At 49.2% G+C, this 70,737-nt stretch overlaps 1 protein-coding gene across 1 annotated transcript; it reads left to right on the top strand.

Annotated features, from left to right (window-relative positions):
- The first annotated feature begins 11,359 nt into the window (after positions 1 to 11,359).
- On the top strand, positions 11,360 to 70,440 carry CLUH (clustered mitochondria homolog). The gene is made up of 25 exons (XM_056865231.1): positions 11,360 to 11,549; positions 13,880 to 14,051; positions 14,506 to 14,649; positions 15,869 to 15,996; positions 17,160 to 17,314; positions 18,216 to 18,341; positions 18,701 to 18,848; positions 23,303 to 23,395; positions 24,884 to 25,578; positions 31,481 to 31,716; positions 33,691 to 33,795; positions 34,171 to 34,271; positions 38,463 to 38,615; positions 40,898 to 40,960; positions 42,403 to 42,647; positions 43,482 to 43,566; positions 44,960 to 45,113; positions 47,233 to 47,372; positions 48,841 to 48,921; positions 50,038 to 50,163; positions 50,776 to 50,897; positions 53,561 to 53,654; positions 67,371 to 67,505; positions 69,207 to 69,280; positions 70,290 to 70,440. The coding sequence occupies exons 1-25, from the start codon at positions 11,373 to 11,375 to the stop codon at positions 70,438 to 70,440; spliced, it is 3,903 nt and encodes a 1,300-aa protein (XP_056721209.1). The 5' UTR covers positions 11,360 to 11,372.
- The last annotated feature ends 297 nt before the right edge of the window (positions 70,441 to 70,737 follow it).

Below are 70,737 nucleotides of genomic sequence, written 5' to 3'. Positions count from 1 at the left end.
GAGGGGAGGAGATTTCTGGGAACAGTTTTCCCAAGGACATTTAGGACTCCCGTGGAAGGAGGCGGGGGATCACGCTGTATGAGATCCAATCCAGCATCCAGATTTCCACCTCTTGATACAACCACCAGGATTTTTTTTTTGAAAATTGTATTGGTTTTTATAATATAAATTTTCCATGTTAACAACAATAAAAGTAATATAAAAAACTAAATCATAAGTAATGTTGTTATAGTTATTTAAGTGCTAAATAAAAGTAAAAAATAAAGGAAAATTTATTGACTTCCCCATCACCTCCGTCCGCCTCTTAATAAAGTATTCTATCCCATCGTGATATGGTCTGATCTTAATTATTCTTATATCTCAATTAAGTTTCAATCACAATATGCTATTAATATAATTGATTACACTTCTTTATGTTAGCAATGTCATCTAGATCAGATTAAAAGGTACTCTTCCATTTCCCCCAGTCCTAATTCATATTCACAATATTTCATCCAGGCCTCCCATTCCCCCATAAATTGAACATTGTCTTTTTGATTTAAAGTAGCTGTAAGTTTTGCCATTTCCACCAGTTCAAACATTTTCATAATCCAGTCTTTTTTCCCAGGAGTGTTGATATACGTCCCAAAAGTGACAGTTTTTTATTTGACCAAATGATCATGTCAGTTTTTATTTAAGATAATTATTAGTTATCAATTCTTTATTCTTTGCAGAGATCCAGATTCCCAAATATTTGACCTTATTAGCCTTCTCCCAACCTGTATATGATATAAATTCCTGTTGTTCTGTTTCTGATAGATTCTTAAATATTGTCTTTGTTTTTTCTTGTTTAACTTTAAATCCCGATACATTTCCAAAATCGTCCAAAGTTTCCAGCAATATCTTCATTGATTGTGTTGGGTTCTCCAAAATTACACAGAAGGTCATCCGCGAATGCTCTCAATTTAAATTCATGTTTTTTTATTTTTAATCCGCGAATGTCCTCCATACTCCTTAGCTTACAGCATAGTGATTCCAACACCAACAAAAATAATAATGGAGACAGGGGACATCCTTGTCTGGTTCCTTTCTTAATTGAACAATTGTCAGACATCGATTCGTTCACCAAAATTTTTGCCTGTTGGTATGTGTATATGGCCGATATACCTCTCAAAAAACGGTCTCCAAAATTTAATTTTTCCAATATCTTTTTCATAAAATCCCAGGAGACCATATCAAAAGCTTTCTCTGCATCCAAAAATACAAAGGCCGCCGTTTGTTGAATATTCTGGTCATAATATTCCAATGAGTCTAATAAAACTCTTATATTATCTTTAATTTGCCTTCCTGGAACAAAACCTGCTTGGTCTTCATGTATAAGGTCCTTAATAAAATGTTTTATCCTATTCGATAGGACCGAAGATTAGATCTTATAATCCACATTTAACAGCGAGATAGGTCTATAATTTGAAGTTTTTTCTGGATCTCTTCCTTCCTTAGGTATCAACGATATAAATGCATGTGACCAAGTCTCTGGGGATGCTCCCTTATCCAAAATTGTATTACAAAGTAATACAAAAAAATTCACTAAATTGTCACTGAATATTTTATAAAATAGTGCAGTAATTCCATCTGGTCCTGGTGTCTTATCCGTTTTTTGTTTCATTATTGCTTCTTGTATTTCCTCCTTTGTAATTGGAGCATCTATCCATTCTTCTTGGGGCTTTGAGAGGACATTCATCTGTATTGAACTTAAAAACTTGTCTATTTTCTTTTTTGAGATATTTTCTTTCTGATATAACTTAGTGTAGAATGAAACAAATTCTTTTTGTATATCCGTGGTTGTATAAACTGGTCCTTTAGCGGATTGAATTTTTGTTATAATCTTCTTTTGAAATGAATCTTTCAGTTGGGTTGCCAAAAATTTTCCAGGTTTATTAGCATGTTCAAAGTATTTTTGTTTAGCAGATTTTAAATTTTTGTTCATTTCCTCCTATTATCAAATTTAGTTGGTGTTTAGATACAGAGATCTTCATTTGTATGTCATTTTTCTCTTCTTCATGTAGAGCCATAACCAGTTTTTGCTCCAAATTTTGTAAATCCCAGAGTATATTATTGGTAAATTGTAGTTGGGTTTTCTTCCACGCCGTGTGTTTCTGTATCATGAATCCTCTTAGAACAGCTTTGAATGCATCCCAAACTATATTTAGCATAGTTTTCCCATTAAGATTGATTTCAAAAAAATCTTTAATTGAATCTTGTTATCCTTTAAAAGTTTATCATTCAATCGCCATCTAAATGCTTGTTTATTGTTCCATTCAAATGTAATTGGATTGTGATCAGAGAAAGTTCTTGGTACAATTTGAATTTTACGTAGTTGCGTAAAAATAGATTTACTAGCCCATATCATATCTATCCTTGAGTGTGCATCATGTCTTGCTGAATAATAAGTATATTCTTTAGCTGTTGTATTCATTGTTCTCCAGATGTCTTGTATTTCCAATTCCGAAGCCATGGTGAAGAAGGTTTTAGGCAAACATCCTTCATTTTCGTCTTTTGCTTTTGATTTTTTATCCAAGGTTGAGAGAATAACTCCATTGAAGTCGCCCATCAAAAGAATTTGATCGTTTGCATATTGGGAAATCAGTTCGTGTAGTTGTCCATAAAATTTTGCTTTTCCTTCATTAGGTGCATATATTCCTACCACAATCGTCTTTTGCCCCAATATTTTAGTTTTGATAATTACAATTCTCCCTTCATCGTCTTTGTACAGTAATTCAGGACTAAGGCTAGAATGAGCATATATCACTACTCCCTTTGTTTTTGTTTTGGCCGATGCGACAAATGCTTGTCCAAGCACTTGTCTATCCAAGTATCTTTTATGCTTTATTGCTATATGAGTCTCTTGCAAACAAATTAGGGAGTATTTGTATTTCTGTAAATATTTAAAAATTCTAGCCCGTTTAGTTTTTTCATTCAACCCATTTACATTCCAAGAGATTACTTTTGCCATGGTGTAATAATTATTGAAGCAAAATATTCAGTCTATAACTCAGCACCTCCCTCTGCTCCCTGTGGTTCCTCTTCTTCTTTCTCTTCCTTTTGTTCCAAGGTTAATCCTTTAAGTTCTGTCTTATATTTCCTCAAAAATTTTCCCACATCCGATGGTGATGAGATTGTCATTTTCATTTCTTTGTAGGTGAAGGCCAAACCTTGTGGCATAATCCAACGGTATTTAATACCATTAGCTTTCAGAACAGACACAAATTCTTTGTAATTATTCCTCTGTGAAAGTAAATGTCTTGGTATGTCCTTTAGAAGTATTAGGGGAGTATCTCCTGCAGAAACCGGGTTGTCATAATGGATCTTCATGATCCTATCCTTGATCCTTGTATCATAAAAAACAATCATGAGATCTCTTGGTTTAGATCTTTTCATTCTGGCAAGTAATGGTATTCTATAAACTCTGTTAATGGCTTGGCTCAACACTTGTTCTTCTATTTGAAATAAGTAAGCCAGATTTGGGACTACAGTTTCTTTGTTATCTCCCATCATATCTGGTAAATTGCGCAGACGAAGGTTAGTCTCTCTTACTCTCATCTCCATCATGGCTATCTGGTCTTTGGCTGCTGTCTGATTAGTTTGTATTGTTTCAATCTGTTTTTCTTGGCTTGCTAATTTTTTCTTTGTATCCTTGTGTTCTTCCATCACTTTCTTAATTGATAGGTCCATTGTTTGCATATCCATCTTCATAGTATTCATTTGAGTCTTTACCTCTTTGAGGTCTTCTGTAACCACATCCAATTTCTGGTTGATGGCTTGAGATGCTTGTCCAAGATTTGTCATCATAGAAGTCAGCTGTGCCATCTGTGTTGACATCTGTTCAAACTGCTTAGTTGTTGCTTCTGTTTGTTTGGCTAACATGTCTTGTAATTTCTTCTCCATAGTTAAGGTTTGAGCAGTGTCTTTCAGTTTTGTGTAGGCAGGGCTATGTAGTGAGCCAGAACAGGGGCGAGATCCAGACATTTACATTGAAATAAGGCTGGTAAAATACATGTCTTCAGACAGGGCCCTCTAACTTGTAGTTGATAAAGAATGAGTCAATGATCAGCTTAACAATTTTTCCGAATCGAAAAGGTCCAAATTTCACTGTAAAACAGCTTGTTAAAGATTTGGAATACCAGCGAGTTTTGCCGGACGCTCTAGGTCGGATCAAACCAGGAAGTATTCTGGAAGTTGCTTTCGCCGTGGACCTTCTACTGCCTCTTCTCGATGGTTGTTTCCTTCAGGAATTATTTCTATGTTGCTCGACTGCGACGTGTATCCGGTCCTACGACTTACTTCCTGTTGTTGTGAATCAGATGATAGAGAGGGTGGTATAGAGGGTCTTCCGGTCCAAGAAATCCCTTGCTATGCAAACGTGGCAGGAAGTCCTTTTTCACCGGGAACTCAGAGAGTAATTCTCCCTCCCCTTCCCTCTAGATTGCCTCTCATTGGTAGAGATTTTAGTCCGTCTCATAAGCGTCCTTCTAACTCTTTGTTTTGATTTAAGCTGATCAACTTGATAAGGCTCCTGTCTCCAGTCTTGGTGGATTTTGTAAGTCAAACTTATCCAATTCAATTAAGGGAGGAGTAAGGGTACTGGGAATATCTTCATTTACCCCCCCCCCCCCGGTTATTCGGTAACGCCAGTAAGAAACGAGGAATTCTTGTGTACTCACTTGGGCATCTAGAGGTGAGGTTCTTATCTTAAAGTAGTCCTTGTGTTGGTTATAAGGTGGTGGAGGGTAGAGTCTTATGCCGAAGTTGCGTTATGGCGATTTCTTTCCCTCAGTGCCCGGGCAGGACCGGCATCCAAAACTCCGGGGGACTTATGAAAGCTCCCTCGGAGTATTTAGGAGGTCAAACTGCAAAAAGGGCTGCAGGGAATTCCTGCTATCCAACCCACTTGCAAGGGTCAGGTTGGGGTGTATAAAACTCCCCAAAATTAACGCAAACATGGATTTCACCCAGGAGCTCCTGGGCAAACGTAGCACTCACCCCAGCGACACCACCGGAAGTCCCATACAACCACCAGGATTTGACCCAGCATTGGCCAAGGTTTGTGGTGGTGAGAATGGCGTATGCTATGGCTCAAGTCACCTTCCTGGAAGCTGCGATCTCTGCCCTCAGTTACTTTGATCGGAATTTCAAGATGTGTGGGATCTTGGTTTGCTCTCTGGTGGAAAATCTTTCTTTGTATGCTCAGAGGCATTTTTTAGCTATAGTTTTAAGGAGAACTCCAGCCCCCACTTGGATGTTGGCAACTGTGCTTACAGGGCTGTAAAAGTCTGAACCCCTGATTGGATTTCCGCTCCGAGGGTTCTGGGATGGCTGGATGCCACAAAGGAGAGAAGAATAACCAGGGACGGGCCCTTGACCCTGAGAGGCAGGCGGCTGCTTTTTCTGTGTGTCCTTTTCTCAAAGGTAGGTCTCTTCCCTAGTGCTGGTGTGCAGTAGAAATAGTCCTCTAGTGCTCTGCTCTATACAGAGTTTAAACTGAGAAGTTCTCTGTTATGGAGTCTCTCCAGAGAGGCTGTCCGATAGAACAGATGCTTGTTGAACTAAAATCAAAGAAATGGCAAAACCTGGTCCCCCTGGCGTTGCTGCGGCTCATGTTATGAACATCTTTTTGAACTGTCATGTACTGGTTTCTTGCACATGAGCATCCTTCAGTTCCAGTTTTAAGTTCAATCAAGGGAGTTGGTAGGTCATGGCTTGTGGCCTGTGCCTCATCTCCCCCCCCCCCTTCACTGAACATATCAAGCTGCTTTATGCCAGCCCTGGGCAGACGACCAGTCTGCGCAATGATTTATCATGTAGAGCTGGAGAGCAGTCATGAGTGTGCTCACTCTTCCTTCCCCCTGATCACAGAGCATGGGGGGAATGTGTGGAGGTATGGATCCTGGAGGGGGTGGACACCTCTAGGCTCCACCTCCATGCATTTGCACCCTGCAGATGACTCGGGGGTCGTGTGGAGGGGGTCCAGCGCATTTGTGCCACACTCCCCAGACGGTGAGTCATCTTGCCTAAAGTTGCCATATGTGCTGTGACTGGTGGTGGCTCTTCACAGGCTGGGAGAGCGATGCCAGTCACCTGAGACCCTTCCATTAGCGATGTGGGGGCTTGAACCCGGGACTTCATGCATGCAATGCCAAGTATTTAGCCGCTGAGCTGTGGATTGTTCCCAGATTCTCTGGGCCCAGAAGGCTGAAATTCTGTTCTGTCCAGCCCTGCTGGCAATTCCATGCATTTTAACATCATACTAACAAACTAGCAGCCAGGTGGCCTGTGTGTCCAGTGCTGCTCTGGCATAATCCAGCCTGCGCTTAATGCACATTCTTGGAAACGGGGCTAAAGAGTTTCCTCGCCACTTCGAGAGCTGGTGCCCAATGGTCCTGCTGCCCATGAAAAATCAGGTGGCTCCGGCTGAGCCAACTGGCAATAGTAACCACAATGGCATCAGATTTAATTTATATGTATGTGGGAAAGTACCTGGAAAATCTCACACAATTACCTTTGACTTTACTTTAAAAGAGGAAACTTCTCTAAAATGAGAAGTTAGGAGGGTTAAATCTCTGGAAAAGGTTTGAGGGTTACTCAAGCCCACTATACTAGAGGCTCAGTTAGATTCTATACCGCAGGTCAGGAAAGGTGGTATTAAGTCCAAGAGGTCACCACCATGGCTAACGGGTAAGGTGAAGGAAACTGTTAGAGAAAAAAAAAGGGAGGAGAAAAGTGGAAGGATTGCCCAAACAAGACAAACAAAAGCAAACACAAACATGCACAAAGGAAATGCAAGCAAACAAAGATGCAAAAAAAGATTGAGGGACATATCGCTAAACACATCAAGACCAACTATAAAAAATTCTTTAAGTACAGTAGGAGTAGGAAACCAGCTAGGGAAGCAATTGGACCATTGGATGACAATGGGAGTAAAGGAACAATAAGGGAGGATTAAGTGATTGCTGAGAAACTAAATTAATTCTTCTCATCTGTCTTCACTGTTGAAGATATAGGACAGATACCTTACCCTGAACAGAGGTTTTGGGGAGGGGAGAATGAGGAACTCGGGTAATGAGTTGTAACAAGGCAGGAAGTCCTAGAACATCTAGACCAGAGTTTCCCAAACTTTTTGAGTCATGGAGCCCTTTTCAGGAGAGAAATTCATCACAGAGCACTAATTTTCACCTAGCATCTGTATACTAAACCAAATGACAGTAGTATTTTTCTTTCCAATCTCTTCATGGAGCACTAGGAGATGTTTCACGGAGCACCAAGTGCTCCTTGGAGCACAATTTGGGAACCTCTGGTCTAGACAAACTGCAAACTAACAAGTCATAGGGACCAGACAGTATTCATCTAACTTCAGACAATGATATGGGGCATGCCCCTTAGTTCAGCCTCTGTGCCAGAGGACTGGAGAATGGCCAATGTAACACCCATTTATTAAAAAAAAGGTTCCATGGGGGACCCAGGGAATTATAGACCAGTTAGCTTAATGTCTGTCCCAGGTAAATTGATGGAAAACATTATTAAAGATAGAATTGTCAAGCATATCGAAGGGCAAGCCCTGCTGAGCAAAACCCAACATGGCTTCTGTAAAGGTAGGTCCTGTCTCGCTAACCCTTTAGAGTTTTTTGAAAGTGTCAATAAGCATGTGGACATTGGGTTTTTGGATTTCCAAAAGACCTTTGACGAAGTCCCCCACCAAAGACTGCTAAGGAACCTTCATAGTCATGGGATAAGAGGACAAATCCTCTTACAGATGTAGAGCTGGCAGAAAAATAGAAAGCAAGAGAGTAGGAATAAATGGTCAGTTCTCACAATGGAGGGATGTAAGCAGTGGGGTCCCTCAGGGATTGGTGTTGGGACCGGTGCTTTTCTTTTTTCTTTTCTTTTTTTACTATTTTATTGAAAATTTATATATTACAAATTGGGAAAATGATCCTGTTACTGTTAGGTGGATCTGTAATTGGTTGACAGATTGCACCCAAAGAGTGCTTGTTAATCGTTCCTCATCCACTTGGAGAGGAGTGACTAGTGGAGTGCCTCAGGGATCTGTCCTGGGCCCTGTGTTGTTAAGCATCTATAAATGATTTGGATGAATAGAGGGGATGCTTATTAAATTTGCAGATGATACTAAATTGGGAGGGGTAGCAAATATGGTAGAATACAGAGCCAGGATACAGGATGATCTTGACAGGCTGTAGAATTGGGCTAAAACCAATAAAATGCATTTCAACAGAGATAAATGTAAAGTTCTGCATTGAGGTAGGAAAAATCAAATGCATAATTATAGGATGGGGGAGACTTGTCTGAGCAGTAGTGTGTACGAAAATGATCTTGGGGTCTTAGTAGACCAAATACTGAACATGAGTCAGCAGTGTGATGCGGTAGCTAAAAAGGCAAATGTGGTCTTGGGCTGCATCAACAGAAGTATAGTGTCCAGATCCCATCCAGCCCCATGATCTCACTAGGACCGGGGGCTGTTATCGTGGAGCTCCTGGTATTTAATGGGGGGAGCATTAAGCAGCGGAAGCCATCCTCCAGTATTAGCCACCCTGCACCATAAAAGGCAGGCTGTGCTGTGGCAGGCGACATACAGATTTATCGGGCCCATGGTAGTGCTTTCCTTGGTAAGTTCCCATAAGGACCAGCGTGGTGGGGCAAAAGAGGTCTGTGGGGTCCATAGCAGAAAAAGTCTCCCCCAAATTCCTTTTTATTAGGGCTACCCAGAGTACCATAGAGCAATGTGGCAGCTTGCAGGTTCTCCAGAGCTGTTCCTTGGGTTGGGTGTGCAGTTTTATGATGGTGCGCGTGTCCGCTTACGGCCTGGACCTTCTGGGGGGAAGAGGTGGGAAATGGAAGCATTGAACTGAAGATGGAGAAAGCAGCCTGTTGATTGACTGGCCCTCAGGTATCGCATGAGTCCCTGTTGGATTCAGCTGGATTCAGGCCCAGTAGTGCTTTAGAGACCTCCAAGGCTTTTGTGGTATCGGCTTTCTGATGAAGGACTCTTTGACACTCGAAAGCTCCTGCCCTGCAAATCTTGTCATCTCCAATTTGCTGGGCTGGAATCTCACCCAGGGGCTGACTTTGGACCCGGCGCTCTTTTGGCATGGCCTACCCTGCAGGCTGGTGGTCATTAAGATAAACTGTGGGGATGTGTAACGAAATCCATGCCTGTCACAGCCAGCTGCTTGCCAAGAAGAAGGGTGGGATAAACATTAATCCTCTGGCTGTCTGGGGGGGGGCGGCTCGGGGAACCTTTGCTCAGGGCGGCAGGCAGCCCCTCTTCCCTGCTGCAAACGGGGCAGGGCAAAGATCCGTTGCCGGCCTCATCCTTTGATCTTGCTGTGCTGTAATTTTGGCTTAACCCTACTCACCCTGTGTTTGGAAGGAGGCGGGTTCTGATCTGTTGTAACCTCAGCCATTTTAGCAAAATTGGGTGCGGAAATCAGCATCTTAAGAATCTTGGGCTTTTGTGAGGCAAAGCAAGGTTCCAGTCCTCATGGATGGGTAAGGATCTCGGAAGCCAGGTGGTGGCTGAATCCAGCGGGCCCTGGGCTGCCAGCGTTCTCTAGCATTTGCCTTTCCCAGTGATTAGGTAAAGAATATATATTTACGAGTTTGGATGGGTTTTTTTTTTTTTTTTTTTTTTTTGCATTTTAACGTCATCAAAGTTTGGGCAGAGCAGGCGTTTCCTGGTGCAGGGCTTGAGATGTATTTGTAGAATGTTATAGTGATCAGTGCCGAGTTGCGGCCGCCCCGGTGCAGCGTGCCTCGTTCTGCTGTGGCAAGACCTGGGAGTCTCTCTCTCTCTGGCTCTCCCACCCAGCGTTCTTTGTGCTTCTCTTTGCCTCCCGAGGAGCAGTGCTGTGTACGTGGCCTGGGAGTGGCTTTTACCTTGCAGTCTCTTGAGGCTGGTAGATTAGCAAGGGAGCTACCTTTTGTGCAATCCAGAAATCTCTTTGGGAGCACCGGTTGGAGCAGCCCCGCCCACACCCTCTCTGTGGTGGTGGTTTTAATTAAAGAGGGTTCTGCAGATTTGAACTGCTTAGGTTTTGGTTCTCCTGCCCCCTGTGTTCATTCTGCTTTTCTCCCTCCCATAGGCTATTCCCCTCCCTCCTTCCTGCCCCTGAGGCAGTGAAAAAGGGCGTTGTTCTTTGGACAGGGAAAGTGGAGATAAAGGCAACACCCATTTCTAGTCCCCACTGATTTGAGGAAGAAGGTGGAATGTGCAGCTGGAGCGCCAGCCGTGTCTTACTGGCAGGCCTGAGAGAGAGACCACCTTGCACAGTGGCTAGAGTGGCGCTAAGACTGGGTCGCCTGGGTCCAGATTCCCACTGCACCAGAGATGGCCTGTGGGCTAATGTGGGGCCATGACTGCGATGTCTGCTCGGCCCTTGAGGCTTACTTTGGGACCAGCTGCTCTCTCCGCCTGACCTACCTGACAAGGCTGTTGTGAGAAGAAAAGGAGGGACGGGGCGATGATTAGGTGGAACCTCCATGTTTGGGGGCAATATACCTGACTACAACTTGCTGACATTGTAGCTGCAGAGGACTTCTTGGCTTCCATGACCTACTTGTCGGCCTTTTTTTGGGGCGGGGGCGTGTTTGGCCACTGAGTGAAACAGTAAGCTGGACTGGATAGACCCGCCTTGGATCCAGCAGGGCTCCTTGCACAGCCTGAAAGGAAGCAAGTGCACGTTATATATTCATAGGCAAGCAGACTAGTAATGGTTATTGTGGACTGCTTGGCTGGGCTGCCCGTGGTGTGCAGGGAGCTTGCCAGCGCCTGGGCTAGAAGACTCCTTGCCAGGCATTTGAAATGAAGTTTTTCATTTAGTTGCCTACTTGATACCTTGCCTTTCTCCCCAGCGGGAGCGGGATCTGTTGTTCTCCTCTTCTCCATTACATCCTCACAACAACCTTGCAGGGTAAGTTAGGCTACGAGAGTGTGACTGGGCCAAGGTCACATAGTGTGATTCCATGGCAGAGAGAGGATTTGAACTGGGCTGTCTGAGAAACGGCTTAAGGCCATGTGAGCTTATCAGAAAAGCCTAGCGCCCTCTCCCTGACCAGTCCTTTACCATGGAAGATGTGGGGACGGACTTGAATCCATGAAGCTGGAACAGTCCTTACAATCGATTCCCCCCCTCCCCCCCATGCCTGGCTCACTGCAGGCAAGCGAGACGTCTGTCTAACCCACTTTGGGGAGTTTCCAGATAAGCATCCTGCTTATGCCACATTGAACAGCTTGGAAGAACGATAAGGTTGTATGCCTCCATCTGTACAACACGTAACTTCCCTTTTTTTTCCCCTTCCAACCAGAGGAACATCTGTCCAGCATGGTCCTGACAAATGGCGACAGTTTGCACGAAAGCCAGAAGGAGGAACCCAAGCAGAACGGCCACAAAGAGCCCAGCCACACAGAAGAGGGCAACGACCAAGAGGTCATCGTCATCCAGGACACGGGCTTCACCGTGAAAATCCATGCGCCGGGAGTGGAGCCGTTTCCGTTGCAAGTGAGTGTCTCAGGGAGCCCTCCGGGTTTTTTCACCTGACCCGTTTTGGAGTTGAGCCTGGATCAGCAAGTGCCAGTTTGGAAGGGAACCTTCTCATGCCAAGGCCCATTCCCTTCTCCTCGCAGGGCAGAAAGTTCACACCTGCCTGATGGGATCACCCGTGGGGAAGGGGTGCTGCAGTCTTGCCCAAGTGGGGGAGGGGGAGGGCTGTTCACATTGGGCCTTTGTGAAGCTTTTAGCTTTACAGTTTAAACATATTTTTCTTCCCAGTGGGCACCAACATGACTTCAAAAACACCGTTTTTTAAACGGGGAAAACACCCAAGTACCACGTCCACAATACACCACATCCTGTCCTGGTCTGAGATACCTTCAGAGCCAGCTGGGTGTCGGACCAGGATCTGGGAGGCCCGGGTTCAAACCTCCAGGGAAGGTTTGAACCCGGTTTCAAACCTGCCAGGGAAATGCTCTTCTTTGGATTACCTGTCTGCGAGTGTTGCTTGTGGGAGTGCATCGGGACCAAGTGCTTACATTTGGGCTGTGGTCACGTGCTCTCATCTTAGCCCACCTCACATGGTTGCTGTGAGTACAGAATGGAGGGGAGGAGAATGATGTCAGCTGTTCGGGGGAGAAAGGTGAAGTGTAAGTGGAGGAAAAGAACCAAGGCTCTGGTCGGCTCTCTCAGTGTTCTTGGGAGTATTGGAGAGGAGACACCTGTTCAAGAAAAGTTTCATGAGGACAATGCCGGCATGCGTGGGGGTGGGGGGGGACCATCTCCAACCTTTTTTTACCTTCACAGGTTGTACAATAGACTTAGATTAGCAAGCGTCCTGCTGCCAAGATAGCTTAAAATAAGCCACATGCAGATGGGGGAAGCTTAAGATGATCAGTCTGAACGGCCTTTAAGTGGAGCTGCTGAGTAGAGCAGTTCCTAGCTAGTTTAGTGTGGGGGAAACGGTCCCTCTTTTCAGAGCTGTCAAATAGCACAGGCACAGTCGTAGACTCAGAAAGACAAGAAGAAGAAGAGTTGGTTTTTACATGCCAACTTTCTCTACCACTTAAGGAAGAATCAGACCGGCTTCCAATCCCCTTCCCTTGCCCTAGCTCCATATCCAGAGCCTGGCATTGCCCTTCTGGGGCATGGAGCTCCCTGGTGCAACCAGAGGTTGTGTGGTGGAATTGCTTCTGCACAGCCAAACCAAAAAATACTGCCGCCCCCCCCCCCCCCCAATTTTGCACATAGTGCTGTCTGTGGTGGGCTGGCTTTCTAAGCTAGAAGCCTTTTGCTTGACGTGCTCGTTCTTCAGACACGGGCGCTTCTTGTTCATAATTTGCCCAGGAAAACACTGTGGGCGAAGAGATCCCAGGGAGGGGCAGTGAGGAAAATGGGGGTGGAGGGGCCCGAAGTGAGAGCTCTGAAGTCCAGGCTGTGTGTGAGTATTGCAATGGTCAGGGAGTTGCGTTTGAATGCAGGGGTTGATGCAAGGAGAGATGCGGGAGCAGCTACTAAGCAGTCTCTTCATGGCAGGTTCTTGACCGCTGGGTCCTGCTTGCCAGGCTTCTGATGGAATAGCCCACAGAGGGTAGGAGCACAGAGCTGGGGAGGGGGAGAATTGACAAGTGTTGGAGGGAAGTTATGTATTGTGTATCTCAATAACCGTCAATTTATTGCAAGAATTCGTTGCTAGCTGCTCTCTTGGAGTCCCTGAATTGTTATCCCCTGATGAAGAATTAGCTGGGAACACTCGTGGCTCTGTCTCCTGCCCCTGCCCCTCTCGTTCTCTCCTGCCCTACTTTTTGGGGAGGTGGCTGGCTCTACAAGCATTGTGGCCCCGTTGCATTAAGAGGCGTTTCACAGCCCTGTCTGATGCTGGAGATCGGGACTGATGGCATCGATCCACGGCAGAGCCATTCCTGATGGCCGCTTCCCTCCTTCCTCTCTTCAGCCATTTGCTGCTGGGGCTGGCTGGCATGGCTCCCGTCAGAGCCATCGTGCGGGTCCCATGATGCCCTGCTGGCTTTATGCGCAGCAGTCAGCCCAGTAAGGGAAGTAGTGGCCTGGCCACTGACTCACTTGCGCCCCCCGCAAGCCTTTTCTTTCTGGACTGAAGGGGATGGCATTCCAGGGTCCAGCAGGGGAGGGTGCCCAGCAGCTCAGGTCGGTGGGGAGGGGCATGAACCTCTGCTGACCTCTTGCAGAGTCATCAAACCAGCTTGGGAGGGGGGATGCACAAGACCGGTTCTCCTGGCTGAGAACTGCAAAGCCTACAACCCACCATGAAAGTTTGTAGAGACATAAACCTGTGTCCTGCTTCCCTCCCCTTCTGTAAGGTCTCCCCCCAAGAGATGGTCCAGGAGATCCACCAAGTTTTGATGGATCGTGAGGACACCTGCCACCGGACTTGCTTCTCCCTGCAGCTGGACGGCAACGTCCTGGATAACTTTGCCGAGCTGAAGACAATCGAAGGGCTTCAGGAGGGCTCCTTGCTGAAAGTAGTGGAAGGTAAAGCGTGACATTCTAAAAATCTATAGCAGCAACCACACCTGTGAATGGGGGCCGCCATCCGTTGAAGGCAAAAGGCTCCGCTCTCCTGCGGCACTGATAATGGAGGTCCGGGTCTGTACATCAAAGGTCTCAGTAGATCCTGGGGAAAGAATGCTGTGGGGATTGTGGCCCTGTGGTAGAGCACCTGGGGTGCATGCCAAAGGCCCTGGCACGCCTCTCTGTTAGGGAGGGCCTTTTTCTGGACGTTGCCAGTCCAAGCAGACCGCACCGGACCTGTGGTCTGACCTGGCAGGAAGCAGCGTTGCTGTTCCAGGGTTTGCAGTGCTTGGACAAGAGCAGCCCTCCTTAGAGAGCTGGACCCAATCCAAGCCACGAGCGTGGCGAGCAGTAGCTGCTTCTTGGCGCCTCCACACCACGCACAAGATTTGCTCCTTACCTCCCCCCCCCGCAGAGCCATACACAGTCCGAGAAGCCCGGATACACGTCCGTCACATCCGGGACCTTCTGAAGAGCCTCGATCCCTCGGACGCTTTCAATGGCGTGGACTGTAACTCACTGTCGTTCCTCAGCGTCTTCACAGAAGGAGATCTGGGAGGTATGTGAGAAAACAGGCCTAGTTGGAAGGTGCCGCTATGGGAGGAAATACACGGCTTTGGGCGTGTCCCTCAGTGTATTGGCCTGCTTGTTCTCAGAGATTGTCTCTTCTAGGGGGGGGGGGGGTCCAGCTGCCCCAGCAGCCCATGCCTGGCACCAGCTGTGTTCTGTATTGGATGCCTTGCTAATTCCCTCTGGATTCTTCCAAGCTTTTGATGGTTAATAATAGGATAAAGAATAACAAGGGGGTTGAACAATAGGATAAACTAGTTAGAAAGCAGTTAGGAGAAAGCAGTTAGAAACAATGCCTTGAGGAGGGGGCGTTTTCTCACTAGGAAGCCCATTTGCCAGGGAATCTGCAGCAGGCAAGCGGAGAAGAATGGACCTTTCAAACTCTTCGATGCTTCTGACTCTATAGACGTTCTAGTCTGACAATCACTGCTGTTCTTACCCATGGTGAACTTGTGGATATAAAATGGAGAAGAGGAGAGAATGATTCCTGTTGGAGAGAAAGGCAGTGGAATAAAGAGGAAAATAAATACATGTTCCTGGTGCCTCTTCAGCCACTCCAGTCCTGAGACCCACTGAGCTGCACACACATGACATCAGGTCACAGGGGAGAAAGAGGATGAACCGGATTTGTGGCTTCCCCCGTGTGAAGGCTCAGGCTGTGGGCTGCAGGCCAAGAGCCCAGGGTCACAGAGCAGGAGCCTGGACGCTCGAAGGGCGGCCAAGGTAGTGGAAAGGGGTCACTTGGCCGTTAGAGAGGATTTCCCCCACTCTCCAGTGTGTGCAAAAAGCGGGAGCTGTGGCTTTCTATGCATGTGCAGTGGCAGCCGGTCTCTCCCCCCCCCCCCCCCAAAAAAGAAAACTTCTCCTTGGGACTCTGCAACCACAGCAAAGTCTTTCTGGCTTAGCAGTCTGTACCACTTCAGACTGTGGGTGGGTTTCGCGGGATTGAATACGCCTCACCTCTGCACATGGAAAACAAGCATATCAAGAATTTTAGCCTGACATGCTTGTTTGCTGTGTGTAGGGATTTTCAAAAATGAAGCAGACGGCTGTATGAAACCCTATATTACAGCCCAGGCCTACGTTTGACCACCTCTGGCCGAACTTGGCTGCAGAGCATCGCCTTTCCTCTGCCCCCACTCCTGATTGATGGGTTATCCGTAGGTGATGCTGACCCCTTTTCTGTCCCCTTTTCTGTTTTGTTCTAGACAGTGGCAAGCGAAAGAAGAGAGCTACTGAAATGGAGCAGATTGACTGCACCCCCCCAGAACATATCCTGCCTGGTGGCAAAGAGAGACCCCTCTGTCCCCTCCAGCCCCAGAACAGAGACTGGAAGGTAGAAATCATAGCAACATGGAGAGCAGAAGCTACCGGTGTCTCAACTGAGGCCCTGGGCAAAGGCAGGACAGACGCACACACACCCCGCCCCTTGCAGGTCATCCTGTGTAGGGCCAGACTGTGGCAGGCTCCAAGCATCAGGGGGCGAAGCTGCAAAAAGAGATGTGAAGCCAAGCTGCATGAGCCGATCTGTACACTGCTTGTGCGGCAATTGCCTCCCAAAACATCTAGTGTCAATAAAAGGAGGCAGGCTGTGCCCTTGGACTTACAGTTTAAAAAGAGGCAAGAAGAATAGAGGGGAAAGGAAAGCGAAGGGAGATCAGTTTGACAATTAGAATTTCTGTACACCAGTAGGGTGCCCACCCTTTCTCCCTCCTTTACCTAGTAGCCCAATTCCCTGCCTTGCTCAGACAGTTTCATTTGTAAAATCTGCGCATGCGCAGGTGTCAGAGGATACCATGGGAGGTACTTCGGCAACTCAGTCTTTCTGCGAACCTGAGCTGTCCCCTCGCCCTGAGTGATTGTCTAGCTTTCTGGCTCTGGGCTGGACGGCCGCCAGCCACATATCTGACGGGCCCAGATTGGCCTTCCCTTGGCCATCGCCTTGCTTTAATCAAAGCGGTGGAACATTCTTGCCCTGCCAGCTTCTTCCTCTGCCTTCTGCAGCCTTGGAGTGACTGAGCACCACTGCTCTGTTTCAGCTGCACTGCTTCCAGATAGCAGGTGAAATACTGAAAGGCTGAATGCGGCCCCATATTGAGAGAGCAAGGTGGGGGGAGGGTTGCAGGGCAGTGGTATTCACCTTTTCCTGACCCAGGAGCCACTGAGCTGCAGACCCATGACAGGAAGTTAAGGAGCCAGGTGTAGGAGTCCATCTGAGTCGGGGCCAGGATGGTGGGAAGGAGACTGAGAGAGGCATGGGTGGGGGAGAGAAGCCCAGCATCGGAGGAACTGGGCAAGGGGCAGAGCCTCTTCACCCCTGAATGGCTTCCCCTTGTCCGTCCTGCTGCTCTAATTTTACCATTGCCCTGGATGTAAAGATTATGGGTTAGCTCAACCTGAAGGCTGCAGATTTAAGACCTGTGTCTCCAAACAGGCAAGCAACTGCTCTAAGCAGGAGGCTGATTCTGTGCTGTGTTCTGTCCCCCACCCCACCCCCAGCCTCTGCAGTGCCTAAAGGTTTTGACCATGAGTGGCTGGAACCCCCCGCCAGGCAACCGCAAAATGCACGGAGACCTCATGTACCTGTATGTCATCACAGTGGAAGACCGGCACGTCAGCATCACAGCATCCACCCGAGGGTTTTACCTCAATCAGTAAGTCGTTGGGGATGCGACCCTGAAGGCATGCTTGAGCAGGGTCGTGTCTCAGCAATAAAGCCCGGGGGTGAACTCCCCCACTGGGCCCCCGTCCCCTCCTGCTGGAGGCTGTCTTGTGCTGAAGGTCCTGGCTCAGCTGCTTGGCACGCAGAAGAGGCTCCAAGTGCAGTCCCCAGCTCTCCAGTGGGAAGGCTTGGCCTCCCTCTGCCTGGAACCATGGAGAGTGGCTGTCCATCCCCGTAGACGCTGGCCTTGCTAAACCACAGTCTGATTCACTAGAAGGCCTCTTCAGGTGTTCCGGGGACCTTTCTCTGCCCGAGGCCACGGGAAACCACGGCTGCACAATGGATGCAATACGGGCTTGACGCAGCGGTGGTCGGGCTCTGTGGGAGGCGGCAACTCCTCGTGCTTCTGAGCTCTGGCGAAAGTCTGGGCAGTGAAGCTTTGTGCTTTACTCATCCTGTGATCTGCCTGTTGTCCATCACTTTCCCCCAGTTCCTTGTTCCGTTGAATGAGAAACAAGGGAAAGCAGACGGCAGGCTCAGACACACGAGGTGGCAATGTGTGCCATCTGCCCATGTTGGCAAGATGTTTGATCTGCTGTGTGTTTTTAAGATGTGTTCTGTTAAGAATTAACGAAAGGAATGAATAAGTCCCAGGCTGGGCTGGAATCCTTTCCCTCGATTAGCCCGTTTTCTGACATGCCGGGGGTGGGGGGAAGGAAGCATGCCGAGGGGGCTTTGCCTGCAGCCTAAAGGGTTCCATTCCCTTCTGCCCTTTCAGAGCCTGATCTCCGCCTCCTGAGCTGGCATGTGTGAACTGCCTCTAAGCCGGCTTCGGTGGCTCCGTCCTTCTCTTTCCCTGCCGCTAAACTTTCAGCTCCTCTTTCCTTCTGCAGGTCTACGGCATACAACTTCAACCCCAAGCCAGCCAACCCGAGCTTCCTAAGCCATTCCCTGGTAGAGCTGCTAAACCAGATCAGCCCCACCTTTAAAAAAAACTTCGCCACCCTGCAGAAGAAACGGTAAGCCTGTTTTGGCTTGGTCATGAGTGGAGAAACAAAAGTGCCCTCTTGTTTCCGGGCGGAGGGGGGCTCTGCCTTCTTGTTCCCTGGACGCTCGCCTCCGTCACCAAGTTCTCTGGGCCAGAAAGCCAGAATAATTGGGCAGACTTGGATTGCAGGATTGTATCGCTGCTATCTTGCCCTTTAAGCGTTTCCCACCCTGCATCTTAATTGCCACGACAGCTCTGTGAGGCAGGTTTGGCTGAGAGATAATGATCGGCCTGTAGCTGCCTGTTGATCAGTTGTGGTGGCCTGTAATCCAAAGGAGACTCTAGGCTGTGAGTTGTAACCATCTCTGTGTCCCTTTTGGCTTGACCCAGGGTTCAGAGGCACCCGTTTGAGCGGATAGCCACCCCCTTCCAAGTGTACAGCTGGACGGCTCCCCTGGCTGAGCACGCCATGGACTGTGTGAGGGCCGAAGACGCCTATACCTCCCGGCTGGGCTATGAGGAGCACATCCCAGGCCAGGTAGGGGGGCGGGGTTGGGCTTAGATTGTGTGGTGGACATCAGGCTGCCAGGGTTGGGGGAGGGGAAGGGAGCTGTCATTTCCTGTGGGATCACTCAGTGTTGCATCTGACACACACACAATGCCTTCCAAAATCTATTTATTAAAGGAAAAAAGATTCTAGCCCTCATAGAGGAGGGGATTTCTTTAATTAGTTTTATTTTTTCAACACAACACATACAGTACAAACATATAAACCTAAACATATAAACATATCCAATAAAGTTATTGCGTTATATTGGAGCTTACTTTAAAGTTGCATTTCAGTTATTAATTTATTCGACTTACACTTTTCTATATTCTCATTACATTTTCATATCTAATAATGCCTTTATTCTTAAACATTTCTAACTTAGATTTTTATATTCTATTACTATTCTCAATTTTTGGATATATGGCTAAAGAATACATTCCATCTAGTCCAACCCCCTGCACAATGCAGGAAATTCACAACTACCTCCCCCCCCCCCACATACCCACAGTGACCCCTGCTCCATGCCCAGAAGATGACCAAGATGCCCTCCCTCTCATCATCTGCTTAAGGTCATAGAATCAGCATTGCTGACAGTTGGCCATCTAACCTCTTCTTAAAAACCTCCAGGAAAAGATAGTTTACCACCTCCCGAGGAAGCCTGTTCCACTGAGGAACCGCTCTAACTGTTAGAAAATTCTTCCTTATGTCTAGACAGAAACTCTTTTGATTTAATTTCAACCCGTTGGTTCTGGTCCAACCTTCTGGGGCAACAGAAAACAACTCGACACCATTCTCTATATGACAGCCCTTCACGAAAATGGTTATCATATCCCCTCTGAGTCTTCTCTTCAGGCTAAACATAGCCAGCTCCTTCAACCTTTCCTCATAGGACTTGGTCTCCAGACCCCTCACCATCTTTGTTGCCCTCCTCTGGACCCGTTCCAGCTTGTCTACATCTTTCTTAAATTGTGTTGCCCAAAACTGAACGATTAACAAGCACTTTTTGGGTGCAATTGTATTAGTTTTAGCCCAATTCTCCAGCCTGTCAAGATCGTCCTGTATCCTGGCTCTGTCTTCCACCATATTTGCTACCCCTCCCAATTTAGTATCATCTGCAAATTTAATAAGCAGCCCCTCTATTTCTTTATCCTTCATCCAAATAATTTATAAAGATGTTGAACAACACAAGGCCCAGGACAGATCCCTGAGACACTCCATTAGTCACTAATAATTCATTATATATATATTCATTATATATAATAATTCATTATATATCTGTGGCATGTTGCTTGGCAAGATATTTAATAACATGTTTTTTGGATCTAACACAAACTTACATTTCAGCACTTTTTGCATTTCATCATGTATCACTATCCAATATTTTCTTGCCTTCCTACAAGTCTACCACATTTGATAAAATGTTGCATCTGTGTACTGGCATTTCCAAGCATTTCCCATTGAAATCTTTGATGGCCTTTGCTATTTCTCTGGGTGTAATATACCATCTAAAAAACATTTGTTTTTTTAATATTTTTATTATTTTTATAACATAAAACAAAACAGATAAGAAAAATACAAACCAATGCCTTCAATATACAAAATAAAACTTCATTATATAACAGAATACAAATAGTCAAGGTATTATAAAAACCCACCACCCACCTTAACAAGTGTCCCATCACCACTGTGATAGACTTCCGGAGAAGTGTCTAAGCAGTTTAAAATTAAACAAATTATCAACACTTCAATTTTCTAAATTGCATCTATAACTCGTTCACTATGTTAGTAAAATTCATTTTTGCCATTTTGTCCCAATATGCAAAGGCCTTTGACCATGTCGTTTTAAATTATTGTCGAAGGCTTTCACGGTCAGAGTTCATTGGTTCTTGTAGGTTATCCGGGCTGTCCTTCAGTGTTACTACTCTGAAGATGCCTGCCACAGTTGCTGGCGAAACGTCAGGAAAGAAAATTCCAAGACCACGGTTACACACCTCGTTTTAAATTCTTCCAGATCTTTCCCATGAAGGGAAAATATATGCCATCCGCATATATATCCATAATTTCTCTCTCCAGTCTTTAATTAGAGGTCTATTACTTGCTTCCAGGATTTAGCTATTGTAATTCTTGCTGCAGCAAACCTATATTGACATATGACTCTATCACTTTTGTTCATTTTCTCCTTGGGAATTCCCAATAAACAAAAAGCAGGTTCCCTCTGAAGACTCGCTTGGTGTGGACTTCACTTCTATTTACATGCTAAGGGAAAGTAAAAGATATGTAGATGGAATACCGAAAAGCCCTCTCTGCACTTGTCTTTGCCTTCTTTCATATTGGTGACTGGGGCAGCCCTCTTGGTTTGCTTGTCTTTTACACCCCAAGCCAAAATGTGTCTCCTTTGCCCTGGCTTTTAGTTAGGGATTTTGTCTTCCCAACTTTTTTCAGTGGTCAACTGCAGGACTGAGGTGTGTTTTCATGGCTTGTCTTATGCTGTTTATGTCCCTGGTGTAGGTTGATGGCTTGTTGTTTTTTTGTCGATAAGTTGTTCCTTTATTTGTGAGCTGCCTCCAGCAGAACCTGACAAGTCCGCATGGAAATAAATACATAGCTCTGTTGCATCACGGGTTGCTTTTGTAGCATCAAAAAGCATGTTCCTGCCCCAAGGAACTAGCAGTCCATAGAATGACTGTGGGGAGGACACCAGCGGGTGGGAGGGGGAGGGGCCACTCATGCAAGGGGCAGACCAAGCTTCAGGCCAGTCTTGGGGAGACTTATTTGGGCAGAGGGCGACGTGTCAAGGGACTGGGCATTTAACTTTTATCCTGCCTTGCCTAGAAGTAATAGTTCTATCCTGCCTGCTCTTCTAAGTAATGGTCAAAGCATGTTACAGTGAAAATAAAAGAATACCACTCCGACAGATGCAATTTGGCAGCCAATAAAAAAGTCAATTTGCACCAGTAGAAGGAGGAAAGCAAGTGGCCCGCTTGCACAGATGCCCAGGCAGTCAGGTGGGAAGGTCTTTGCCAAGCACCTCAGGGCCAGAGGGGAGGTGGGCAAATGTCCTCAGAGTGTAGGTGAGGAATTGGGCTTTTTTCTGTGGGGGCACCCCAGCTTTTGAACTCTTTCCTTGGGTGTGCCATCTCTAAGAATCAGGCAAACTCCCTCCTGCACACATCTATTTTCAGATCTTTGTTTTGTTTTTCTACATTTAGTAACTGATGTTTATGTAGAATCATAGAATTGTAGAGCTGGAAGGGGCCATACAGGCTATCTAGTCCAACTCCCTTGCTCAATGCAGGGTCAGCAAGGAGCATCCCTGCTTTTTAATTATCTTGGGGGGGGGTGAACTACTTTGAGAGTTTATTCTAAAAGGCCGTGTAGAAACATCTTAAATACAGCTCTGTGGATTTCATCTTTGCAGCAGTCCAAGCCGAGAGAAGAGCAACCTTGAAGCAGCATTCGGAGGGAGGGGAGAAGGCGGGGGGGGGGGCGGACGACACTGGAAATTTTGAACTGGTCAGGGGAATGTAGTTCATGACACACCCCTCCCTAAAAAAAACCCTGGAAGCAAGCTTTTGAGTAACAAAGAATTCTTCTTTAGGCTCTGGTGTTAAGAACAAAAGCTGAAGATTAGTCACCTGTTCGGGTTCAACATTAACTTTTGCTGGAGTAGAAGTATTTTGCAAAGACTATTAATTGAATTTGAGAGGACTTGGTTTTGCCAGAAAGAGGCTCTTCCTCTTCCTGACCAAACCCCAAAATACAGATCATAAGATGGTTTTCCTTCACAACAGTGTTTGGCTTTCATGGAACTCTTCTTCCCACCCCGCCCCTTCATAGCATTTTATTGTACTGGTTACAGTAGTGGAGTGGTGAGACCCAGGTTCAAATCCTTGCTCAGCCATGAATTTCCCCAATTCCCTTTCTCAGGATGACTTTCCTCGCAGTGGAGGTGGTTGTAAGGATAAAATCGAGGCAGGAAATTCAGTGCCTGACACTCTGAACTCCTCGGAAGCAGGGCAGATAAAACGTGTGTGGTAAAATGATGAGGGAATCTGGGAAGTAGTATGGGAAGCTTCTGTGCCTGGTGAATTAGCAAGATTTTGGTGGGGACGGCCACGCTGTCTTCCTAAAAGTCTGGCTGTGCAGGCTATTAACCCCTCCTTTATTGATTTACAACATGGGCTCAAAGTAACGTTTCCCCTTTCTCCAGCGTATCCTCACAACAACTCTGTGAGGTGGGATAGGCTGAGTATGTGCGACTGGCCCAAGGTCACCCAGTGAGCTTCCATGGCAGACTGGGGATTTGAGGCCCGGATTGAGCCCCTGTGCTAGCTTGAGACTCCGGCCAGGACGCCATGCTGGCCCTGTGTGACCCAGGGCAAATATGTCCTCCTCTGAAACTAATGGTTCGGTTTTGGTTTTTTCTCCTGAACTCCTTTCAGACCAGAGATTGGAACGAAGAACTGCAAACCACCAGAGAACTGCCACGTAAAAACCTGCCGGAGAGGCTGCTGAGGGAACGGGCCATTTTTAAGGTAAATTGGAGCTCAACAGAAGGGTCGGGCGATTTGGGGGAATCTTTTGAAGATAAAGCCAGATTCTACTCTGGGGGCTGCAGAACGAAATGTCTGCCTGGCTTTCCCTTTCTGCTGACCCCTTGGAAATCTGCAGGGGGGTCGGGGGGTCAGCTGAGGCTTCTGTGGATGTTGCCATGTGCACGGGAAGCATTTATTTACTCCATCTATACCCTGCCTTTCTAAGGGACCCAAAGCAGCTTACATCATTCTCCTATACTTTATCCACACAGCGACAACCCTGTGAGGTAGGTTAGGCTGAGTGTGTGTGGCTGGCCCAAGATCACCCTGTGAGCTTCAGTGGCAGAGTGGGGATTTGAACCTGCTGACCTGCTAGCTTTCACTGTGTGAAAGGTCTTTTTTTTTTTTAAGGGAGTATTTTATGCATGCAACCCACCCTCCACCACCTGCAGTCCAAGGTAGTTTTGTCAAAGGAAAGCTTCTGTCAGTGACTGCATTTGTTCACATGAACTAGCTCATACGAGGTCAGTCCTTGAATTGTCTGCTTGTAATGGGCAGCTGATCTCCAGCAGAGCTTTCCTGACATTGACTCCGTGTGATTCTGGAAATGCCAGGGATCGAACCTGGGGCCTTGCGTGTGCTGCCTGCTCTGGCACAGCCCCTCGTCTTTATCAAGTCTTACAAAATCTACTTCCAGTCTGGCTGTTGGTGGAGCGTGGCTGGCCCCAGCGGTCTGTTCTCAGGTCTTTCAGGTCCTGCAGTCGAAGAGGGGATTGAGTAGGCTGACAGCTGGGTGGTGGTGGTGTAGTAGTTAGAGTGTCTGACCAGGATCCGCGAGACCCAGATTTGAACCTCACTTGGGCCATGGAAACCTGCTGGGTGACCTTGGGCCAGTCGCACATTCTCAGCCTAACCTACCTCACAGGATTGTTGTGAAGATGAAATGCAGGAGAGGAGAACAAGATAAGCAACTTTGAGTCCCCCCTGGGGAGAAAGGCCAGATATAGATGGAATGAATAATGACCGTTGTACTGCCCTGCAGGCGGAGCAGCTGCTCCCTTGCAAAGCGGAGGCCGCGGCCAGCGTGGGCTGCTGAGAACCTCCCCGTGCGGGATCCTGGTTTCTCATGGTTCCATTGAAGTGCAGCTTGCATGTGGACTTGGGAGTGGGTAGAGAACTCCTGTGCCTCGGAGGCCATTGGACCACCGGGCCCCCTAGCCCAGCACTCTGACAGCAGCTCTCTGGTCCTCTTGGGCTCCCGAGGGTCTTTGTACAGGATATGGCAGAGATTGAACAAAAGGTTATTCAGTGCCTGGCATTCTGGGACTGGTTGTCCACGGTCTTGGACAAAAGCGTTGAGGTGCTGGGAGTTGCCAGCCTGGCACGTGGTCTGCCACAGAGCCTTGACCAGCGTGTGTGTGCGGTCATGCTTCCATGCTTTGCAGCTCAGCACAGCCCACCGACTGACCGGCAGCGTTGCCTTTTTAGGTCCACAGCGACTTCACGGCAGCCGCCACAAGAGGTGCGATGGCCGTCATAGATGGGAACGTGATGGCCATCAACCCCAGTGAGGAGACCAAGATGCAGATGTTCATCTGGAACAATATCTTCTTCAGCTTGGGCTTTGACGTCCGTGACCACTACAAGGACTTTGGCGGGGACGTCGCCGCCTATGTGGCCCCGACCAATGACCTCAACGGGGTCCGGACGTACAATGCGGTGGACGTTGAGGGGCTGTACACGCTGGGAACTGTGGTAGTCGACTACAGAGGCTACCGGGTGACGGCCCAGTCTATCATCCCGGGCATCCTGGAGCGCGAGCAGGAGCAGAGCGTGGTCTACGGCTCGATAGACTTCGGCAAGACGGTCGTTTCTCACCCCAAGTATCTGGAGCTGCTGGAGAAGACCAGTCGGCCCTTGAAGATCCAGAAGCACCAGGTGCTGAATGACAGGAGTGAGGAGGTGGAGCTGTGCTCCTCGGTGGAATGCAAAGGCATCATTGGCAATGACGGGCGCCACTACATTCTTGACCTACTCCGCACTTTCCCCCCGGACCTGAACTTTTTGCCCGTGGAGGGAGAGGAGATGCCCGAAGAGTGTCAGAAAATGGGCTTCCCCAAACTGCACCGGCACAAGCTTTGCTGCCTCCGGCAAGAGCTGGTGGACGCTTTTGTGGAGCACAGGTGAGCCCAAGAGGTGTCCTTCCTCCCCCAATATGGGCATAATCTCACCTGGTTATAGTTTGTGCTTTTATATCCTGTCTTTCTTTTCTAATGGAACTCAGTGTGGGTTATTCCCAGGATGGTTCCTGCTGATTGGACTGGCTGAGTTGTCAGCGGGGTTGCCTTGTTGCGCACCTTCTGACCGGGCCCATGGGGGCCCATGCGCTGGGTGACACATATCCTAGCTCAGAGTAGCATCCTCTTGGGGGTTCATCCAGAGTTCTGCTCTCGTCCAAGTTCTGGCCAAGGCCAGACTGGCTGAGCTTCAGAAATGGTTCCAAATTGGAGCGTTTACACAAGAGCGTAAGATCCCTGCTGGATCAGACCAAGGAGGTCCTGTAGTCCAGCTTCCTGTTCCCAGTGGTGAGGACATGCAAAACTGCCTTTATACTGAGTCAACCACCTGTCAGTCAAGGTCTGCTCTGGCTGGAAGCAGCTCTCCAGGGTCTGATGCTTTTTCACATCACTTGATATCTAAATCCTTTTTACTTGAGATGCCGGGGGTTGAGGCGGGGACTTTCTGCATGGCAAACAGATGCTCTTCCGCTGAGCCACAGCACCTCTGCTCTGGTGACCAGTCAGCTGCCTCTGGAACCTTCTAATTCCCATTTGGCTCCAGCACCTGATGTTCAGAGGTACACTGCCTCTGAACATGGAGGTTTCCTTTCTCTGTCATTGATAACTGCAGCAGAGAGCTCGATCCTCTCCATGTCCTGTGAATTCTATAAATTTTGGTCAAGACATTTTTAAAAAGCGCTGAAACGTAGCTAGCAATATATAAGTAAATAAGGCAAAACCCAGTCGCTAATGAAAAATACAGACTCGATCTATTCTGGCTAGAGGAGAGAGAGTAGTTGCTGGCTCCTTGGGGCCTGGTGCTGCAGTTTTTGCACGATGGACGAACAGGCAGCTGGATCGCATCGGTGTGCGAGGCAAGCAGCCCGCCCGGAAACCTGCCTTTGTGTGCTGCTTCCCCCTAGGCGGGGGGAGGGGGAGTGGGCAGTGGCACGCCAGCCAGATGAGCAAATTGCATGTGCTGGCAAAGAGCTCCTTTGCAGAGGAGAGGCTTGATGCGCAAGCCCCACAGCCTGGGGTTTGGGCACGCATTTCTGAACGCTCTCTGTTTTCTATGCTGCCTCTTTTCTGTCGTGAAATGCAGGATGGCTTCAGGCTGTTGCCCGGAGGCCTCCCGTCCAGCCACTGGGCAGGCGTGCCTCTCTTCAGGAAGCCCCCTCCCCACTCAGTGCAAGAGGAGGAAGAATTAAGCAGGAACACTTTTATTCTCCCACCCCACCCCGCGCGCACACTCTAAATGGCGAAGGTGCCCCAATAGGCCGTGGGCTGCCTCCTAGGAACCCTCTGCTAGTAGCGAGGAAGGTGATGAGGCCACGGTCACCTAGCGCAGGCCGTGGGGCTGAAACTGACCACACACAGCAGCCAGAGTCAGAACGGGCTCCCCTGGGCCGGGGCTCTCGGGTGCGTCTTCATCCCTTATGGAATTGCAAGGGCTTTAACTGTCTTGTGAAAGGGTGGAGGGCTTCTGTGCCACCCCTCTCCCTCCCTTAGCATGTGTGCCACGAAGAGCGACGGGTGGTGAAACAGTGGGCCTGGACTGGTGGAGAGGATTCCTCTTCCGCATTCCGGGGCGCACCCCCTGGTGCTCAGCTTGCGCTTGCTGCCCCTGGCACTTGTGGCCACAGCCACTGGCGCCAGTGAGGGTATAACAATGGCATCTCTTCCTCCCATCTCACGGAGGAGACTTGGGTCCGATGGCTGGCTGGTCCTGGGTGTGGGAAGACTGACAGCAGCCGCTCCAGGTCATGTTTTGAAGTCCCTCCAGAGTAGCTCTGAGGACAGCGCACCAGATGGCCTCTGGACCCATAACTGGGAGGGGGCAGCGCCATCTGCTGTTCCCGCATCCTCCTGACCAGAGAGCTGGGCTGTTGAGGGTTCGCGCAGGAGGTTTCTGAGTGTGCCCTTCCAAGTCTGCACAGGTAGACTGCTGGGCACCTACAGGCTTCCTGGAAAGGATGCTGGGAGAGGCCCTCATCTGATCGGGTGGAACTGCGCCCCCCACCCCCGATTCTGCCTTGCTTCCCTAGTGGTTGACCTTCTGGGCAAGGGGGAGCGAAATGCAGTGGACTGGCTGGGCAGCCTTGCCCACCCTCTGCCCTTCGGCATCCAGGGGTTCCATCCAGTGATTTTTTTTTAACCCCAGCTTATTTGTTCTTTCTGTACCTCGTTTATGCCCTGACTTTCTCCCCCAAGGGAACCAAGCGTCTCACATCATTCACTTCTCCGTTTTATCTTCACAACAACCCTGCGAGGCAGGTGAGCCTGAGAGTGTGTGACTGGCCCAAGGTCACCCAGAGAACTTCCATGGTAGAGTGGGGATTGGAACCTTAGTCCAGCACTCTGACTGCTACACCACACTGCTGCTCCCAATCCCACGCCACTTTGGCTCTCGCTGTTTCACGTCCCGGCTGATTTCGTGGCCCAAAGCTGTGTGGAGGCCGGAACAATCAGCGCCTGCTCCACATGGAAGCGGCTGCTGCATTTATAACCAAATGCTTCTCATGGGAATTGCAGGAAGCCAGCTGCCTGGGCTGGATTCGATTCTCTTTTGGCCCTATTTTAAAAGGCCTCAGTCAACTGACGTTGACCCCTGGGGTGACTTTATGCAAACCTCTTTAAATGGGTCGACCTCTTTGAACCAGACTTCTACCCGCTCTGCTCAGGCCCAGCTCTTCAAACTGCATGGGCTCGTTCCCATCTTCAGGTGGTGCATTGCCCATAATAACTGTGGGCTGGAACCTGTGGGCGCTTTGTCTGCGAAGTGGGAGGAAGGTCCCCTCTTCCTCCCGGCCACCCTTTGTGGAACATGGTCTGCCTTGGTAGGACATTAACCGTGCGCAGCTGTAGGGGGCGGTGGGGGACGGGGTAGCCCAGGAGACAGCGGGTGAGAGGTAGGGTAAGAGAGGCCTGGCCCAGGTTGCCCTGGGGTTACGTGATGGCTTTTTGCCAGCATGTGGGAGAACTGGAGTTGGTCTCAAAACCCAGAACTGAGCAAAGCCCACAACTGCAGTTGCATCTTTTTGCGTCCTGGTGCAAAATTTGCCCTTTTGAAAGTCCTGTTTCTAACTCCTGCAGTGGTGACAGTAATATTTGTGTGCGTTGTGGCTCCCTGCAAGTGGAGAAGCAGCACTGAGTGTAATGCCAGGTGCCAGCTTCAGCTACTTAGAATCACAGAATTGGAAGGAACCACCGGGGTCATCTAGTCCAGCCCCCTGCACAATGCAGGAAATCGACAACTACCTCCCCCACACACACCCAGCAACCCCTACTCCATGCCCAGAAGATGGCCGAGGTGCCCTCCTTCTCATGAACTGCCCAAGGTCATAGAATCAGCATTGCTGACCATCTAGCCTCTGCTTATAAACCTCCAGGGAAGGAAAGCTTACCACCTCCCGAGGAAGCCTGTTCCACTGAGGAACTGCTCTGACTGTTAGGAAATCCTTCTTAATGTCTAGATGGAAACTCTTTTGATTTAATTTCAACCCGTTGGTGCTGGTCCGACCTTCTGGGGCAACAGAAAACAACTCGGCACCATCCTCTATATGACACCCCTTCATGTATTTGAACATGGTTATCATATCCCTTCTGAGTCTTCTCGTCTTCAGGCTAAACATACCCAGCTCCTTCAACCTTTCCTCATAGGACTTGGTCTCCAAACCCCTCACCATCTTTGTTGCCCTCCTCTGGACACATTCCAGCTTGTCTACATCTTTCTTAAATTGTGGTGCCCAAAACTGCACACAGTACTCTAGGTGAGGTCTAACCAGAGCAGAGTAAAGCGATACCATCACTTCACGTGATCTGGACACTATACTTCTGTTGATGCAGCCCAAGACTGCATTTGCCTTTTTAGTTACAGCATCACACTGCTGACTCAAGTTCAGTGTTTGGTCTACTAAGACCCCAAGATACTTTTCACACACACTACTGCTCAGACAAGTCTCCCCCATCGTATAATTATGCATTTGATTTTTCCTACCTAAATGCAGAACTTTACATTTATCTCTGTTGAAATGCATTTTATTGACAGCCTGTCAATATCATCCTGTATCGTGGCTTTGTATCCTGGCTCTGTCTAATTGCTACCCCTCCCAATTTAGTATTGTCTGCAAATTTAATAAGCATGCCCTCTATTCCTTCATCCAAATCATTTATAAAAATATTGAACAACACAGGGCCCAGGACAGATCCCTGAGGCACTCCACTAGTCACTCCACTCCAAGTGGATGAGGAACCGTTAACAAGCACTCTTTGGGTGCGATCTTGATGGTGTTGCCCTTCTCTGGATTAGTCTTAAAAGTGAAATCCTTTTTGCAGCAAAAATCTACCTGAAGCTTCATGGGCCGGTTTCAAAGATCACTAAGGCAGAGGGGAGCTGCCGGGAAGACTACCAGAAGCTGCCGAGCAGTGCTTCCTTGCCCTGACAAAAACTCTGGGCCCTTCCCGGACTCCCAACAGCAGAATAACATTAAGCTAACTTAGGTTATGGGAATTTATATAATACGGGGGTCCCCAACATGGTGCCATTGGGCACCAAGGCAGCCACCGACACCTGTTGTAGAAAGTGGGCAGGGCCAGGTGGGGCTTGGGAGATTTGTTTGGCTGTGCAGATTTTTTAAAATGTTGCTTTGGCAACAGCTGCCACCCCAGCACAAGGATCTTCAGTGTGTCATTGAAGGTAAGCTTAAGCAGCCATTTTGTGATTGGTTCCGCCTCCTGTGGCAGCCATTTTGTGGCAACCAATTTGTGGCTGCAGCCACAAACCTGTGTCAGAATTCCAAAGGTGTCCACGGGCTCAAAAAGGTCAGGGATCCCAACATAATACATTCCATCTTTCTTGGGCTGGGTGTATGTTGAAGGTGCGCGTCTCTCCCACTCTCTGGAGTGAGACAGGCCACGATTCTGGTCCACGGCTAGTCTAAAGGCTGCTTGGGAACCCCAGGATACCTGAGCTCCCTGGGGGAAAAAACAAGCAACAAAACTGGGATAGTACCACAGCGTAATACTTATGTGAGCCGACCTGATGGGGTTGGTGTCAGACTAGGAGCTGGGAGGCCCAGGGTTCAAATCCCGACACTGCCTTTGAAGCTTGTGGGGTGACCTTGGGCCAGTCCTGCACTCTCAGCCTCTCTTAGTCCTCCGAGCTTTTGAGAGAATAAAATGGGGGACACCAGAAGAGCCCTGCTGAGCAGGCCAGCAGTCCTTCTCGTCCAGCGGCCCGGAGGGCCGGCAGACTGTGCCCAGAGGCCAGGGCCTTCTCTCCACATTGCTTCCGAGCGCTCGGACTCTGAGGCTCGCTGTCTCTTTACATCATTCATCTTGGCCGGTGTGGTGGTTAAGAGTGGCGGACTCTCATCTGGGGAACAGGGTTCGATTCCCCACTCCTCTGTAGGAAGTCTGCTGGGTGGCCTTGGGCCAGTCATTGTTCTCTCCGAACTCCGCCCATGCGGAGGCAGGCCATGGCAAACCACCTCCAAGCATCTCTCATCTTGAAAACCCTAGAGGATCGCCATAAGTGAGTTGTGATTTGATGGCACTTTTCACCAGCCTTTGAGGCTCCAGAAACATGCCAGCCCCCACCCCCACCCCGTGCCCATCACCACCTCCCCTGGCAGCAAATTGCACGAGTTAATTACTGGTTGAGCGCAGGGCTTGCTGTCCTTTTGTCTGTCCGGAATCTGTTGCCCAACAGCTCCATTGGGTGGGAAGGGAGACCCCTGGACATCACCTTGGAGGAAGGCCTGATCAAAAGGCCCTGGACGGCTCTTGTCTGCCCACCTTGCTGCAGGTATCTCCTGTTCATGAAGCTGGCCGCCCTGCAGCTCATGCAGCAGAAGGCCAACAAGCAGGAGAGCAGCAGCGGCTCCCTGGAAAACGGCAGCGGCCCCACACACCCCTTTCCAGAGAGCGGGATGGAGGATGGGAAGGAGTCCCCATTGGGAGAGGGCAAGGCGGAAGAGAACGTGGCTGGGCTGGACCAGGTGAAGGAGCTCACGGAGACCATAGCGTCCGACGATGGAGCGGGTATGTGCTGCCTCGAAAGCCGGTTGGGATTGTGGGATGTGTGTGCGTGCCTCAAAGAATGCTAGTGGCTGTTTTTTGAAGGAAGAACTGGGTTGTGACTTCTTGCTCAGAGATAGAAGATTGCCCGCAGCATTCGTGCCAATGAGGACTTCCAGGCTAGATTACTCTTTGGTTCTCTACATGGGACTGCCCTAGTAGACTATCCAGAAATTTGTTCAAGGAGAAAACAGAAGGGCCGCACCAGTAACTAAGAGATAAAAAATAAGGCCAAGGCTGGTGTTTCAAGTAAAGTAAAAATATATTTTATTACTCAGCTAAAAATTCCCTATGCATTTTGCCAGGAGGCTTCTTCAAGGGAATCTCTTTTAGTGTTGCTTCAACAAGAGTACAAGATGAATTGAGTTCAAGATCAATACCTTAGGCCAGGGGTGTCAAAGAGGCGGCCCGCGGGCCGGATCCGGCCCCTGGGGGGCTGGTCTCCGGCCCGCAAGCTGAGGCCCGTGTCCTCCCTGCCCTTTCCCGGGCACACTCAGGCCCCCACCACCACCCCCAGGCGCTCCCTCCACGTCCATGCCACCCCTCTTGTCCGTTGCCGGGCGCAGCCTGGCTCTGCAAGGACCAGGCGCGCCCCCCCCCCCGCCGCCCCCATCCTTTCCCTGATAGGGACTTTTTCCCCCTTCCCTGCAGAGGCCAGGTCTACCCATTGGTTTCTATGGGCCTCCGGGGGGGGGGAAGGGAAGTCCCCATCGGGAGGCCAGTTCTACTGGCATGCAAGCCAATGGGTAGACCTGGCCTCTGTGGGGGAACCTCCGTCTCCATCCCGAGGCCAGGTCTACCCATTCTCTTTATCCCTGTCTCTCTCTCTCTCTCCCTCTCCCTTTCTCTCTTATCCGTTTCACTCTTTCTGTCTCTCTCTTTCTCTTGCTCTCTCTTTCTTCCTGCCTTTCTGGACACCACCACCCAATCCAGATCTGGGCTGGCAAGTCCGCTATGAGCTCGCCAGCCAAGGCAGTCGCCCCCAACCCACCGCAGTTTTAAAATGAATGCAAGGGATTAGAAATATTAACTTTATAGAGGACATGGGCAAAGCCAATTAATGATATTATTTTTTACTTAATTTTTTACTTAAAATACAAACATTCTTAAAACAATAACAATAAGACTGTTAAAAAAAGAAAATGCTGTAAGAATTGTATTGTTGTAAACTTGTTTGTGTTTTAAGTAAAAAAACAATATTATTAATTGATTTTGTCTGTATCTTCTATAAAGTTTGTATCTCCAGTACCTGGCATTACATTTTATTTTATTAATTAATTTATTTGTTACGCATCTGCGGCCCGACCAAGAGACATTTATGTTATATCTGGCCCTCCTCAAAAATGAGTTCGACACCCCTGCCTTAGGTATTGTTATAGTCAAAAACTGGTTGGCGTTTGTGGGTCCTCAGACAGGACTGCTCTACAGTTCTGCCTCCCTTGCAGCAACAGAGAGAAATGTTGTTGCTCGTGGGCCACTCGTAGCAGGTAGAGTTTCCAAGTGTACAGTGGAGCTCCAGCCTGTGTCCTGGTTTTCAGCTGTTTAAGAAATACTTGATCTAGCTGCACCGGAAGAATTGTTTGAAATTAGGAACAGGTATCCCATGTTAAATCTAATGTGGGGGTTTTCCCCCCATGTAACCTTCTGCAATGGAATATATATATATTGCAAACAGCCGTTAGTGGAGATATATTTTTGTTTGTTACTTTTTCGTAAGTGACATTTGCTTTTTCCAAAATAATAATAATGAGCTATTTCTAGGACTGCTGTTGATTGTACTATGCTTTTACGGGCTTCTGTTGGTTTTGTCAGTGCAGCACAGGTTTGTCGGGAAAATGTTAAAAAGCAGGACATAGACAGGTCAAGTATGTAGTAATGGCTACCAAATCTCTTTCTCTCTCTCTCTCTTCCCCCCCCCCCCGCCGCCCCCTTCCCCAGTGGACCCCAAAAGCAGGGAGGTGATTCAGAATGCCTGCAAGGCCGTTGGCTCCATCAGCAGCATGTCCTTTGATATTCGCTTTAATCCAGACATCTTCTCCCCAGGTAGGTCCCCATTCCGGTAAGGGGAGGGGAGGCTGTAGAGCTCAGGGCTACCTGGACTTGGTTGGCCATAAAGCTCTGATTCCAAACTGTCTGAAAGAAGAGGGACCGTCTACCTGACCCCAGGGGAAAATTAGAAGCGTTGTTAGATAGTCTGTCTCTGTTGCAGGCGGCATCCTGCTTCTCCGAAAGGATTCTCTAAAGAACGGTCTGATCCCGGTGCTTCCGGAGGGCCATGTGTCTCCTGCAAGGGAGACGCAGGCATTGTGTGAGCAGCCAAGCAGGGTGAAAAGCTAGTGCAGATTCTGGCTTAAGCAGCCGCCTGGTGCCGGGGCTTCTTCCTCCCCTTTCTCAGCCCTCTGGTTTTTGTCTCTTCAGGGGTCCGCTTTCCTGAATCGAGCAAAGACCAGATCCGGGATCAGAAGCAGTTGCTGAAGGATGCAGCAGCTTTCCTTGTGTCGTACCAAATTCCAGGCTTGGTGAGCAAGTTAGGCTGTTAGGAGGGGGGGGCTCCCAGGTGAGCATTCACCGCTCGGAGGGGGTTGGGAGGTCTTGTGGGGAGGGGGGAGAGCTGTGCTTTTAAAGCAGCACCATGTTGGCAGCTGGAGCTGCAGGAGTCGGTCCCGTGTTTTGAACTTGGATCTTGTGCTTGCACTGGGCTCCCAGCACTTTGCCTTCTGAAACGTGGCCTTGTTCACACAGACTCTGCAATGCTGCGTACGGTGGGCATTCGTAGGCCACCCACCTGGCCCTTCTCCGGCCTGTGTCGGTTGCCTGTGCTGTAGCCCACAAATTTACGTGGCACCCTCAGCGCCCAGAAGTGTCTTGCTGGCCCAGGAGTGTCACCAGGCCCTTTTCCCCGAGCTTGGACTTGGGGCAGCCAGTGTGGCTTAGTGGTTTAAGTCTCTGCTCTGCCCTGGATGCGTCAAAGGGTGGTGGTTGTGAGGGCAACATGGAGGAGAGGCAAACGATGGCAGCTACTTTGGGGTCCCCTTTGCCAGGAAAGGTGGGATATAAATGAAGTAAATAAAAAGATAATTGGTTGAGGAGTGGGGGGGGCACTTATTTGAATGTGGAAGGCCAGTAGAGGGCCTGGAATCCCAGTGACGGAGGGGCGTGGGCAGTGTGGCGGTGGGAGCTAGTATGGTAAGAGAAGGAGGTGGGGATACGGGTATGCCCCGTCTCCTTCAAACCCGCGTCCCATCCTGAGACATGAGGGGGTGGGGTTAGGAAGTTGAGCCCTCCTCTGACACTGGTGCTGTGTAGTGCCAGGTCCATTAATACTAAGACCACCATTCTGCAGCGCAGGATATGGCCCTGGCATGTGTGACCGAGGGAGGGCAAAACAGTCGCCCTGAAAGAACAACCCGCTCCTGGCCCTCCGTCAGCGCCAGACAGTGGGCTGGGAGGGGGGTGGCGCTGCTCACCCAAGAGGGTTTCTCCTTCAGGGCACTCCCAGCCCCAAAGATATCTGGCTTAGACTGTGTTCGTCTGGTGTGGGACGCTGAGGAGAGTTTGGCTACGTAATTGCGTGCCAGCCTCTTAGCGCACCAGCAGATACCCTGCCGGGCCTGGCGGGCGCCGTGTTGGCTTGGGCCTTGGAGTTCCCCAGACTGATAATTCTGGGGGACTTAAGTGTTCACGCTGATGTGGCTTCTTCATCGCAGGCTTCGGACCTGGTGTCTTCCATGGCGACACTTGGACTTTCCAGGTTGTATCAGGTCCCACGCAGCAGGCAGGCCCACACCCTTGATCTGATCTTTGCTGTGGGGATAGGCGTGAGTCTGGCAGCTAACGACGCTGTGCCGTGGTCCGGTTACTTTGCCCTGAAGGTCCGGCTGTGTTTCCTGGCTCCTCCTTGTCTAGGCGGCGTGTGAATTTATGCTCGCCTGCAGAGACTTAGGGCTCCAACTGGTTTCCAGAATGCTCTGGGATCCAATACCCCCCCCCCCCACCCAGCAACTCTGTAGATGAGCTGGTGGATGGCTGCCATGCCTGTCTTTCCGAAGCCATTAACGAGATCGCACCCCAATGTCATCTTTGCCCCGCTTAAACCAGGCCCCGTGGTGTACTATGGAGAAAAAGCGGGAGCTTAGACAAGTAGAGCGAGTTTGGGGTCGAACTCTGACGAAGCTGCAAGAGTTTTGTATAGGATGCTTATAAAATCCTATGAGATGGCAGTGAAGGCCATGAAAAAGACTTACTTCTTGGCCTCCATTCCGTCCGCCACCTCTCGTCTGGCTCAGTTGTTTAAGATGATTCGGTCACTTACGTCCCTTAACACAGGAATCTCAAAATGTTGTTAATTTGGATATTAGCTGTCTGGCTTTTGTGAGCTATTTTGAAGATAAAATCTTGTTGCTTCGCCATGACCTCCCTGCCAGCATTGATACAGGAAGCAAACTCCTTGCCCGTCTTCTGGTCCAATATTGGACCATTTCAGTTAACTCTCCAGGCCAATTTTGACAGGATCCTGTCTGCTGTGAGGCCCACCACTTGCCCCTATACCCATGCCCCTTCTGGTTGGTTAAGGCCAGCAGGGATATGGTGCGGGCTATCTTGGGGGACATAGTCACTCTGTCCCTGAGTACAGGGGTCTCCCCAGAGAATCTGAAAGAGGCAGTGGTGCGTCCGCTCTTCAAAAGACCATCTTTAGATCCTAGCGATCTGGACAACTACAGCTCAGTGTCCAACCTACCTTTCGTGGGCGAGGTAATTGAGAGAGAGCAGCTGTGGAACAGCTTCAGACTTTCTTGGAGGGCACATCGGCCCTGGACCCATTTCAGTCTGGCTTCCACCCTGGCAATGGGATGGAAATGGCACTGGCCGTCCTCCATCACCAAATGGATTGAGGCGGGTTGGCGCTGCTGATTTCATTAGATCTTGCAGCAATATTTGACATGGTTGATTACAGTCTGTTAGACCACTGCTTTGCCGACATCAGAATTCAAGGGACAGCCCTCCAATGGCTATGCTGCTTCTTCCGTGATGGGGGACAAAGTGTAGCACTTGGGGAGAAGGTATTGCCATGATACTCTTTGGTGTGTGGGGTTCCTCAAGGAGCAATCCTCTCCCCCATGTTATTTAACATCTATATGCACCCCCTCGCCTGGTACACTGATGACACCTAGCTATACCTGTTGGTGGATGGCCAACCAGACGCTGTCCTGGACACACTGGCCAGGTGCTTGGACGCCGTGACGAAATGGCTAAAACAGAGTTGACTGAAACGTCATCCATCAAAGACGGAGGTCCTGTGGCTGGGCCACCCAGGGCAGGGTTCGGGATACCAGCTGCCAACTCTTGACAAGATGCAAATAACACACGCACCTACTGTCAAGAGCTTAGGTGTGACCCTGGATGCCTCCTTATCTATGGAGGCCCAGGTCACACAGGTAGCCAGGGCAGCTTTTTTCCATCTGCGCCAGGCTAAGCTGCTGGTGCCCTTGCCACAGTGATCCACACAACTGTCACCTTCAGGCTAGACTACTGTACCTCGCTCTACACAGGGCTACCCTTGGCCATGATCCAGAAGCTTCAACTGGTCCCAAATGCAGCGGCGAGGGTCCTTATGGGGACCCCCTGGAGAGCCCATATCAGACCAGTGCTCCACCAGCTGCACTGGCTCCAGATTGAATACCGGATCAGATGGTCCCTGGCACAAAAAGTATCCGACTATCCTCGACTAGAGCCTCGAGCCCAATTTGTCAGGAAGAGGCAGAATATGAATTCAGTAATTAAAAAAATAATAATACTGTGTCCACAGTTTCTCCCTCAAGCATGCGGGGGGGGGGGCCTCCAAAGTTTAGTGTGATGGACCTCCCCCCTACCTCCCCCCGGCAGAGAAAAGCATGGGCTGGTCCCTATTTCACTCCTCCAAGTAGCTTCAGCGTGGTGTAGTGGTTAAGAACGGTGGAGTCTGATCTGGAGAACTGGGTTTGATTCCCCCACTCCTCCACATGAGCGGCAGAGTCTAATCTGGGGAACTGGATTTGTTTCCTCATTCCTACACATGAAACCAGCTGGGTGACCTTGGGCTAGTCACAGCTCTCTCAGCCCCACCTACCTCACAGGGTGTCTGTTGTGGGGAGGGAAGGGAAGGTGATTAAAAGCTGATTTGATTCTTCCTTATGTGGTAGAGAAAGTCGGCTTATAAAAACCAACTCTTCTTCTTCAGGTGGAATTTGTATTTTGCCAGGGTAGATGTGGAAAATAATGGTGTGCAGTGCTGTGACTGAACCACAGAATTGCAGAAATTGCTAACTGGCTCTAAATGCTGAATGATCTGGATCCTGTTATGGACCTCATGATTACCCAGAGGGGTGTGTGGCAGCGCATGCACAGCCTCTGAACTCTCAGCCCCCGAGGAGAAGCCTGCCAGGGTTCCAAAGTTGGCTGTGTGTACTTTTGTACCAATTTCGGTGGCTGCCAGAAGCAGGATTCAGGCTGGTTCATAGGATGTGTGCCATTTGCAGAATTTAGGAGAGCTTGGCTGCAGAATCCTGTAAGGATCTGTTTTTAGCCCTGCCCTGTTTCTCCCAAGTACTTACAAAGCTGTCATTTGCTAATTCTTCAACATGCCAATTGGATGTGACCTAAAAATCACACCAGTACCCATCAGACTCAGAAATAGCTGTTGCTGCTTGTCTGTTGCTGTGTTTACCCTGCAGATCAAAGACTGCCTTGACCACACCATGCTGCCAATGGATGGCGCCACCTTGGCAGAAGCCATGCACCAGCGGGGCATCAACATGCGCTACCTGGGCAAAGTGGTTGACTTCATCACCAAGACCCCTGCCCGGACTCAGCTGGATCACGTCTATGTAAGCCTTGTGGTTGTCCCTAAAATGTTGTCGCTTCTGGGGGACGGTTGGCCCTGGCAGAGTTCCGACTTGACAGAATGCCCCATTTCTTGCAAGTCTCTGTGCACACGTAAGCATTCTCACCACTGAACAGAATCAGAGATTGTAGTGCGTTTCCCAGGAAATGCTCTGCCACTGAGCCATGGGGTGAAATAGCATCTGCTTGGCATGCAGGAGGTCCCAGGTTCAATCCTGGCATCTCTAACTGAAAGGACCAGGCAGTAGGCGATAGGCAAGGACTCTGCCTGAAGCCCTGGAGAGCTGCTGACAGTCAGACAATACTGACCTTGATAGAGCTATGGCCTGACTCAGAAGGAGGCAGCTTTGTGTGTGTTCACATCCTCTAGTTTTGAACTGTGTTGCACTCTAGTGGGATTCTGAGTTTCATGGTTGCCACCAGTAACCAAAAATCTTCAGGATCTGCTTTGAATTTAATCGGATAAAAACCAGCTTTCAAGCATGGAAGGCTGCCTCTGCACCAAGTCAGACCACGGGTCTGTTTAGCTCAGGACTGTCCTTTCTGTCTATCGGTGGCTCTCCAGGTCTGGGACAAATTCCCTTCCCAGACTTACTGGCTGAGATCTCTTTAAGTAGGTGTGCTGGGGAATAATCCTGAGAATTTATGCTTGCAAAGCAGATGCTGAGCCACTGATTGATATGGGGGGGGGGTCTGCCACCCCCACCCACCATATTCTGAATATTTTAAAATTTAATCTGCCCCAGGACAAAAGGTTTCATATGTTTCACCGGTGTGCTGCAGTGGTTAGTGTGGCTGAGCTTGAGGTTCAGATCCCCCACTCAGCGCCAAATCTCCCTGGAAGGCCTTGAGCTAGTTGCAGGCGCTCTCCATCTTCTGTGGTTGCGAGAATAAAACTGGGATGTCTGTGGAGCACTGAGCTCCTTCCAAGCATGCGCAGGACAGGAAACAAGCCAGGAGAAGTTCTGTCCTAAGCAAAGGGCTTCTTGGTGATGTGCTGGTATTCCATGTGCCGCAGGGGGCTGGGAGTCAATTACGTGGGAGCGATCAGAGACGCACTCCTGCATACAAGTGAATAAGATGCCCTGTTCACATGTTACAGTGAACACATGTACATCTCCCATGTATACCTGTTTGTAAGAAAGAGCCTCGAGGGTGTTAAGTTTACAAACTAAATCTGTACCTGGGTAAATGTTTCAGTCACGCATTCAGCTGTGCATGCCTAATAATTACTTATTAGGAACTTAAACCACCTTCAAACGGGATCTGCAGTTCTGTGGAGAGACAAGGCGGTGGGACCAACCTCTGTGCCACCCCTCTGCCAAACCAAGTGTGAAGCCTTCCTCCAATTTAAGTTGCTTTCCTGTGGGAGGAAGAGCCGCTTAAGTCCCCTGAGAGGATGCTTTTATCCACCCCGTGTAGTCACAAAACACAACATGTCTGCAAGATGGCAGCTCCTGGGGGGAGTGTTAGAAAGCCACAACAGTTTGTTTCAAACAAGTTTGAATGCTGAGTGTAGTTGTATCCTGAGTTAATTGAGAAGTTGGGGAAATGGCCAGAGTTTTCCTGTACGGAGGTAATAATTCCAGAGGGGTAGGCCTGTTAGTCTGATGTGGCAAACTGCGCTGGAGTCCGGAGGTGAGGCTGTGACTCGGGACAGCGCTCCTGTGGAGACAAAATGCCGTTTTTCTTTTAAGGTTCTGTTGGACATGCTTGACATTTTGCTGTCTCTAGATAGAGGGAGGTCTTTACATCTAGATTTAAACTGTCAGCGTGGTGTAGTGGTTAAGAGCGGTGGACTGTGATCTGGAGAACCAGGTTGGATTCCCCCCTCCTCCACATGAAGCCAGCTGGATGACCTTGGGCTAGTCACACTCTCTCAGCCCCACCTACCTCACAGGGTGTCTGTTGTGGGGAGGGGAAGGAGATTGTAAGCTGGTTTGAGTCTCCCTTAAGTGGTAGAGAAAGTCAGCATACAAAAAACCAACCTTCTTCTTATGACTGTTGTTTTATTTACCTTGGAAGCTGGAAAGGCAGCTAATAAATGTTTTAAATAAACACCATAGATACCTAGTTAGAGGTCTGCAATGAAATATGCTTCCCCCTTCCCTATAAATCGCATCCCGTCGCTTGGGTCCCTCGCTTGCTGGTGCCCTGTGGGGAAAGGGTTCTGGGGCACCCCCCAGGGAAGGCTTTCAGGCTCTACCCGTGTGGCAGGGCTCTGTCCTGAATGGCTCTCTCCCTTGCTTCTGTTTCCCCTGGGCAGAAAATAGGTATCACGGAACTGATCACTCGGTCGGCCAAGCACATCTTCAAGACATACCTTCAGGTAACAAATGGGATTACCTCCCCCCCTCCCCCCCCCAGTTGCCTTTCACTCTCCTCCTGTGGAGGGAAGCCATTTCCTCATTAGGTGCTTGGCCAGCGTTGCCTAGCAACTGGAAGCACAATCTCATTAAAGCCAAAAATAGGCCCTGGCCTGCGTGTAACAGGCCCTGCTCAACTGCATGGCTATTCTGTTGAAAAAATGGTTGCGATTCATGTTTTTTCCCCCTTCTGCATTTCTGTGCCACACGATCAGGGGCTGAGGGTGGGGAGCCTGTGGCCAAGGCCAAGCAGCCTGCCGTTGCTCTGGCGTAAACTTGGGTGCCTTTTGCCCTCTGAGAAGAGTTTTGTTTTGGGAGGGGGAGGGGGTTTCTTCCCTCCCTCGTAGAGCCAGTGTGGGGCGGCGGTCTCCGAGTTTGGGCTTGGAGATTTGGGCTCCAGTCTCTACTCAGCCTTGGTCTCTGTGGCCTGTTAAGAAAATACAAGGAAGTCAGCCAGAAAATGGCTAGGAGGGCACCCGTGTGCAAAATTTCAAATCTCTGGGGGCCTTCTGTGTGTGTGCTTGCTGCTCAGGGATCTTGCCCATGCTAAGAGCGACTTCTGTGGCTCATTCCTTCTTCCCACCCCCTCTGTTCAGTGTGAGTGATGTTGGGTGGGGCAGACCTGACAGCCAGAGCACACTTCCAGCTTGTTCCTCGCCAGCCGCCTGGCTTTGCCTGTTCATTCGCAACCGGGAGCAGGTCGCAGCCGCTCTTAGCAAACGGCCAACTTTCAACTGGATCTCGTTGTCACCTGGCTCTCCAGTTGCATTCCTTCGGAGTGGGGGTATCAACATTAAAATACTATTTTTAAACAATAGATGGAAAACCTTTTGTGGTCTGGATTGGTCATCTTGTACTTTGCAAAGCACCGCCTGGTGTGTAGCAGTACTTACAAAGGCTGGACTTAGGAGACCCCGGGGGTTCCAGTCCCCGCTTGGCCACAAGGCACTCTGGGTGCTCTTGGGCCAGTGGCGTTCTGTCCACTTAACCTACCTTACAGAGTGGTTGTGAAGGTAAAATGGAGGAAAGGGAAGGGTCATGAGGGCTTCCCCGAGCCCTCTGGATGAAGGGAAAGGTCAAAATGTGAGGGACGGATATATGTAAACTGGCTAAAGGTTGCCTGCACAGCCTGGGAAAATGCTGGGAGATTTTGAAAGTAGTGCCTGGGGACTGGAGTTTGGGAAGGATAGGATGTCTCTTCTGGGTGATGGTCTAGGAATTTCCCCTAATGTCTGTGGCAAAGACCATACGGACATGGGGAAATTCCTAGAGTGTCACTATGGAGGCCAGTTTTTTCTTGCGCTCCTGAATTTCGTGAGGGCAAGGAATTGGGAACTAGGGTGGGCAAATGACAAGCCTAACAATTCTGTATAAATAACTAATTCATGTTATCTGTTTCTGGAAGGGAGTGGAGCTGTCCGGTTTGTCAGCCGCCATCAGCCACTTCCTCAACTGCTTCTTGAGTTCCTTCCCGAACCCGGTTGCTCACCTTCCCACGGACGAGCTGATCTCCAAGAAGAAGAACAAGAGGAGAAAAAACCGGAACTTAGGCAACGCTGACAACACCGCCTGGGCCAGCATGAGCCCCCAGGAGCTGTGGAGGAGCATTTGTGCAGAAGCCAAGGCTTACTTCAACTTCGACCTGGAATGGTGGGTGGAGACCCCAACCACTTCTCTGCAGCACCATGTGGGGCCAAACTCAAGATGGCCGTGAAGCTTTGCTGCCTCCTGTGAGGCCCGGATGCCGTGGGGACGTTTGGGCCGCAACAGAAGAGCTGCCGTGCTGAGTCAGGACTGGCGGCTTCGGACAGTGGCGGGGTCTGCAAGGGGAACGTGGAGGCAGAAGCTCTCTGCCTCTCCTCCCAGCACCTGGGCTCAGAGGAGTTGCTGCCTCTGAACACTCGAGGCCTTTTGACCCTGCTTTGTCCCCCCCCCCCCGCCCCCGAACGGGAATCCAAAGCAGCTTATGAAAATCCCCAAATACAATTTAATAGACCATTCAAATAGAACAGAGTAAACGAATGACATCCTGGGCTGGTCTTGGATGCACAAGCTTGTTACTCTTTGGGTGAAGAATTCCTTCTTTTCATCCGTGTTTGGCAGGCAATGTCTCTGTGGTCATAAAAAAGTTTGTAAATGGCAGGGCCAAAAGGCCACACCATTCAAGAGGCACGGCTGGCAGGATTTCTATGCCAAGTCTCAATATGTGCACGATGAACACGGTGACCCTTGGCATTGGCAACGACAGAAGACGATGCAGCTGTTTGAAATTTGGTTTTTAAACCTAGAATGTGTGAAAGTGCCATTTTCCCAGTCTTGCTCCAATGGTCAGATGCGGGGGGGGGGGCTTCCCTGTTATCTGGCTGTGTGCTGTCGGGCTTCCTGGGCCGTGGGTCTGATCCAGCACGGCTGCTCTTAGGAGCTCCCTCTGGCACAGCTGCTAACACTGTCCCCAACTCTTTTTCTTGTCTCTTTGATTTGCAGTGAGAGTGCTGACCAGGCAGGGGAGGAGTACAGTCTGCAGAAGACCACCCTCCTTCGTGAGATCTCCCTCAAAACTGGAATCCAGGTGAGGGCTTCCCTCTACAGACAGGGCCACACGGTGAGACACACTGGAAGCTGCACAGTGCCCAAGGCGCATGGTGTTGAGCGCAGCTTGAAGCATGGCTGGTCGCTGATGACCTCGTGCCCCCCTCCTTGGGAAGTGCTCAGTCTGCCTTTTGTGCTCGTGGGCTGGTCTTGGGTACACTGAACTGCCACACCAAAGACCAGACGCATGCTTACAATGGGCCGTGTGCACTGCAGAATCCAATTTGAATGCACTGCAGTGGGGTTGTTGGTGTCAGCCTCTGACCTGGCAGATCCAGGTTCCAGTGAGGGCTACCAACAGGCCTGGAGAAAAACTGCTTCCCTTGAACGGAGGCAGCAGGTGGGGATGGGGGTGGAAGCAGTTCAGGGCGCAGAAGTCATTAACATCACCTGGCGAAATAAGCCCCCCCCCCCCCCGCGCTTCTGTTAAAAGAGCGGGACCTCCCCCACTCCCTTTCCAGGCAAATCCCTCCTTGGCCACAAAGTTCTCTGGGTGAGCTTGAGCCACTCGCACACCCTCGGCCTCACAGGATTGTTGTGATTTGGGGTGGGGGGAGAGACTGGGATAAACGTTTAATGGTGAGGACTTGCACAGGCTGGCTGAGTCATTGTCGGGCTGAATTGCTGGACCGGACCATGCCGTGTCGCGTCTCGGCAATCAAAGTGGCCTTTCTCACTGAGAGCCAATGCGGGTGGCAGCATTAGAAGGCGGCGTAACAAGGAGTGTGATACCAAGTCCCAATCCCCCCTCTGCGTGACCTCGGCCCAGCCACACACTCTCAGCCTCACCTACCTCGCAGGGTTGTTGTGAGGATAAAATGGAAAAAAGGAGAAGGCCATAGGCTGCTTTGGGTCCCCATTGGAGAGAAAGGAGGGGGTTACATGAAGTAAATAAAAAAACTACCATCAGTGTAAAGAAAACAGTATTGGTTTGCAATAAGGAACACAATGTAATATGGGCAGCATAATACGTACAATAAACAATGCAAGAATAAAAGTGCTTAAAATGTTCACAGATAGTGTAGTTGGAATCCTGGGCCTTTATAAAAATGCCCTCCTGTACTGTTCTTTTACCTATTCTGTGGAACGATCAGCATGTGCCAGAGCCTTCATGACATGTTTTGGGTTTCCTGGTTAAAGGGGTCAACTTCAGAGCTGAGGAAAGGCCCCGTGGATTCCCCCCCCTCCCCCCACCCCAGGGAACATGTGAATATGAAAGGGAATGGGGCCTGGACTTTGTGTTCATTATCGCAAAATTAGAAGGGTCGAGGATACTCTTAAGATCGAGTTTGTTGCCCTCTTCCCACAGAAAGTGGGAATCTGGTGTGGGTTTTGTAGTGAGTGGAGGGAAATTTTAAAATGATCCATTGCAGATCCTGCTGAAAGAGTACAATTTTGATAACCGGCACAAACCGACCTTCACTGAGGAGGACATCTTGAACATCTTTCCCGTTGTCAAACACGTCAATCCCAAAGCCTCCGATGCATTTCACTTCTTCCAGAGTGGGCAAGCAAAAGTCCAGCAAGGTAGGAATCCACCCAAAATTCCTCCGCAGCCTTCATTTGAAGCTGCTGACATGGCAAATATGCGTTTGTGTGTGTATGAATTCTTGATGCTGTGTCCTAGGCATTTAGACCCAGGCCCAGATGCACAGAGGGTGGGGAGTGCATAATCTCTCCAGAGGGTCCTTTCACCCTGAGGAGCTGCTCTCCAAGGGCTGTGGGGGTGGGGGGACTGGAAAATATGGAATAGCACGATTTCGGCTAGATCAAACTGGAAGAGGCCCCCCGAGTCCAGCATCCTGCCCCGTCCTTGTCAGCTAACAAGCAGGGGATAGAAGCAATAGCCTCCCCCTCTGTATGCCCCCCAGCACATAGCCCTCTGAGGTAGACTGTTTCTGTACATGGAGGTGCCATGGCTAATAAATTAAGAGCCTTGTTAGACCAGGCCCAAAGGGTGAGCTGTACAGCATCTGGCTTCTTGCAGGGATCCACCAGAATCCCCCAAGCCTGGCATGAGTGCAAAGCCCCAGTGTGCAGGGAGGCCACGGTGAGGGGCTCTGGGGATCTTAGGACAGTTCTGTGCAGGGCTGGGATAGCCCACCTCTTTGTTGATGCCCTTCGGGGGGGGGGGCGGTTAAAAATCCCTTTCCGCCACCAACCTTCAGCCTGCCGTTCTAGCAAGTATAAAAGGTAAACATTAGAGGGCAAATCATGATGTCAGCTCCGGGCTCACCAGATAAATCCCACAAAACGACTTCTAGGCAGGCCTTCCATAGAAAGGTGATTTATTGGAAAATATACAGCGAGTTACAGAAACCGACTTGGAAATTGGCAAGGATACTAATGGGGGCAATACTGAGGGTACAGGAGATATAGAGGTGAAAATGAACTTTCTGGACGACTACTGGTTGCTATGGCAACCCACAGATAGCCCTTGTTCCCAGGGAATAGCAAGACAAAACAAATCCAGAGCTGAACAACAGTTCGACCTTGGAACACCACCTGGCATCGCCGCCGGATACCAGGCCGATGCCTGACACATGAATCTTTGTGCAGCTGAACAGGGCAGTTTTCCTAACAGTAACCTGCGTGGCTGTCTGCAAAAGGCTCTGGGCAGTCAGTGTGCATTTCCAACAAGACACAAAATCATTTTTTCTACACGTCTTTCAGTCTTCGAACATTTTGCATGTTAGCCATGAATCCCATGGCTGCAAGTAACTTGAATCTCATGGCTTTAATAATCATCCTTCCTCAAATGTCCAGATCATTCCATGTAAACTATAAAGCGGGTCAGAATTTTTTAAAATGGCACTTTATGACCATCAGTCTTTGGAGCAGTGTATGGAATTTTGAAAATACCATATTGACTTCAAAGGTCGCTCCAGTCGAGTATATCCTGTTTCTCCCAGTAACTGGTCAGATACAAGTGGGGCTTGAAATCAGCAGCCTTCCCCCACGTGCCCCCCTGCACTACTAGTACCCTTCCTTCTGAACACGGAGCTCCCTTATCTGTCTTGGCAGCCCTGAGGTCTCAGAGCTTGTAACTTGAAGATTTTCAGGGAGCCCCATTCTGCATCTTTCCCCCCTCCCTTCCAGCAGAGCTGCAATAGAACCCACCGTACACCTTGAGAATTAGTGGGGCCATTGTGTTGCCTTAGGATCTAGGAGACCTGGACTCAAATCCTCACACTTCCATGAAAGCTCATCAGCATAATATCTCATTCTCTCAACCGGCTCCTCCTCCCAGGGGAGCCAGCACGGTGTCACAGTTAGCGATTCAGAGTAGATTGGGATCTGGGAGACCCAGGTTTGAATTCCCACTCTGCTGTGGAAGCTTGGTGGATGACCATGAGCCAGTCACACACACTCACTCTCACCTACCTCACAGGATTGTTGTAAGGATAAAATGAGGAAGGGGAGAATGTTGTATGCCACTTGGGTCCACACTGGGGAGAAAAGTGGGGTATAAATATAGTAAGCAAATAAAATGGAGAGAGGAGAATGACCCGGTCCTGCTTTGAGGATGGTTGGGATTTTTTTTTTTTAATGCCAGATTAATACTGTTTGGAACTGGCTGTATGGAACTATCGTGGAGGTGCGTGACAGACCTTAAAAATCGCTGCTGGATTTTGCTTTTTTGTAGGTTTCTTGAAAGAGGGCTGTGAGCTCATCAGTGAAGCCTTAAACCTGTTCAACAACGTGTACGGCGCGATGCACGTGGAGATCTGTGCCTGCCTGCGGCTCCTGGCGCGCCTGAATTACATCATGGGAGACTACTCAGAGGTATGCAGGAGCCTCTCCCTCCTGCCAGAGGCGCTGCCTGCTGCTACCGGCTTCTTCTCCTGCAGCTTGTTGGGGGCACATTTGTTCCAATTTCACTCTTGCCTTTTGAAAAAAAGACCCAAGGCACTCCGTGGTTCTAAAATAACGTCAAATTCAAAGCAACCAAAACCCAGGAAGAAAACTCATCAAAAAAGAAGAAAGAGAAGTGGTCACCATCAAACCCGATTCCCCAGGAGCTGCTGTGGTGCAGCCAAAATGGACAGGAGTTTGGGGACACCTTACAGACTAATAAGATTTTGCTTCATCCTAAGGGTCCATGGACTAGGGCCTGCTTAGTCTGAGGTCTCTGCCATAAAGGAATCTAGTTCACAAACGCTCATGCTAGAATACAAACTTGTAGTTGTGGAGGTGCTGGGGAGACTCTTTGTTATGTTTTTTTTTTCATCCAAGTAAATGGTATTAAAGCTGGAATAGCCAAAACATGCTCCACCTGGTATCTAGAAGATTATGAAAATAGTTGCCAGGCATTTTGGGCTGGAGATTAAGTTCCCAAGCCCAGGTTTGTGTGTGCACATGCGCACGCACACACACAGAAAAGGCATCACACACAGCATGTCCCAGTTCCAGTCCTTGGCATCTCCAGGGGCCTTTTCTGCTTGGACCCTGGAGAGCCCTTGCTAGTTAAGGAAAGAGTGCCATGCTAGAGGGAGCAGTGTGTGCATGTGTGTGCGCGAGTGTGTTTCTTTTCTACGTTTAAAAGGAAAAACGTAGGGCCTGGGTCCTCTGAACCCAACCATGCTCTCTAGGTAGGCTCTGCCGCAGAGGCTGTTCCACTATAGCCCTTGCATTTGCTCAAAGGCCCACTGAAAAGGGCTGACCTGTTGCCCAGGCACTTGTCTGTGTTCTGCACAGTGGAGACTCTGTGGCGCATACAGAACTCGTTCAGAGAATCCCGGCCCCACGCTGCAGATCTCTTGCCCTCCCTGTTCCCCCCACTATTGCTTTTTCATAGATCTGCTTATTTCAAAGGTTTGCTTTTAAAAACGGATTTTAAAAAAATGATTGTTAAAATGGAAGCTGTTGTGTTTTTTCAGTTATGAGAACCATTTTGCAAACTTAGGCCAAATAGTGGGATGCAAATTCAGTGAGATAGGACAGGCTTACTCAGCATGTCCCCCGATGGTGTCAGGCAAATACCTCATGGGGAGAGTTTCCTACTTGGGGTACAGCTGTAGAAAAGGCCCTTGTCCCCAGGGACAACCTTCTAACTGCCCAAACTAGGTGAACCCAGCAAAGGGCATCTCCTGATTATTAAGGGAGGGAAATGCTGCTTCTGCCTGAGACCTTGGTGAGCCGCTGTCATTTAGCACAGACAGCGCTGGGTTCGAGGGCACGACACCTACCTGCGTTCCTGGTTGATCTGTGGAGGTCTCAGACCTGTGACGCTTTCTGTTCTGTTCATTTCTAGGCCTTAAGTAATCAACAGAAAGCGGTGCTCATGAGCGAGAGGGTGCTCGGCATTGAGCACCCCAACACCATTCAAGAATATGTAAGTACAAAGTGGGGACCCCTGAGACGTGCAAGGGGAGGGAAATCCCATCCCCCAAACACCTTACCCCTGTCCCATATCAAGACATTTTTCCGCACTCTCTCCCCCTCCTGCCACTCCACTGCCGTCTTCCAAATCTGCAGTAATTCCAGGATTGTCTAGCCCAAGGCTCCTGTCCCACCGTTGCTAGGCAACTGCGCAGTGCCTACTGACTTCATGAGATTTTGCAAGATCTCTATTGGCATTCTCTATTGTTGTGGGGGGGGGGTTACAACTCCCCAATGGTATGTTTTAAGGCTTTGGATTTTCCCTCAAACCTAGAGAATTCCCTCAGGTGTGTAGAAATTTTTTTGCTGTTACTGTCCATGGCCCCCTTGGGTTTTGGTCCACACTCCAGGGCCATTGTTCAGAACTGGATGCAAAGATGTTGGGAGAGGCCAAAGAGACCTATGGAAATGCCCTCTGCTTGTGCAGGCAGGTGGTTTTGCATGGAGACAAGAGGCTGTTTGAACGGAAGGAAGATCACTGTAGTGGTTCAATGTGAAGGAGAAAGTTGAGCCTTGCGCCCTGAGATGCTAAGGAAACAGTCCAAAAGCAACACCACCTGCCTTCTGAAATGGCCCGCCCCGCCAAGCACAGGCTTTTCCGGGGCGGCTGGGCCAGCCTTTGGCAAGTGTGTTTTATGCTGACCTGACCTCAAATCTTCAGTTCCTTGGTACACAGAGATGCTCCGTGTTTTCACTAAAGCCAGCTTGTTTTGTAGGGTGCAGGATTTAGGCTGGGGCTTCTCATGCTGCAGAACAAAGCAGTGACTGTGGATTAAGAACAACATTGCATAAAAATCAAGAATCCTTGCAAGTAGAAGAGTGACAAGCAAGAGAGCTTTGGCTAACTCCATGGTTCCTGATGTGCTAGTTTTCAGTTTACAGGGACTCTGTGTGGAAGAGCATAAAAAATTGTATCTCCTGATCAGCAGTCTTCAGTGGTGCAGTGCAGTGCCTACAACCATATTCTTCTGCACGTGTAGTCTGTGCCTTAGCAAAGGGAGGCCTGGTAGCGTTTGTCTGTTGATGGGGGAAGTGGGGATGCCACCAGATGAGCTTTTGTCTCTTACAGATGCACCTTGCATTGTATTGCTTTGCAAACAGCCAGCTCTCCACGGCGCTCAACCTACTGTATCGCGCCCGCTACCTCATGCTCTTGGTGTTTGGAGAAGATCACCCAGAAATGGCCCTCTTGGATGTGAGTAATTCCAAAAAGCCTTTGCCCAGAAAGGAACTTTGAAAAGGGACTGTGCATCCCTGTAGGTTCTTCATGCAGCAAATCAACTTGGTATTGTCATGGAGCAAGACCTCTTTTCAACCATCTGCTTTTCATTGCGTTTAAGCAGAGGGATGCTAGTCCTCATGGCTACTGAGAGAACACGAAAAGGCTGTCTTATAGGAGAGGTTCAGCCACGGAAGAGGAGATCCTGTGTGGCTTTGTCTCCTGCAGCCACTGTAGGCTTGTCCTCGCCCACCTATTCTGGATGCGTGGCCTTCCTTTTCCGCATTGCAATACCAGCCTGGGCCAAATAAGTACACATGTTGGTGCTGATTGCATCATGCCCCATATTTTGCTTTTTAGACTCTGAAGTTCTGCAAGCGTATATAGTCCTTTCTAAGAATGTTTACTTTCTACCCTTCCACCAAAAGGTGCATCACATTGTACCACAGTTTCAAAGCATCCTGGTTTTTCTGGTGTGCATGTCAAAAGGGCTCACCAGCACAGCGCCCGGGGCTTGCTGCCAGCCTGGCGCAGGGTGTGTCTTGTGACCCTCTGTCTGACTGGCACCTGCTGTCTCATTCTCTCTAGAACAATATTGGACTGGTCCTCCACGGGGTGATGGAGTATGACCTCTCTCTCCGGTTCCTGGAGAACGCGCTGCTGATCAACTCAAAGTACCATGGCGCCAAATCCCTGAAAGTGGCACTCAGGTGAGTCGCCCCGTGGGAAGCAGGCAGAAGAGCCCCCCGACAGCCTCATGGCTCCCCCACTGTCTTCAGGGGGCTTTGGCTGCTGCCCTGCTCTTCCCCACCGCAGCTCCCTGCTTCCTGTTGTGGGCATCCCCTGTCGGCCTAGGCCTGTGGGCGAAGGGGGTGACCGTGTGCAGAGCCTCAGGGCCAGCCGCACTCTTGCATGCGCGTTGTCCGAGGTTCCCCCTACTCCCAGCTGCCCAGCTTCTCCTTAGCAGCTGAAGCATTCCAAAGGCCCGGTGGCTGCTGCTGCTGCCGCACCACCCACCCCACACCCACCCCACAAGTATTATAAAGGCCAGAAGCCTCCTGCATTTCCCGCTGGTGTCCGGTCTCCTCTGTTCCCCCAAGGCGCTCCGGATGGCGCTGCTGTCCTCCTGATACCCAGTGGAGACGGCAGCCACCTTGTCAGAACGAACCCTTCCGTGCTCTGCCCCTGTGCACATGTCATGCATACAAACCAGCCCTCTGTGCTGCTAGTGGGAGTCCTTGATGTGTCCTCTCCTCAGCTGCCTCTGAAGTGGTAGAGTCCTCCCTAGGAGGACTTCAAGGGAAAATGCAACTTTGGAGTCAGTTTGACTTCTGCCTGTCTGGCATTCCCCACAGCCTGGGTGATAGATGCTGGGGAAGACCAAATGGTCCAGAATCTTGTTTCCAGCAGTGGGACAGCCAGCTGACCCACAAGCAGAGTCACAGAGGGCCCAAACTTCAAGAAGGGTGGGAGTTTCTTAAAAATGAAATACTGAAGGCGCAATCACAAACCGTTCCTATGAGAAGGAAAAATGGGAGGAGCCTAAAGAGGCCAGGGTGGCTCCATAAACAGCTTTTTAAAGAGTTGAGAAATAAAAAAGACTCATTTAGGAAGTGGAAGGAGGGCCTTATAACCAAAGAGGAATATTAAACAAATAGTTAGTGTGTGTAGGGAGAGTGTTAGGAAAGCTAAAGCTTAGGCTAGCGAGGGATGCTAAACGCAACAAAAAAGGGTTCTTTTCCTACGTACAGAGTGAGAGTAAGAACAAGGACAAGGTAAGCCCATTGCGTGGACCGGAAAGTGAAATTGTAACAGGAGATGAAGAGAGGGAAGAACTGCTCAATTCCTACTTTTCCCCAGTCTTTTCTTGCGAGGGAAGAGGTGCTCAACATGGCATGAACAGAACATGTGACGAGGGAAGGGATTTGCAGCCTAGGATTGGCATTGGGGTGGTGCACAAACACCAGTTTCTTTAAATGAAACAAAGTCCTCTGGGCCAGATGAATTGCATCCAAGGGTACTTTAAAGAACTTGCAGATGTAATTTCTAAACCTCTGTCCATTATTTTTGGGAATTCTTGGAGAACAAGTGAGGTGCCAGAAGATTGGAGACCGGCAAATGTTGTCCCCATCTTCAAGAAGGGGAAAAAAGAGGACCAGGATAACTACCAACCCTTCAGCTTGACGTCTATGCCGGGAATTTTTTTTGAACAGATCATCAAACAGTCAGTCCTTGAGCATTTAGAAAGGATGGATCTGATTACTAAGAGTCAGCATGGGTGTGCTAAACTGTGTTCAGTTTTGGGCACTTCAATTTAAGAAAGATGTAGACAAGCTGGAACGTGTCCAGCGGAGGGCAACAAAAATGGTGAGGGGTCTGGAGACCAAGTCGTATGAGGAAAGGTTGAAGGAGCTGGGTATGTTTAGCTTGAAAGAGAGAAGACTGAGAGGGGATATGATAACCATCTACAAGTTACGAAGACAGTCAGTTCTTTTTATTTACCTTTTTGCTCCTAATAAAGTATTATTGCTTCAGGACCACTTTCCTGGATGAATTTGCTATTAAGGGATGCTAGGGGTAAACGCCTGATTTTGACAGAGCGGTTCCTCAGCGGAACAGGCTTCCTTGGGAGGTGATAAGCTCTCCTTCCCTGGAGGCTTTTAAGCAGAGGCTAGATGGGCATCTGTCAGCAATGCAGATGATGAGAGGGAGGGCATCGGTCATCTTCTGGGCATGGAGTATGGGCCACAGGGGGTGTGGGAGGGAGGTAGTTGTGAGTTTCCTGCATTGTGCAGGGGGGTTGGACTGGATGGCCCTGGTGGTCCCTTCCAACTCTATGATTCTGTGATCTCAGCAACTCAGGTATACTGCTTCCAGACATGGAAGATCTGTTTAGCCCTCATGGGTAATGACCACCCTGGTAAACCTTTTCTCCATGAACTCTTCTGATCCTCATTTAAAGCCCACCAAGCCGGCAGATGGCAGGAGACCTTTTCGGGGGGGGGGGTTCCACAGGTTAACGGTGTGGTGCTTCTTTCTGTCTGTTCTGAATCCACCACCTGTTAATTTAATTGGGTTTCCTCAAGTTTCGGCAGTGGGGGGGCTTCTCTGTTCACCACCTCCATGCAAGGTCTAATTTTTTAAATCTTTGTCACACTGATTAACTGAAACATATAGAACAAAGCCGGTGGGGGCATCGTAGTGTCTTGCAAAGGGGACACACCGTGGGGAGCTCCTCCTAGCAGTGATTTCTGCACATGCTTGGAGGATGGGGTAGGTTGGGGAGTGCCAGAGATCTGTAGGGGCCCTTTTCCCCCCACCACCTTCAAGCACACCCAGAATGGTTTCTCTGTCTCTCTTCCTCCTTCGGCAGCCACCACTTGGTCGCCCGCGTGTACGAGAGCAAAGCTGAGTTCCGGTCGGCTCTGCAGCACGAGAAGGAAGGCTACACAATCTACAAAAATCAGGTCAGATTTCCTCTTCTGCTTGGTTAGAAACGTTGACTGTAAAATGCTAACTATGAGACCCAGAGAAACCTGGCATGTTGTGACAAGTGTGAAACAGTATCCCTGCCTGGTGATGGCACGGTCAGCACTGGTTCAGCTTCTGGGAAGGCAGCAGAAGTCTGGATGGGGTGGGGGGGAATTATCATGGGGTGTCAGTTTAGTAAAGGAAGATGAGATTGAGACAGAGGAATGTTGGTAGAAGAACTTCGATTTTGGGCTTCCGTTTTTCTCCTCTTTCCTCTGCTCCTTGTTTCTTAGTCCAGTTTTGCAGTCTGCTTTTACTACTGTCCTTTAAAAGGTATGAGCCTGTGATGTACACAATTCACAATTGCTGAGGTCCTTTCAAGTCCTTTGTAAGGTCTGAGTTCACCTGTTGAATCCCAATCACCAAATTCCAGACAGGGTATTCTAAGAGGCTGGTTTATTTGGGAAGCATAAGGTGAGTAGCAGGAACTTACAGGGAAAGGTATGAGGACTCTAATTGGGGGGAATCAAACAGGATGGAACATATACAGAAAACCAAAGGCACAGTTGGACACCAAGCCAAGCCTGGTTCCCACGATAGATTACAGTTATCACACTAATGGAGAGCAAGCAGTCATAACAACCTTCTAAATAACACAACCTTGGAGGGCAGCTGCGCTCCCGGGCTTGGAGCTCACATTCTGCCCCCCCTAAGGCCCCCCTCCCCTCCTCGCTCGATGGGGCGGGTTTGTCCAGATACGAGGCATGGAACTGACGTAGTAGGCGAGGGGCGGAAACATGACGATGTTTAACCCATTCGTCATGGGCGGGGCTGAAATGCTTCCAACGGACTAGGTACTCCAGCCCCCCCCCCCCATGGATACGGGAATCAAGGATCTTGGACACCTCGCAGTGTTCCTCCCCCCACACCATTTCGGGAACCTCTGGGGGATCTTCTGGATGCCACTGAGGCGCTGGCACGTATTGCTTCAGTAAACTGACATGAAACACCGGATGGATTCTCTTCAACGTTTTAGGGAGTTGCAACTCCACCGTTACCTCGTTAATGATTCGAGAAATACGAAAGGACCCAATGTACTTCTCACTCAGTTTTCTAGAGGGTCGGAGTGACCGCAGATTCTTTTTGGAGAGATATACCAGATCCCCCACCCTGAAGGTCCAGCCGGGAGCCCGATGCTTGTCAGCTTGGGCTTTATATTGTCTTTTGGCCCACTCCAAATTCTTGGTTAACCGAGGCCACGTAGCTTGTATGGTTTGAATCCAGTCGGATATCTCTGCACCCCCCTCCTCCCCCAAAACATCCACCTGACCAACAGGTCCAAATTCTTTGCCGTACACAATGCGGAAGGGGCTGAAACCAGTGGACAGATGAACGGAATTATTATATGCGTACTCACCAAAAGGCAGTAGATCAACCCAATCATCTTGATGATAATTCACATAACGGAGATAACATTCTAACACAGCATTAACTCTTTCCGTTTGTCCATCCGTTTGGGGATGGAACGCACTTGACAACCCTTGTTCCACCCCAACCAATTTGAGGAACGCCCTCCAAAATTTGGCTACAAATACTGACCCACGGTCGGAAATTATCTTGCGCGGGAAGGAGTGATATTTGAAAACGTTCTACAAACAAATGACCCAGTCTTTGAGCGGAGGGCATGCCAGCACATGGGATTAAGTGCACCTGTTTGAAAAAAGGTCAGTAACCACCCACAGTACCGTTTTCCCCACACTCAAAGGAAGATCAGTCATGAAATCCATGGTGATGACTTCCCATGGCCCCTGAGGCACTTCCAAAGGCTTCAGTAGTCCGGGGGGTTTGCCGGTAGGACGTTTTGCAGTGGCGCATATTGGACAGCTGCGGATGAAGGAGTCCAGATCTGAACGCATACCCGCCCACCAGAACTGACGACAGAGCAAATGCAAAGTCTTAACAAAACCAAAGTGTCCAGCTGTTCTTGCTCTATGCGCAAGTCCCAATACTTCCGCCCGCAAAGTTTTAGGCACGTATAATTTAGCGTCTTTAACCCACAGTTCTCCCCGACACTCTGGACCAGTGGGCAGGGCATTGTTATTCAGTTCAGTCTGGCACTCGCGGATCAAAGCGTCACGGAAGGCACTAGGCAGTCCTTCTGGGACGGCAGGTTCGCTCCCTGTAGAGGGTTGGGCTGAAGTGCTACCGTTAGCATCACCGAGCAACAGCGGAGGAACATGAGGGGTAGCCCCGTCAGTGGGCGGAGAGGAGTTACTCCCGGTCTGGTTTGGCATGCTTGAGCGCGTGTTTGAACTGCCAAGGTGGGTAGAATACCTCTTTGCTCAGGAGTAAACAAAGATTCAGTGGGACACTCCACCTTGGTTGGGTATTGCGGGAGCCGGGAAAGAGCACCCGCTAAGAGGTTTTTCCTGCCCGGAAAGTGCTTGATTACAAAACGAAACCGAGAAAAGAAGTCTGCCCATCTAATTTGTTTTGCGGTGAGCTTATGCATCCCAGTTAAGGCCTCAAGGTTCTTGTGATCCGTCCACACCTGGAAGGGAGCTTCAGAACCTTCAAGAAAGTGTCTCCAGACTGTTAAAGCATGTTTCACCACCGCTGCTTCTTTTTCCCAAATGGGCCAATTAAGCTGAGTCTGGGCGAACTTTTTAGAAAAATAGGTACATGGGTATAATTGGCCGTCCTCACCCTCCTGCAAGAGGGCCCCTCCCATGGCAACTTCAGAAGTGTCTACCTGGACAATGAATGGGCGCCCACAATCCGGATGCTTCAGCACCGGTTCGGTTGTGAACAAACGTTTCAAAGTCTCAAAGGCCACCTGACATTCCGGGGTCCAGTCTATTTTTGCGGAAGTCTGGGTAGCAGCAACCCCCTTCCCCTTGGTTTTTAGGAGATCAGTAATCGGAAGCACCACCTGTGCGAAATTGCTGAGGAAATTCCGGTAAAAATTAGCAAAACTGAGAAATCTTTGCACCTCTTTGCGAGTGGTTGGCGGCTCCCAGTTTACCATCGCCTGTACCTTGTCAGGGTCCATGGTTAACCCTTGATGCGAAATCCTGTACCCCAGAAACGTTAGTTCTTCTTTATGGAATTCACATTTGGAAACCTTAGCATAGAGGTGGTTTTCTCTGAGACGTTGCAAAACCTCTTTGACCAAAGTAACGTGCTCATCTAAAGTTTGGGAGTAGATGAGAATGTCATCTAAGTAAACCACCACTCCTTTAAATAACAAATCATGAAGGACTTGATTAATCATTTGCATGAAGACCCCCGGAGCTCCTTTCAACCCAAAGGGCATCACAAGGTATTCAAGCATCACAAAGCAACTTGAAAAGGCATTTAAGTGTTCATTCCCCTCCCGAATACAAATGCGATAATACGCTTCCACCAGGTCCAATTTAGTGAAAATGCGCCCTTCTTTTAGTTGGCTTAAGAGGTCCGGGATAAGAGGGATGGGGTAGGCGTTGGTTTGGGTAACCGCATTCAGTTTGCGAAAGTCTATACAAAGTCGCAAGTCGCCTGTCTTCTTACGCACAAAAAGGCAGGAGCGCAGTGGGGAGCTGTGGAGGGGCGGATAAAGCCTCGTGCCAGATTTTTATCAATAAAGTCTTTCAGTACCATCTTTTCCTTGGGACTCATAGGATAAATTTTATTCTTGGTTAGTTTCTCCCCCCCCCCACCACCACCTCAATAGCACAGTCCATCTCGCGGTGGGAGGATAGAACGTCACACTCTTTAACATCAAAAACGTCAGCAAAGTCCAGATACTCGGGGGGTAATTGGGAAATGTTGGACGCACCCCTGACCTCTGCCGCCGAGGCAGGAACCTTGACTGCCACCTCCCTTCGGTGACGTTCGCATTGAGGCTGAGCAAACTCAATTGTTTTTGCTACCCAGTCAATAGTGGGGCTGTGCCCACATAGCCAGTTTGCTCCCAAGACTACTGCATAACGAATGCCTGGCGCAATGGTAAAGTGTATTTGCTCCCAGTGATCCCCCACTCCCGTGGCAACTCTGCTTGTCCGTCGGTCAACCGGCCCTCCCCTAAAGCCACTACCGTCAATCTGGGCAAATTGAATGGGTTGGGGTAGGGTGACAGCTTTCACTTTCAAAGCCTTGAAAGTCTCCTCATTAATTAAAGTGCGGGCGCACCCAGAGTCAACTAAGGCATTTGGGGGGGGGCCTTGTGATGCTGCAAAATGACATTCAGATACATTGTGTCCTCCACATCTCTTACCATTAATGGAGGTTTTGTTTGTACGGGCACAAGGGTCTGCGGTGGTCGTTCAGTTGACTGGTCGCCCGTTGGGACCAGGTTCAGGGCCGAAACCTCTTGGGTTTCCCCTTCGTCCGAGGAATCCTTGTCTGGGAAGGCGGCATTTATAATCTGAGACCCAGAGGGGTCAAATGATGAGATGGCGAGATCCATGGCAGGAGACGTCACAGGAACCTTGCGTCCGCCGACGGTTTTCCGATGGTTGCTTCCTCCCTTGCGTTCCGGACTGTCCTGGCGGGGACTCGAGTTTGACCATTCGGATCGCCCCGGGCAGTCCGCAGCGAAATGGCCCACTCTGGATCTGTTGGACTCGCTCAGTCACGGTGTCAGGTTCTCCAGCAAACCTGGGCAATTCCCACAAAGTCCCTTGCCCAGACTGTCAGGTCAGAAGCAGGTAAACTTTATTGTAGAAGCAACAGGTACAGCTAAGGCAACTTGCAGGTTCAAAGCTGCTAATGACAAGCCCAACTACAATGCCTAAACTTAAAGCATGATTACATCGCAGGTGCAGTTACAAACAGGCCTGGGAAAGGAATAGATAACGGTGCCTGGCAGGAAAGGAGGAGGGAGAGGTAACCTAAACAAAGTACGGCTTGTTAGCCGCTCAAGGCCAAGGCAAAAGGCAGGGGGAATAGGGAGTGGGAACAGCCAAGCAAATATGCAACACTGGCCTAACTCATGTCAAGAGCCTGACCGCTTGTACAGGTCAGCCCAAGCACGGCTAGTAAAGGAACCAGGAAACCTTCAGTGAAGAATCAAAAGACAACCTCTGACATTCTGCCTCCCTTAAGACCCCCCTCCCCCATCCGAGGTCGGTTGAGGTTTCAGCGGGTAGGCGCAGTGAAATTCATGAACCAGCCGAGGAGCCACAACATGTGAGGCTGCCACCCACTCATCATGGGCCGGTCCCAGATGTTTCCATCGAACTAAATAAAACAACTTTCCTCTTTTCAGAATCGAGAATTCTTGAAACTTCCAGATGTACCTTCCTCCCCACCACGATGGGCACTTTCGGCTTGGGCTCCGGGTGGAAGTGGGGGGCCGCTGTATAGGGTTTGAGAAGACTAATATGAAACACTGGGTGCACCCCTCTTAGTGCTTTCGGAAGCGCTAACTCTACAGTGACTTCATTGATCACTCTAGTGATAGGGTAGGGACCTACATACTTCTCACTAAGTTTCTTACTGGGACGTAGGGACCGCAGGTTTTTTGTGGACATACTTGATCCCCCACCTTGAGATCCCATCCTGGCGAACGACGTTTATCTGCTTACTCCTTATATTTGGTTTTTGCTCATTCCAAAGTTTTTTGGAGCCAAGGCCAGGTGGTTTGTACCAGGTGTACCCAGTCTTTGATTTCCCCTGCCCACTCCACCTCTGGGATAAAGGCTGTGTTCCCCAAAGGTCCAAACTCTCTGCCATATACCACCCGAAAGGGGCTAAGCCCTGTGGACGAATGGGGAACATTATTGTAAGCATATTCAGCGAAGGGCAACAAATCAACCCAATCGTCTTGGTGGTAATTCACATAACACCGTAAATAACATTCGATCACAGCATTGACTCCGTTTGTCCATCCGTTTGAGGGTGGTAAGCTGAAGAGAATCCTTGTTCCACCCCCATTAACTTCAAGAAGGCTTTCCAAAATTGTGCCACTAATTGTGGCCCCCTGTCGGAAATTACCTTACGTTGGAAAGAATGATATTTCATCACGTGTGTAACAAACATGCGTGCCAACTTTTGGGCAGAAGGCAAACCTGAACAAGGAACAAAATGGACTTGCTTGGAAAATAAGTCCGTTATCAGCCACAATACTGTTTTCCCCCGACTGGGAGGAAGGTCTGTAATAAAGTCCATTTAAATGACCTCCCAGGGAACAGACGGAACTTCCAAAGGTTTGAGGAGTCCCAGGGACTTCCCCATGAGTCTTTTTGAGGTTGCGCAGGTGGGACAGCTGCGCACAAACAAATCCACATCTGCCCTCATCCCCGGCCACCAAAACTGACGCCGCAGCAAATTCAAAGATTTGACAAACACAAAATGTTCTGCTGTTTTAGCCCCATGAACCATCTCCAACACATCCTTCCTAACAGTTTCAGGTACATAGAGTTGTTTGCCATGGAACCACAGGTCCCCTTGGCGAGTGAAGGCTTGGGGGAGGGTCTGGCCTCCTTCCTCCTGGAGTGTGGCTTCGCTCAGTTTCGCCCGGAAAGCTTCCGGGAGCCCGCTGGTCACGGCAGGATCTTGTGCCCAGCTTTGAGCCCGGGTAGTCATGGCCAACCCCGAAACCGCCCCCCGCTGCTCAGGGGTAAAGAGAATCTACCGGACAATCGATTTGACCACGATACTGGGGGAGTCAAGACAATGCATCAGCCAAAGAATTGTCTTTCCCTGGAAATGTAGCAAAGAATTGCGCCCAGCGAACTTGTTTTGCTGACAGCTTTCTAGAGCCTTTGAGCGCCTCTAGATTTTTGTGGTCGTTCCAGACCTCAAAGGGCACCTCAACCCCCTCCAGGAAATGTCTCCAGACCGTAAGAGCATGTTTCCCCACGGCTGCCTCTTTTTCCCAAATAGCACAGTTAATTCCGGCTTGGGAAAACTTCTTTGAGAAATAAGCGCACGGCCACTCTCATCCTTTTGCAAAAGCCCCCCCTCCCCATAGCAACATCGGAATCATCCACTTGTACAATAAACGGCTTTTCACAGTCTGGATGCTGTAGCACTGGCTCTGACGTGAACAATTGTTTGAGCGTATCAAACGCCTATTGGCATTCGGGAGACCATTGAAGCCGGGCGGACAGCAAAGTGGCTGCGGGCCCTTTCCCTTTCGTTCGTAGTAGGGAAGTAAGGGGCAAAACTACTTGGGCAAAATCATGAATGAAATTCCGATATAAATTAGCAAACCCGAGAAATTGCTGTAACTGCTTCCGTGTAGTGGGGGCCTCCCACTCCACTACTGCCCGAACCTTTTCGGGATCCATCTCAAGCCCTTGTTGCGAGACAATGTAACCTAAAAAGGTTATAGCCTAAGGCCTATATAGAAGAGCATTGGTCATATCAGATAGTGGTGGCAGCCATGGCAACCACCCTCCCTACGAGGGCAGTTCCCACAGAGTTAGCGAAAGGAATTTGACAGTTAACAGGCCCGGCCTTGGGACGCATCTGGTGAAACCAAAACATACGCAGTCTGGCTGTCTCGGCAGAGAGCAGGCCGAACAGATGGGACTGTGACCCAGGAGCCAGTTTATGCCCAAAACAATAGGCGCTTGTATGGGAGCTATCATAAAGTGGAGCTGTTCCCAATGTTCTTCCACTCCCAAGGTGACCCGTGCCGCCCTATGTGTAACCGGGCCGCCTCTAACGTCACTATCATCCATCTGTGAGTACTGAACGGGCTCGGGTAATTTGACTCGTTTCACCCGTAATGCCCGGGCTGTCTCTTCGTTCATTAAGGTCCGAGCACAGCCCGAATCGACTAGTGCTGCCACTTGCAACATTGCCCCCCCTCTGGGTAACGCAAGGGCGACCTCAACGTACACATTGTCCTCGCTTACCATTACTGGAGCTCCCTGCTCACGGTCCGGGACGGTCTGCCGAGGAGTCCCCGTTACGGCAGACCGGCGGCGTTTTTTGCCAACAGGATCCACTCCTCCCCATCACTGGAGGAGGGGGAATCCGGATTTGTAATCCGCAGCTCTGATGAGCCAGATGTGCGATTTGTAATCCACGGCCCCGATAGGCTGGTAGCTCTCAGCTGGTTCTGGTCTGGTTGTACCTGAAGGGCCGAGGATGTACTCCGTCTCCCTGGCAAGCTGCTCCGGCAACGGGACGGTCCCTCAGTGCGTGCTCTGTTTCCCTGGTCGACTGCTGCAGAGGACCCGGCTTCTCCACTCGGGAAGGACAACGGGCGGCAAAATGTCCCAAACCCCCGCAAATGGAAGCGTTTACGGTGTTCTGCCACAGACTGCCCCCCTCCCTGGAAGGGCCGAGAGTCCTTAAAAGTAGCTGGCTTGTCTCCACGGGGTTTGGCTTCCCGAGCTGTCCGCTGTTTGGAGATTTGCAGTAGTTGTCTACGGTTTTCGATATCGTCCGCATGCCGTACCCATCCCTCCACATCCGGAGGGTTTCCTTGCATAAAGGCCCAATGCTGTAAGTCTGGGTTGAGTCCCTCATGGAAATATTGCACCCGGGTGGCCTCGCTCCAATCCAGGATCTTACTCGAGAGCAATTGGAACTCGCTTGCATATTGCACCACTGACTTAGTCCCTTGGCGCAGTTGCAGTAACGCTGTCTTAGCCCGCTCCCCCCGTTTTGGATCCTCAAACCGGTTCCGGAGAGCTATCATGAAGCCATCCAGACCCCTCAATACACAGGAGCGTAGTTCATACTTCTGTACCATCCACGCCGCAGTTTCTCCTTGCAGCATCGAAGCGACGTACTGAACTCTGCTTTCATCCGAGGTGAAAGTTTCCCCCTGCTCCCGCATAAACACATCCACTTGGATCAGAAAATACGACAACAGGTCACTCGACCCATCAAAAGTCACCTTCAGTTCCCGCCGGTGTGGCGGAACCGGAACAGGGCGATCCCCCGGTGGCGGCAAAGGCAACACAGGCTGTCCTGCCCCCATGGGCTGCTGTGGCTGCGGCGGCCCCCGCCGCAGGTCGTCCAATTCCCGCGCCATGTCCTGCATCAAAGTATACATGGCTTCCATCCGATCCGTCATCTCCTGTCTCTCAAACTGCAGGTGCCGACGTTCTTCTTCCCACTCGTGCCGTAAGAGGGATTCCTGTCGGGCCGCCTCACCATCAAACTCCTCCAAACCAGAGACCGCCAGCTTCCGCCACGTGGTGGTGACCCCCAATGGGGCCCAAGAGCGGGGAGAGTCCAGCCAAGTACTGAGACGGGACACTCGCGGTTTGGCACCCGCGCCCGCCCCGTCTGGCTTCTCTCCCGCCGGCTTCTCTTTGGAGTCAGGATCGGGCTCACTCAGTGCCGTCTTGTCCTCTTTCTTGTCATCTCCGTCCCCCGCCATAGCCACACGAGCGTTCGAATGGGAGCAGGGTGCAGGGCAAGAAGATTAGCAGCTTATTGTCAGGTTCTCCAGCCAACCTGGGCAATTCCCACAAAGTCACTCGCTCAGACTGTCAGGTCAGAAGCAGGTAAACTTTATTGTAGAAGCAACAGGTACAGCTAAGGCAACTTGCAAGTTCAAAGCTGCTAATGACAAGCCCAACTACAATGCCTAAACTTAAAGCATGATTACATCGCAGGTGCAGTTACAAACAGGCCTGGGAAAGGAATAGATAATGGTGCCTGGCAGGAAAGGAGGAGGGAGAGGTAACCTAAACACAGTACGGCTCGTTAGCCGCTCAAGGCCAAGGCAAAAGGCAGGGGGAATAGGGAGTGGGAACAGCCAAGCAAATATGCAACACTGGCCTAACTCATGTCAAGAGCCTGACCGCTTGTACGGGTCAGCCCAAGCACGGCTAGTAAAGGAACCAGGAAACCTTCAGTGAAGAATCAAAAGACAACCTCTGACACACGGGAGCCGTCCTCCGCAGCGGCTGTGCAGGCATCTTTGAGGTTGCCCACTCCTGCCACGGCTCCACTCCCTTAGCTCTCTGTCTGGACAGGGAGAGATTTTGCCGTCAGCATTCCACTTCTTCCGCTAGCAGAATCCAGTCTTCAAGTATAGGTGGATCCCTCTGCATATACGCCCAGTACAGCACTTCAGGATGCAATCCTTCTCGGAAGTACTGTACCCGGGAGGCTTCGCTCCAGTCCACAATTCTACTAGCGAGCCATTGGAACTCGCTGGCGTACTCTCTGACCGACTTAGTGCCTTGGCGCAGTTGAAGAATGGCAGCCTTAGCTTTTTCACTTCGGAAAGGGTCTTCAAAGCATCTTCGTAGCGTCCACATAAAGTCATTTAGGGTCTGAACGGATCGGGTCTGAAGATCAAACTGTTGGATCATCCACTCCACCGCCGCGCCTTCCAAGAGGGACGAGACAAACCTAACCCGACTGTCTTCCGTGGGGAAGGTATGTCCTTGTTCCCTCATAAAGCTATCCACTTGATGCAAAAAGCAGGGAAGAGTTTCATCAGACCCATCATAAGTCATTGGCAGGGCAAACGGTGGAGGTAAGGGCTGTGGCCACAGTTGCATGTACGCTCCTGGTAGTCCCGGCGCTGCAGGCATCGGCCCCACACTCCTGGGTGGCGAAGCGGGTCCCCCCGCTCTGGGCTGCGGCCCCCTTGGTTGCCGTGGCGCCAAACCTCCAGGCGGCGGCACCCCTGGTTGTCCTAGCGCCCCAAGTAATCCCGGCGCCGGCTGGGGTGTTCCAGGTAGTCCTGATGCTCCCGTCCGGAGCCCCTCTGGCTGGGGTAATCCTGGCTTTGGAGCTGGGGGGAGTGGAGCAGAGGTCCACTGCGATCCACCTGATGATGATTGGAACAGCACTCCTGGCTGACCTGGTTGTCCAGGGGGCAGCGGGGGCAGTACAAGAGTTTGCACCCGCTGCATCTCGCCTAAGTCCTGCCACATTAAATCCACTTGATTCTGCATCCGAGCCATGTGCTCCTGCAACGCCTGGTTTTGAGTCCGTAGACGTTGGAACGTATACAGAAAACCAAAGGCACAGTTGGACACCAAGCCAAGCCTGGTTCCCACGTGAGATTACATTTATCACACTAATGGAGAGCAAGTAGTCATAACAACCTTCTAAATAACACAACCTTGGAGGGCAGCTGCGTTCCCAGGCTTGGAGCTCACATCCTTAGAACAGATAAGTTTAAGACAACATGAGAGTGCTAATAAACGTGATAAAATATTATCAAAATCACCCTGATAAACATATGGCGTTACTTTTTTTGGATATTGAAAAAGCATTCAATACGTTGGATTGGGACATTATGCTAGACATATTAGAGGAATACTGGAGAAAATTTTATTAACTGGATAAAACAAATTTATAAGGATCAGATGGCTAGTTTAATTGTAAACGATGTAGCAACATCTAGTTACAATGTTAATAGAAGAACAAGACAAGGGCGCCCCTTGTCCCCTCTATTATTTATTATGGTATTAGAAGTACTAATAGAGGATATTAGAGAAGAGACGAAGATAAGAGGTCTGAAGATAAAAAAGGAGGAATATAAAATTAAAGCATACGCAGATTATCTAATGATAATATTAGAAGATCCAGAAGAAAGTATAGATATTTTAATAAAAAAACTAGAGGAATTTGTCGAAATATCTGGTTTAAGAGTCAATAAAGATAAATCTAAATTCGTGGTAAAGAATATCTCCCTAAAGGATCGAAAACAATTGGAACAGAGATCGGGTTTTCAAATACTAAATAAAATAAAGTATCTGGGAATTACAATAACAAACACAAATCTGACACTTTTCCGCAATAATTATGAAACTGGGAAAAAATAAGAGAAGATATGCAGAAATTGAAAAATTTGAACTTATCATTACTAGGCAGAATATCAGTCATCAAGATGAATATATTACCAAGAATGCTATTTCCTTTTCAAAATATACACATCATAAACTCAGACAGCCCTTTAAATATTTGGCAGAGAGAACTCTCTAATTTTATTTGGCAAGGGCGGAAAGCAAGAAAAAAGATGAAAACCCTTTGTGATAGTAAAGAAAGAAGAGGGTTGAAAGTACCCAATTTAATTAAAACTGTATTTTGAGTCAGTGGTATTAACTTGGTTTAAAGAATGGATTACATTAAGAAATTTAAAACTCTTGGCATTAGAAGGGGAGGGAATAACATTTGGTTGGCATGCTTATATTTGGTATGGAAAAGAAAAAATAAAATATTTGGTGGTCATATACTGAGATTTGCAATAAGTAAGGTAGTGGAATAGGTATAGAAAGAAATTAATGGATAAGATCCCCTTGTGGCTTTCACCACATGAAGCTCTATTTAAGAGTAGGACAGGTACAGAAAAACACTGGCTTATTATTAGACTTATTATTAGAAACCATTGAAAAAGACAGAGTAGTACATAAACTAAACTTGGACATGATGGAAAAAGAGGATAAACTAAGCAAATGGTGGCTTTTTGCCCAATTAAGAGATAGATATATTAAAGATAAAAAAGAATATGGATTTGAATTAAAATCAACCACATTAATGGATCAACTGTTAAAAGATGATGACCATTTAATCAGAAAAATGTATGAGGAGAGTTTGAAATTAGATACAGAAAATGAGATTGTCAAAGAATTTATGGTGTCATGGGCAAGAAATTTGGGACATAATATTCAGTTAGAGGATTGGCAATATACATAGAAAAAGGGCCTCAAATTTTCATCTAGCTATTATATAAAATAAAATTACTATAAGATGCATTATAGATGGTACCTGACACCTTTTAAAATATCAAAGATGAAGAGGAATTAAAGAGGAATAGAAAAATGTTGGAAATGTCAAAGTGAGGTGGGGACATTGTCCCACCAATGGTGGAGCTGTAGCAACACGAAAAATTTTTGGAAAGATATTCACAAGGAAATTTATAAAGTTATGGGAGTAAAAATTCCACTCGAACCAGAAATGTATTTACTGGGTATCTTAGATAGGACATTAGAAAACAGTTGGGTGATATACTTAGATATTTGGCGGCGGCGGCAAGAATTGTGTGGGCGAAAAAATTGAGAATAAAAGAAGTACCCACACTGCATGAATGGCATCAGAAAGTTTTGGAGTTGGCCAAGATAGCCAAGTTAAGTAAATATATTGAAGATAATTGGGTCTCCGACTTTTATATAGACTGGAAGGTATGGTCAGTATAGATAAATCAATATTTTAGGGATAAAAAAATGACCTTAGGTTTTAGAACCTAAATTTACTAAATGGTAGACTAAGATGAAAATAGTTAAATAATAATTAAAGTTAAAGATTAAATCAAAATTATTTGCAAGAGAAATAAGGTATATGGTGGTCTGTTCTGTGTGGGGAGGGTTGGAGGTTGATTTCTGTAGTGTTTTGTGTCTCACTTTTTCTTTTTCTTTTTTTCCCTTCACTTCTTTTTGTATATTGTGTTTTTGTATGCTTTATGTACTTTGACATATTCTGTAGTGTTCTGCATATTTCAATAAAACTTATTAAAAACAAAGAACAGAGCCAGGGTATATGATGAGTCAAGAAAGAGACAGGGTCTCACACAGAGTTCCACTTCTAGCATAGTATTTTTAGGGAACTCCAAGGCCGGCAGAACTTGTTTTTGAACCCTGATTAGCAGTTGGGTTGTAAACTGTGGCCAGAGAGTCAGACGTGAGCTTCTTGCAGAGCTGAAATTCCTGGACAGGTCTGTAGTAACAGGGTTCTGGTGGTGAAAAGGAGCCTTCTGGGAGTCATCCACATGTTCCTCAGGAAAAAAAATGTTTCCTCCCTAGCTTGGTGAGCATCACGAGAAGACCAAAGAAAGCTCAGAGTACTTGAAATACCTGACTCAACAGGCCGTGGCCTTGCAGCGCACAATGAATGAGATCTATAAGAATGGTTCCAATGCTAACATCATGCCCTTGAAGGTGAGTTGCTCTGTGGTGTGAGACAAAGCGCATTGTGTTAGCCACATTATCTTGTCTTCTGCCTTTTTTTTTCTTTTGGAAGTTGAGCAGAGCCAGAGCTCCATCTACGATAAGTGAACGAAACGCTCTGTAATGCTTCTCAGTGCAGTTGAGGGCTGCTCAGTATACTCTACTGCACTCATTTGTGTAGCTCTTTTCTCCTCCCAGCCCAAGGCTGACTGAGGCTTTTCTTGAACCGGCTTTGATCACTGAGCTTTCTCTACGTGATAAGGCCAGCTGAGGGACGGTCACTTGTGGCTGAGAAAGGATTTGATGTCAGAAGCTATGCTCATGTCGGGTAGACTGGGACTCTCCATCAGGTTTTTGACTACCCTTGGGGAGATAGCAAGGGCACCTAAAATTAGGGGTGTATGTTCTCTGTCAATGGAAAGCAAATGGTGCCAAAATCTGGTTCCTTTAAGCATACTCCCATTGCAAGGCAGAAAGGGGTTCCTCCCGTCCCAACGTCGTCCATCTGGCCTGGAGGGTCTTTGTCTCAGTTCTGGAGCCTTGGGGTGCCTGGGTGGTTCAGAAGGGGGCAGGAGCTTGTGGCCAGACAGGGGCCCTGCTGGTCCCAGCATGCACTGCTGTTGGATGGGTGGTGAGGAGGATCAGCTGCCACCAATTACTTTCCCACCTGGTGCCTCCCACTTCCTGCCCAGCAGCACCTATTGAGCAGTGGGTCTTTGCCAGCTGATTGGCTACCGCTGATCTTCCTGCCCATGATTCTTCTTTTTCTGGGTGCCTAGTAGAAGGCTGGTAGCAGGGGCAGGACCAACCAACATGACTCTCTCACTTCAACGAGGCCCACGTTTGACCAAGTGCCCCTGAAACATACGGAGTGGCCTTCTGAGCTAGTCCACTGCTCTGCTTGCTGACTCGGATTGGCTCAGGCAGGCCTTTCCCAGCCCCTGCTGCCAGAGAGCTTTTTCATGGAGGCAAACGTGGGATCTTCTGCATGTAGACCTGGTGTCTGCGATTCAGTCTAGGCCCCTTTCCCGAAGAAGATTGCTCTTGAGCCAGGGCACCGGTGAATGCTGCTGTTCAGCTGTTGGGGTGACCAGGGTTTTCTTTGCTTCTGGGGTTGGATCCAGCTGGCTTTCAGCCTCAGCAGATTCCCCTTCTCACTGTATAGAATCACAGAGTTGGAAGGGACCACCAGGGTCATCTAGTCAGGGTCATCCCCTGCACAATGCAGGAAATTCACAACTACCTCCCCCCCAAAAAAAAACCCGTGACCCCTACTATATGCCCAGAAGATGGCCAAGATGCCTTCCCTCTTATCTGCCTAAGGTTATAGAATCAGCATTGCTGACAGATCGCCATCTAACCTTTTCTTTAAAACCTCCAGGGAAGGTGAGCTTACCATCTCCCGAGGAAGCCTGTTCCACTGAAGAACCGCTCTAACTGTTAGAAACTTCTTCCTAATGTCTAGACGGAAACTCTTTTGATTTAATTTCAACCCGTTGTTTCTGGTACGACCTTCTGTAGTCCCTGTCCGGTGTGGGGCTTGTTCGTGCAGGTCCCTTATCCCCAGCAGAGCCTTGTCGGTGATAAGCAGGGATGCCCTCCTGCCATTGGGAAAGCCTGTTGGATCCAACCCAGCATTTCAGCAAAACAGTCCCCAGGAGACACTAACCTTGGATCTCCTCGCATCCTTAGTTCACAGCGCCCAGTATGGCCAGCGTCCTGGAGCAGTTGAACATCATCAACGGGATTCTCTTCATTCCTCTAAGGTAACCCTGTGGCCAGTACTTTTCTTCCCTAGAGGGGATTCCCTTGACCCAGTTCTGCCTAGCTTCACATGGAGGGGTGAGAACTGGGGAGAGGTTTTCTATGGCAGCTGCAGGCCCCTTTGCCTGCCGTTAGAGGTAAGAGAGATGGTTGGTCACTTTGCTTTGGCTGTGGAGTTCCCACTTTGTGTTGGTTCTCCTTGACCCTTCTCTCTTCCTCCACTCCCCCTCTCCCTTTGGCAAACTGCCCGGCCCACGTCCTGCATTCAGGAGGGTGCCCTAAGTGTCCTTGCTGCAGCCAGCCTGCACTGGCTGCCCCCGTGCTAGCAGTCAAAGCCCTGTTGACGAATGTGTGCGCTACTCCAGTTATACCTTCCGGTCACATTGCTTAGTTAAAACATTTGTCTTTCCTGTCCTGAACCAAGGGTCTACAGTCTATGGCCAAATGTGGCTCAGTGTGGTGCCAAATATGGTTCTTAGAAAAGGTGTATTGGAAGGGCATTTATTCTAGATGTCACCATGTGAGCAGGAAGAGCCTTATGGGACTGAAGGGATTCTTAAAGGTGCTTTACAGAAAGGGAAATAAGGGAGGGGAAGTGCTGCCAGGAATCCAAGTGCGGATCACGCACAGATTGATGCCACTGTGCTAAAAGGACTGCGCAGGGTCCTCATGTGTATTATTATTGCAAGACTTTGTGCGCACACCACTTCCTAATAAAGGGCTTGCCACAATCAGTGTTTGCACGGCAGAATCTATGGATGATCAGCCCACATGTCAATTATCAGTCGAGTTAAGCTGCATATTTCCAGTTATGTAAATAGGCTTTCTTATACTGGCTCTCTGATCTCTTGCTCTGCATCTTGACACCGTTTGGCTGTTCTGTTATAAGAGGCTGCTGACCCCGAGTCCTGAGGGATCTGTCCCGCTTGCCTTTTTTGGGTGAAACTTGCATGGCTGGTGGGTGAGCTTTGCCTGGAACACACCCCTTTTTTCCTTTGCTTCTCTCCCTAGCCAAAAGGACTTGGAGAACCTTAAAGCGGAGGTACAGCGACGCCAGCAGCTCCAAGAGGCACTCAAGAGTGGAGATCAGTTGGAGTCCGAAGAAAAATCCCCACCAGAGAAAGCCTCTGAGCCAAGCCTGCCTTTGGCTGAAGCCCCCTAGCTCAAGGCTCCCTTCAAACAGCTGGCCCTTGCTGTAGGAGTGATTCTCGGGCGGTTCAGCCCCACCCCACCCCGGCCAGCTCTTTTTTAGCAAAGCGTGTGGGGTTTTTTTTTCCATTTGCACTGGTACAATGCAAAGAACTAAAATTTAAGAAATAAACGTAACTGTCTAAATAGGCATCTGCCGCACAATGGGAGGTGCGGCAGCCCATGCCAGAATATCCAAGGGGGGTGGGAGACACAGCCTAGGGAAACCTATGTGGGGGGGGGGGGGGCAAAGAGGCACCTGTGTATGCCT

The sequence above is a fragment of the Euleptes europaea genome, chromosome 19 (genome assembly GCF_029931775.1).
Source record: "Euleptes europaea isolate rEulEur1 chromosome 19, rEulEur1.hap1, whole genome shotgun sequence".
NCBI classification, from domain to species: domain Eukaryota; kingdom Metazoa; phylum Chordata; class Lepidosauria; order Squamata; family Sphaerodactylidae; genus Euleptes; species Euleptes europaea.
The sequence above is the reverse complement of the archived record's forward strand: the minus strand, read 5'-3'. Positions and strand labels throughout refer to the sequence as shown.

Bases quoted from the DNA above. Each gene is read 5' to 3' on its own strand.
- CLUH (XM_056865231.1), top strand. From the start codon at position 11,373: ATGGTCCTGACAAATGGCGACAGTTTGCACGAAAGCCAGAAGGAGGAA. The intron at 18,342-18,700 runs GTAAGCCTGTTT...GGCTTGACCCAG, and splicing joins GCCACCCTGCAGAAGAAACG to GGTTCAGAGGCACCCGTTTG. The intron at 18,849-23,302 runs GTAGGGGGGCGG...AACTCCTTTCAG, and splicing joins AGGAGCACATCCCAGGCCAG to ACCAGAGATTGGAACGAAGA.